This window comes from Olea europaea, unplaced genomic scaffold, assembly GCF_002742605.1.
Source record: "Olea europaea var. sylvestris unplaced genomic scaffold, O_europaea_v1 scaffold1063, whole genome shotgun sequence".
NCBI classification, from domain to species: Eukaryota; Viridiplantae; Streptophyta; class Magnoliopsida; order Lamiales; family Oleaceae; genus Olea; species Olea europaea.
The window spans coordinates 170794-242882 of record NW_019227980.1 but is presented as its reverse complement, the minus strand read 5'-3'; the positions used below and the strand labels follow the sequence as shown (position 1 = coordinate 242882).

At 34.8% G+C, this 72089-nt stretch overlaps 3 protein-coding genes across 9 annotated transcripts; all 3 read right to left on the bottom strand.

Annotated features, from left to right (window-relative positions):
• Positions 1–2356: 2356 nt before the first annotated feature.
• LOC111373040 lies at positions 2357–3986 on the bottom strand. Its single transcript, XM_022995499.1, has one exon. The coding sequence runs from the start codon at positions 3899–3901 to the stop codon at positions 2435–2437; it is 1467 nt and encodes a 488-aa protein (XP_022851267.1). The 5' UTR covers positions 3902–3986; the 3' UTR covers positions 2357–2434.
• A 36727-nt stretch (positions 3987–40713) lies between these two features.
• LOC111373037 (LRR receptor-like serine/threonine-protein kinase FEI 1) lies at positions 40714–57250 on the bottom strand. 3 transcript variants are annotated; one of them, XM_022995493.1, is made up of 14 exons: positions 54690–57249; positions 54180–54315; positions 53218–53327; positions 53070–53141; positions 52309–52380; positions 51063–51134; positions 50901–50972; positions 50110–50192; positions 45014–45175; positions 44568–44900; positions 42382–42627; positions 41775–41833; positions 41616–41690; positions 40720–41339 (listed from the first exon to the last, which is right to left on the bottom strand). In XM_022995493.1, the coding sequence occupies exons 3-14, from the start codon at positions 53295–53297 to the stop codon at positions 41121–41123; spliced, it is 1545 nt and encodes a 514-aa protein (XP_022851261.1). In that variant the 5' UTR covers positions 53298–53327; positions 54180–54315; positions 54690–57249; the 3' UTR covers positions 40720–41120. The 3 variants fall into 3 exon arrangements, with proteins under 3 accessions (XP_022851260.1, XP_022851261.1, XP_022851259.1); XM_022995491.1 differs by having other exon boundaries at positions 53218–53289; XM_022995492.1 differs by lacking the exon at positions 41616–41690 and having other exon boundaries at positions 40714–41339; positions 41700–41833; positions 53218–53289; positions 54690–57250.
• Positions 57251–57277: 27 nt separating this feature from the next.
• LOC111373038 (LRR receptor-like serine/threonine-protein kinase FEI 2) lies at positions 57278–69969 on the bottom strand. 5 transcript variants are annotated; one of them, XM_022995497.1, is made up of 6 exons: positions 69714–69939; positions 59661–59749; positions 59151–59286; positions 58189–58260; positions 58041–58112; positions 57278–57357 (listed from the first exon to the last, which is right to left on the bottom strand). In XM_022995497.1, the coding sequence occupies exons 2-6, from the start codon at positions 59740–59742 to the stop codon at positions 57282–57284; spliced, it is 438 nt and encodes a 145-aa protein (XP_022851265.1). In that variant the 5' UTR covers positions 59743–59749; positions 69714–69939; the 3' UTR covers positions 57278–57281. The 5 variants fall into 5 exon arrangements, with proteins under 5 accessions (XP_022851265.1, XP_022851262.1, XP_022851263.1 ...); XM_022995494.1 differs by having other exon boundaries at positions 59661–59868; positions 69714–69938; XM_022995495.1 differs by having other exon boundaries at positions 59661–59836; positions 69714–69938.
• Positions 69970–72089: the final 2120 nt, after the last annotated feature.

Sequence of the window (72089 nt, the reverse complement as noted above, 5' to 3'; positions counted from 1 at the left end):
AGGACTCCACTCTCATCAGGCCAAGTTCTTCTAAAGTCATTCTTTATTCCAAGGTCGTCAAGCTACTCTATGTCTCGTGTGCAATGAGAGGAGGATGGTATCGTCAATCAATTCCACAGTGTTGTTTGGATTTGGGCTAAAATGATAAACGAAATAAGGGTGCCACACGTGCGGATGCACGATTGATTCCTTTTGTGGTCATTGAATTAGATTTATAGAACAGATTTGGTATAGCTCATAAATCTCTTAAGGAAGCGAAGTGGGGAGAGATACTATTTCACCAATTGAATCACAGGTATTTAACATTTTTATACCTAACTACACCCAAAAGCAGATAAACAAACAAAGTCAAGCCAGAAATAAGGATGCGGAGCGGTATAGGGCCACTAAAGACATGGTGAAATGGAACATCAAGTTGATAAAGTTAGGACTAACAAACGGCGAACTGCTGATCATTTTAATAAATTTGGCGGACTAAGAAGGGATATCACTGACAAATTTAAGCTTATGTGGGAGAAATTATTGTAATTTCCGGTTCTTTAACGTGTAATATATCTTGTATCAATTTAAAAAAATTTTAAACTCAAACGTCTGAACACAAGAGTGTCAAATTGTGTATTTTTTTTTAATTTAATCATTAGATAAATAACTTTGTTTTGAAAGCTCTTTGTTCTTATAATACAATCAATGTTCTTATATTACAATTAATAAATGATTTTTTTTTTAAAAAAAAAAAAAGGAATATTTGGGCCTGACTTAAAAATAAAAACTTTAAAGCTTGCCAGCAAGAATGGAACAATCAAAACTCTTATTTAAGGCTAATCCATGTGTGTGATTTTAGCCTTTTAAGTTACAATCAATTATTATTATTTCCAAAGATGAATTATGGGCCCCAACAATTTTGAATTTGAGGTGGCTGCCTCTTGGGCTTGATATCTAAATTAATCTTCCTCGTATCTCATCGTTGAAATATTGAGAACTCAGACTTACTAAATGAGCTCTTGTTAGCAAATAAGATGAAACTAGCAACTTAAAAGTGCTATTAGTCTCTAATGAAAAGTATCTTTAGAGTATTTGGTAGTGGAGCCATTGCCACATTGTCCAATGCTAGACAATCTGTCATTGATTTTAGTGTCAAATAGATTAGTAAAATCCAATAAATTAATATTATGTAAGCTTAAAAATAAAAAATAAAAGGTGCAAAATATACTTATCATTAACCTAAATATCTATAACCATATTTTCTAAGAATTTCATTGTCTATTAATAAAGTGTCTCTTAATATTGTTTATACGTCAACAATGGAACTTATCACTAGTCTAGATGACAATGAAACCTCTGATTTATTGGACAATGAATCAAAAGACTGATGCCACCTTGATTGATGATGAACAGCATTATGTGCAACTATAAAACATCTTTTTAAGAGTTAGACATGAATCTAGTCAATTTTAGATTGGTAAAATGTCTTTTAAACAAATGGTTTGACCAAGCTTTAGCTTTGTAAAATTGGTGACCTAAGTTGTACCAAGTAGATCCTTCTTATAACCACCTATGATTTTGCTGTCGACTCATCTTGAAATAGACATGTAACTTTTTGCTTAGTGATTGTCACAGCATTCATTACCCAATCTTATGTGTTTAATATGTAACGAATGAGCATTTAATGCAAAGTCACATTAAAGTCTTTTTCGAATCATGAAAGTGTATTTCACAATATGTCCTAACTTAGGACCTATCATGTAGAGGTTTAACTTATTTTCCCTTGGACACCATTCTCCAAGCAAACAAACACTAGAAACCAAGTGGAACTAGGAATGACAAAAAAATTCGTTAAATTCGGTAGTCGCGAGATCACATCCCAAATGGGACAAAGATTGCCCACCTAATCAAGTAAACAGGATGACGATAATTGACTCCAAAGCTGATATGGGATGGGAATTAAAAATATGGTCTTCATCTCACTACCCACCTCATTAATAGTTAATTTCAAATTCAAATTTTTTATCAAACTAAAAGAAAATATTTATCATTATTTTTAGAAAGAACATGAGTTGTACAAATTGAAAAAATAAAATAAAAATGAAATGATAATATTCACTAATCAAAGATATAAAAATTAATAAAAGCAAAATAAAAAATAAATAAAAAATAATCGGGCAATAAATGGGGCAGAGGACTTGTCCTGCCCCGTCCCACTTCAACCAGATACGAGAGTGGGACAAGGTGACAAAAACACCCAAAGCAACGAGGGACAGAAATGGATGACCCTTCCCCATACACGTCCCGTTGTCATCCTCAAGTGGAACTTGTGTCACTTTGACTGCTCATTAATATATTAATGAACTGATTTAGGTATCTGAGTGCAGTTAGAGTCGTTCATTCCTTTCTCATAATTTTGACACGAAAGAAAAATCTGCTATCATAATTTCTCTCAAGGGTATGTACAAAATGTTGTGTTCTTAATACAAAAGAACAATCTTTCATAAGCCAATGCCATCTTCCTTGCGGTGAACATAGAAACTGCATACTCCCTGCAAGCTTTTCCTCTCTGTAGTAACCTCTTTGATCCTTCTGCCACAACCTTTTCCAATGCTTCCAACAACGATTCGACATTAGGCAAAAACATGAAACCAAATTCATTATTAACCAAAATAGTTCCTTTAATGCTAGGAAATCTTGATGCAATAACAGGTTTTCCACTCATCATGGCCTCCATTAGTGTAAGATCAAGCCCTTGTGGCCTAAGTGTTGGATTAACAAACACATCAATCGCGTTGTAGAAAGCGCGTAATTCAGATGAATTTATTGATCCCAAAACTATGACTTGTGGCCGTAAGTCTTTGTACCTCTGTAGCCATGGTCCTGAGCCAGCAACAATTAGGTAGATGTTAGGGTAGTTGTCCTTAAGTTTTGAAAAGGCCTCGTATAATAAGGGATGCCCTTTATCCTTCACCAGTCGTCCTGCTGCACCAAGGACTAAACTAGCATTTTGGGGGACGCCAATTTTGTATCTAAACTGATGGCCTAATCTTGAATCTTGCTGAAAATCTTCTTCGTTTACACCATTAGGGATTACATGTACTCGTCGAATGGGGATTTGGTACACATCTCGAAGCATTTCTCCGCAACTATTACTTATAGCTACATGGTGTGCATAATTTTTGAAAAAACGAATTTCGTTTAGTACTTTGGGGATCATGCCTTGTAAGCTTCTGTTGAAGGTAGGTGATATGGGCTCTTTTGGCGGGCGTACCAAATCTTGGTAGATACTTGACTGCACGCCTTCAAATGCTATCCCATGCCATGAAACTACGAGGTTAGGAATATGTCTAGCTAACCAATAAGGGATAGCCACACTTTCGGAATGAATTACATCGAATGGTTTGCGTTCATTTTCTTCTTGAAATTGTTCCCAAGCCATATTGTAACGCCATTTGTTCGGTTCCCCCTCATGCCAATGTATGATAGGCAACAAACTTGGACTTCCTTGTGAAGGAATTTGCTCTTGCATTGTGGTTGTGAGAGCATCATCGAGTGTAGGAGACGTAAAGATGTGTACGTGATGCCCACGAGCAGCAAGAGCTGTATGCAGTGTGTGCGCATGTCGTTCCATGCCACCGGGAGTATTAGTAGTAGGCCATTTCCTAGAGAAGACGGCAATTTTAAGAGTCATTGACGACGGTGGCTTGCCATCGACGAATTTTAGCTTGTTCCACGCAAATTCAGCATTGAAAAGGTCGCCCGACCATGGCTTGTTGGTGGAGGAAAAAGTTGCACAAATTGAAGCTGATGGACTGTGGAGAAGGAGAAGGGCTGGAATTGTGAAAACTACAATGAAGAATAGTGTTGTCGCTAGACTTGATTGAATTGGCTTCTTGGGTTGCTTGTTGATGGCCATTTCTTCTTGGATATGGTTTTGATTTTTGGGATAAACAATTGTGTGCAAGTCAGTTTGTATTTTTGGTTGTGTAATTTGATGAATATTTAATGAATTTCAAAGTTAAAAATTGAAGAAAAGTTGAAAGGTGCTTTGTGTGGGAAGTTGGGCAAGCACTTCAGCAAGTGTTTTTGGCACTATATAGTGCGTTTCTCACACCCCTTGGGTGAAAAATGCATTCTAGCTTTCACACCATTTGACACCCACCCAAACACAAGGAAAAACGAGAAAACACGTGTATGTACATATGTATAAGGGGTCAAGAAGGCTCGAGTTACAAATTGGGTCCCTCTACGCTCAAAATTTTGGCCAAGGAGGCATCTAAATACTCCAAAATGATCAACTCTCTCATTTTATGTCGATACTTCAAAATCAATTTAACTATTCTGATATTGAGAACTAGAGATGACGTAGCGAAAGTTTATACAAAAAATAATAGAATCCCGCGTTTAAAATTCAAAATTGCTAATTCGTTCGCGAATACCAAGAAGGAAAAAAAGAATAATATTGAAAAAATTCGCAAAACTCTTTATTATTATCAAATTCATATAATTGTCATAAAACTTACAATTCGTATTTAAAATAGTAGATAAAATCTGAATAACAACTAAACTTCTAGATAACAACTAATTCTAAAAAAAGTGAAAATTAAAGATAATGATAAAAATTGAAATCTGTTATAAAATAATGAGATAATTATTTATGATTATTTAGTATTATCATGATACATAGATAAGTCTTATCTAGTCTAGATATTCTATTTCATTCCAATTGTAACTCTTATTTTAGACCTTATAAATATAGGAATTTATTCTTATTAATACACACAAGTCTATTGATTTTTCTATATTTTTTTCTCTTTTCTCTTTTTTCATAACAAAATCCCAATATTCGAAATTGATAAAAATAAACTGAATTAACATTTAAATTCATTGAATAAAACAATTTTATCCATAAAATAGAAAAACAATCTTTTAACATCGATCCCACTTTTCATGAAATCTTCTTCTTTCTATATTACATCACGTGGACATGTCGATACTCATAGACTCATAGTGCTGGAGAAAATATAGTAAACCTCACCATCTAATCTTCACTACTAAACACGATGCAAATATAACTGAAATAAAAATCTAATTCAAAATTCTCACACATTCTCTACTAATAAGCGCCACTCTTCCATTGACTTGATAGCATTTGGGGCCTGTTTAAAAACACCATTTTCCACCCAACTTATGTTGCTTGATAACCAAAATTTTTCATGAAATTACTTTTCCTCCTTTTCCTCATGTGATGGCATTTTCCAGGTTTTGAAGGAATTCCAATTCTATTGGTTTTGGTAAGAATTGGATTTTCCAGTCTTTTATTTTTTTGACAATGAAAACAAATTATATTCACTATTGTAAAAAATTATCCATTTAATTGACAATTTTCATGAAAAATAAACCAAACGAGCACTAAAAGATCCAAAATTTCAACATTTTTCAAGTGAAAAATTATACCAACCAAACAAATTTAATTGACAATTCTCAATAAAAACATGTTCTAGGTAATTCAATTCCCTGAAATTCATTTTTTTTCACTCAAATTCTATTTTTGTAATCAAACGGACCCTTATCTCCTGTTTAGCCCCTATTAAAATTATAATTTAATTTGTTTCTTCTTCTTATCAACCACACATTTTACAATAAAATACTATTACACATAATCTCAAAATATTTTCTTCTTTTTTAACCACACAATTTTCAAAAAATTACTATTCAAAATACATTTTTTTCCCCAAATTCTCATTATAATGGGGGGAAAACAGTGGGCTTAGTACCTTTAGCCTCTTTACATCCACAGCCCATCTCTTTGAGGGGCCAAATAATTCATTGCGTATTTCTCAAGTTCGAACAAATGATAACTTTTTATTTTCGACCCTCGACAGTAAACTCGAAGTGAGGCTATACCTTCCTTCTAGAAAAGGAGACCCCTATGAAGGACCAGAATCCAACCTACATTTTGGATGTCTCTGCATTCCTACCTCCTTTATCACTAAACGATCATGTTTGGATAATTTTTTAAAGTATTTTATTTAACTTGAAGAGCTTTTAGATGAAATAGAGCATGGAAACATGATTTTAATTTGAATTTACATCTTCGATTTTTATAAATGAATATGGGCCTAGCTAAAAAGGCCAAACTAAAAATGGGCCACTTTTCACCTTTTTGGACTCGAGGCAAGAAATTGACTACTGAACTAAGAGCGAAAAACTAGTTACTTATTTCTAAAATATAAGGAGTTGTTTTCACTCTTTGACCATAAAAAGACTTGTTTATTCTCGAATTTATGCAATCTTGGAGTGAATGCGATCCGAGGATCGGTGGAGAAGTACGATTCAGTTTATGTTTTTATTTTGAGAACATGAGGAATCTCAAACTTAAAGAGTTTAGAGTTCAAGCAGGTAGGGTTGTTTTCGCTTTTGCCCATAAAAAGACTTGTTTATTCTCGAATTTCTGCAATCTTCGCTGATATAATCGCTTTCTTAGTTAAGTAATTTTGCAAAATCGCCAATCTTTACAAGTCAAACTAATGTATGACGAATTCTAGAAATTTTTGCATGTTGAGAATAAAAAACATGAGTTTAGAGCATTAAATATCTCATATTTCTAGCAATTTTTGCCTGACCTAGATAATTAAACAAATAGATACTCATGTCATTCCATTGCCATTAAAAATTAATTATTATTTTTATTAGTACTTTTTCTACTAGTAATTAGTCATACATTATACATATATTATTAATTCGACAAAAAAATAAAAATAAAAAAATCCTCATAAGTATTAATGCGAGAGAGCCCCTAGAAAATCTTCTGATGTATAGCTATTCCGTCCATTTTGTCAAGATAAACAAAGATATCATCTGTGATTTGTTCGCGATTAATCATAAAATGTCAACATTAACTTCAAACCTAAACATCTCTTTATCTTCTGTATTTATTTATCTATTTCTCCAAGTCCTATGTACGTCTTTTGTATTGGAAAAAAGTCACCAGTCAAAGTCCTTTATAGGTTGGGTGAGTGTTATGATGAAAGGATCTTTTCTATATACAATTTAGAATGTGTATTCTAGATATACTCATCAAGTGAAACTACCAACGTACATGGTCCGATCACCCAGATTAAAGTCGCTAAGATTTTTTTGGTTAAAATGGCTTACACTCTGTTGTGGAAGTTTGCTCCAAAAATCTTCAAATCGGTGTTTTCTGGACTCAGTCCAACGTATCTTTCTCTACCAACAACCAAACCAATCGGCTCCGATCCGCCACGAATATAATTCACCTCGATTGCTATTCAATCTTACCACAAAGGACAAGAAACGATAATGATTTGTAGCCACAAAGGCGAGAAAACACCACAAAGGTAAGCTATGAAGGAACCACAAATTACACAAAGTAATCTACCAATTTGGACACCAAAAAATCTTTTTGGCACTTCAAAGAGGGCAGCCAAGTTTCACCTTCTTTTCTCACAAAGTCACACAAATCATACTAGAAAGTAGCTAGGGTTATATTCTTATATATACTCTAGGGTTAGGCTTTTAATTGAACCAAAATGGAGGTAAAAGGACAAAGATTCAAACCATCCTAGAGGGAATACAATTGGACCGAGTGGAGCTCATGGATTGGTTGTACAATTGGACCGAGTGGAGCTCATGGATTGGTTGTACAATTGGACCGAGTGGAGCTCATGAATTGGTTGTTGGACTTATTTCATTCATCGGTCTAGGCCTCTAAAATATATTATCCACGTTAACATCATAACTCGGGATTTATTACACTCACCCACTTTCCTGACCTCTTTGAAATGTTTTCCCAATGTTAAAAGACAGGGGGGGGGGGAGTCTTCTTATTCCATCTGTTTTCGATTCTTCTTTAAACAAAGAAATGAAAGCTCAAACAAAATGTCAAAACTAAGTTAACTAGCTCATTCTCTTTGCAACGGGCTCTCCCTCTCCACTTTCTGATTGTAAGGACTCAAAGAATGGTCAATCTTCTCCGAAATGAAGAAAGTATAAATTCTATTTTTATGTTCTACTTCTACCAAATGGGAAAAGACTATTTCACTGATGACCTTCCATAGATTCACATCTATAAGCGGCAGCTAAAGTTGCCAAGTAATAAATTGAATACCACTTGTAAATCTCTAATTTGAGTAACGATTTTTTAATATACATTCTTAAAAATAATCATTTTTCAAATAATCGCTTTCACATGGCCACTAAATGAAAAAAATTGTAACTCGATTTTAAGGGTATTCTACAACAATCATTTTATATGTACATTATATTTGAAATCATTGTTTACATTGTGTGCCACATGACAACACACCATTCGTCGATTTTTAGAAGGGAAAACTTACAATAGTGGTCCCTAACCTTTTCAATTTTTGCAGATATCCTAACCTTCAATTTGTTCCAACGAATATCCTTAACCTTTCAAAAATATATTTTTGGTTTACAAACATATGGAAACGATCCCTTTGACTCTTAAATGTCCAAAAATCTTGATTTGACCAAATTTGATAAGGGTAAAACGGTAACTCCACAAATTTAACTAAAATAATTTTAAAAAAGAAACGTATCCACTTGCCCCACCCCCACTCTTACGAAAAACCCGGAAAGTTGTTGGATCCACCTTTCCTTTCTTTACCACTCATCCTCCCACCGGTGGTCAAAATCGCCACCAAAGGCCAACCACTTCACAATGTTGGCACCGTCGCTCAAAGGGTGGGGCCACCACCTAATCATATTTTTCTTTCATAAAACTGTAGAAGATTTGCAAAAGTATTAAATTTCATTCTTCAATTTTATGATATTTGATTGTGGAGTTATCATTTTATCAAATTTGGTCAAAAATCAAATTCTTTGGTCAACTAATGATCAAAGGGATGGTTTCCATCCGTTTGGACCCAGCTGCATATTTATGAAAAGTTAGGGATTTTCGTTGCAATAAATCAAAAGTTAGGGTAAGGTTTGCAAAAATTGAAAATGTTAGGGACCGTTGTTGCAATTTTCCCAAAAAATATTTACCGGCCTACAATTTTTTGAAAAATGTTAAAAAAAAAAAAAAAAAAAAAAAAAAAAAAAAAACGGTAAACCATTGAATATACACTTAGCATTATTCATTCTACAAACATTCTGAGTGCGCAACAGTAGAATTGCACCTAATCAAAGTGGGGCCCAAGTAGAGAAAATATGACATAACAAAGCAACAAATTCATGAATTAGTCATTTACACTCATTAGAAAACAAAATGGTTCAATCAGCTCTAAATCACACCACAAACACTTTTTCTCTACAATGGAGGATTTTCTGATGGATTGTTAGAATTTTTATGTGACCTGAATTCTTTATTGAAGATAATTGAGAGTTCTAATTAAAATACACATTAAGAGAAATTCTATGGAAAGCTTTTGGAATCCAATTCGATGTCTATTGGACAAATTCTAGTTGAAATTCTATATGGATGCCTATTGAGAGTTAGAATTTGTATTGGATTTCTACAAATTATTTTATTCTTATTTTCTTGTGATCTTTACTTCATATAATTGTCTTAATCTCTTATCTTTTCATAATAAATTGATATTAAAACTGTTCCGCTTTCAATAAAGTGATTTCAAACCTAGTCTGATTCATAATAAGTGGTCAGAGCTCAGGCTTAATTCTTGGGAAGATCGATATTTTTGTTCATGATGACAACTATGAAGATGATATTCCGATATTAAATCACAATATAAGATTTTCGTTATGGCAGATTAGGAGTCGAGCAGTGCTCACGAATATGTGATTGATTTTGTTGTGTTTTTTACCCGCTTCATATTTGTTATTTAAAGATACAATCTTATATAATCGTGATCTCATCATTGAAGAAGTCCATGATGCTCTATTTTCAAATGAGAGGATGAAGCACATTGTTGAGGTTCATAGAGTTGGCCTTGTTCTTAATGGTGGTTGTGCAAGGGACAAATAAAGGTCTAACTTCAAATTTTATTGTAAGAATTTGGGGCACTTAATTAAGGATTGCTATAAGTTGCGTAGCAGAGAAAATTTGGCTGCAACTTTTTAGAAGGAAAAGCAGTTATATATTTCAGGTGAAACCGTTGTTAAAACTTTTCGCAATGATGGATAGCTTTTACATCTAACTACAACTCCAAACCTGACGTGGCTTGAATTTTGGACACGGCTTACACTTTTTATATGTCGCCTAATCGGGAATTGTGTTCACCATATGAAGAAGTTACAAAAGGTGTTGTGACGATCGGTAATTATACACCTTATCGGATAGCCGGTATTGGTTGTGTCAGGATAAAGTGTTTGATGAGACAATTAGAATACTTGATGCAGTGAGATAGTTCCAGACCTAAAGAGAAATATTATCTCTTTAAGTACTCTTGATTCAAAAGCGTACAAGTACACTGTTGAAGGTGAAGGTTTTGTTATTTGTTTTACAGTGTTATACAGAATTTTCTAATAATCAGCATATTTTAAGAACTTGGGTGGATTTAGAATTGGCCTCTGTATTATTGAAGTCTAATTTCGAGTCTTCGTTTAAGAATACATCTCAGTTGAATTTTGAAGATATAGGTAAATCCATTTTGCCACCATTATCGACGGTGTCATCGTATTCATTTGCTAGAAATAGACCCTTTTTTTTGCCAAGAGATTCCATATAGGTACAATTCTACTGATTTTGTTGACGTTTTGAATTTGGTTAACGGTGTTGATTCTAGCCAAGATCCTTCTTTTGATGCATTCAGTTGTAATTATGTTACATGACTTGTGTCAGCCCTAGTGGTCATTAGATCACTTTTACCTTACTTTTGGGGCAGCAGACGTGGAGAATATTCCAGGTGGAATGGTTGATCGAGAAATTCATTTGTGTTTTTTATTGAAGAGTTCAAGTTTATTACTTGCTACCTACAGGTGGAGTTTTTTCTTTTTTTTTTCATTTTTTTTTTAAGTTTTGTTAATTGTAGTGAAATTCGTGTCAAAGTGAAGATTGTTAGAATTTGGGTGTAACCCGAATTCTTTGTTGAAAATAATTGAGAGTTCTAATAAAAGTGCATATTAAGAGGAATTCTATTTGGAATGTTTTTGAAATTTTATTCGAAGTCTATTAGACAAATTCTAGTTGAAATTCTATTTGGAAGCTTATTGGGAGTTAGAATTTGTATTGAACTTAAATAAATTAAGATAAGAAAATTTTTGAGCATTCTATTTCATCTATAACACTACTTCTAGGATTTGAATTGTTCCCTATATATTTGGCTCTTCTCTACAATTTAGTTAGGTAGTTTAACCTCATTACAAGTGTCGACATACAAAAAGTTCAGCCCAAGTCGAATAGCCCAAGGAATGAAGCTCAATTAGAAGATCCCCAAAATCAAATAGCCCAAAAAACGACACAATCAGGCAATGCAGGATAAAGGCCCAAATAGAGTAGCCCATGAACGCGGTAATACTATCACCCAAGGTTACAAGTCGCCCAAGATTTGAGCGAATGGATTGCCATGCAGTCGCCCAGAACTGAGCCCCTGTTCTCGCCCAAACCTTCGAATCGCTCAAGATCTTAGGAAATGTAAGATGTTATGGTTACCCAAAGGTGCGGTTAATGAAGCAATTATTGAGTAGGCCTATTACATTCCACGATTCAAGGAATTCAATTAAAGACGGTTGAACAACAAAAGTAATGGCAGCAGTTAGAGAAGGCAGTTCCATGACAAGTTGGCCACTACGAGGAAAGTGGGCAGTTATAGAGCGATCTAGCAATTTTTAAATGGTTGATCATGAAGAGATTATCCAGGGAGTATAAAAGGAAGAAAAGACATAGAGTAAAGGACCCCGAATCAAATACTCTCAAACAGAGAATATGTAACTTTAAATTTCTTAGTTTAGATTTAAACACTTCTTTTTACTAACTCATGTGCTTGCGCCCCTTGGAGGCATTCTGTTTATAATTTTCAATTGTAAAGTCATCGCCAATAAAAACACCTCTTTTTGGGACTTTGTCTCAAGAGGTTTGTCCCTTATACAATCGTCTGATCCCTTTTTAATTGTTAACGACTAACCCGCGCAAAACAATTTGGTACGCCCGATGGGACAGTGGTATTTGGTGTTGAAGATACAAAAGGTGAAAGAATATGCCTCAGAGATCCGATAAAGAAGCAGCAAGTCAGGGAGGAGTCCAGTCTGTGATCAAGCGATATGAGGAGTAGCATAGCTCTCCACGAACAGATGGACAGAATCAGAGCATTAACAGTCGTTACGAATCAATGGCAGAGTTGAGTCCTCGAACTATGCATGCACTGCTTGGAGAACTCACACAAGATGTCGTTGAACAGGTAAATCTTTGAAATATTCATAATATGGAAAGATTTACCTAGAATGGGAATGCACATTATGACAACATGGTCAAACAACTGAATACTTTGAATGAAATAATGAATAAGTTAGTAGGCCAAATTTGTCAACCAGTTACGCCTCTTGCAAACCACTTTCAAACTAGGACAATTGTGGAACATAATCCCCCAGTCCTGAATCCAAGTCAAGGGGTAGAACCACATTTCGGTCCCTCTACTTCAAACCAAGGAGATAGTGTAATGCCAAATTAGAATAATGGTAGTGGTACGCCTAACTTGGGGGGTAATCCAAATGTACGAGATAATGTCCTAAATAACGGGCAGAATACCCCACGTGTTAATGAGGGAATAAATGTTCGGGCTAATGGTAACAATGGCCCAAATCATAGTAACTTTATCCCTAATCAAGGACCAAATATCAGGTCTCAAGCAAATCAACCGGTCAACCAACCTATAGGGATTCCATATGACCCCAATGTCATGTTGAGGAATCAGATTATGGAAATCGTACAGGATCAGATGGCTTTTGGGGTACATCCTGTCATTAGGCCAACTTACACAAAGTCATATCCTGATTGGATAGACCAAGCATATCCATGGCCTAGAGGATATAAAGTGCTAGAATTCTCACTGTTTACCGATTTAGGGGAGGTGTCTACTCTAGAACACATAGGACGATTCACACTGCAAAGTGGTGACGTAACTGATTATCATAAAATGAGGCTTTTCCCTAGTTCATTAACAGGAGTAGCTTTCTCCATGTTCATCAATTTGCCAGCGAATTCTGTTCAAACATGGCAACAATTGGAACAATTATTCCACGCTCAGTTTTATAAGACTGAGTCTAACGTTACTTTGGCCGATTTGACGAACCTACGTCAAATGCCAAACGAATGGGCAGAAGATTTCCTCCAAAGGTTCAAGATAGCAAGAAGTAAATGTTTTGTACCTCTGCTCGAAAAAGAGTTTGTCAAAATCGCTCAAGGTTGTTTGAGCTTTGATTTGAAAAAGAAATTTCAAGACAAGGAATTTTAAAGGGAAGGAGCCAAAAAAGGATGAAGACGTCTTGTATGCAAAATGTAAAAGAGAAATGAGTGGGAATACGGAGAAACCAGGGATATGGCAACATCCCCATCGCCCCATCGCCCTACTTTCTTCCCAAACGCTCAGCCTGGTAGAGGGCGAGGTACATCGTTCTATAAGGGACCACCTTTTGAGAGGCAGTTCAGGCCAGTAAATAATGGGAGGACATTCAGGCTGCAACCGCGCCGATCAAATGTATGGCATTCGTTCCAGTATAATGCAGGAAAGGCAATACCCTTCAACGAGATGACTAGAACCCAACAAAGGCGTTTCCAACGAAATTATGGACGAATGATGAGGCAACAACAGGGAGTGTCACATCCTAAGGTGCCTAAACTACTCGAGGTAGCCAATCAAAATGTTCTCAAAGATAGTGAAGAGACTAGTACAGATGAATCAATGAAAGAGTTGCCAGATTTCTTCTGGGAGATCGAAGTTTGAGCGAGACAGAAGGGATGGAGAAGATCTAGATCAGCCCCTTACTATTCAGTTCGGTACGTTACCTCCTGTTGTGGCTAATAACTATTTACTAGCCAATGAGTTCAAGAATAAAGAAAAAGAAGAAGAAGAAAGAGAGGATAACGAAGGAGAAGCATACGTGCTAGAATATGAAGAAGGCCAGAATTTTAGAGAGGACTACAATGGTGAGGAAGATGATGGTATGACAGATATTGAAGAGGAAATCGACCTAGAAGCAGAAAGAAGAAGGAGAGGAGTATCGTACAATACTCTGTTGAAGTAACTACATCAAGAGGGGGTTCGTGAAGTAGATTTATTGGGAGAACCATCTAGGCATTCTTTCGATTTTTACGTGCTGTACAGGACGCCCAAAAAGAAGAAGAGAGTGCCCTGCTCTGAAAAGTATGGATCACCTCCAAGAATAATGCCTCCTCCCACAAGTTGGGTGACGGACGAAGAAGCATCAGAAAACAGTAAAAAGGAAATTCAGGAAACAGAGGCTCAATACGATATGCTACATGTTGACTTATCACAAAAGGATAACTCGACAGAGAACAAGCAGGAAGTAGAAATAGAGGCTGCCGAGAAGATTATTTTTAAACGGCCAGCCATGAAATTGACTAAACACTTGAGGTCGTTGTACGTTAAAGCCCTAGTTAACGGCATACATGTGGCAAAACTGCTTGTCGATAATGGAGCAGCTATAAACACCATTCCATCTAGGATGATGAGGAAATTTGTAAAGACAGAAGGGGATATGATTCCAACAGAAGTCATCCTTACAAGTTTTAATGGAGGAGCAACTGCAGTTAAGGGAGTTATGCCATTGAACATAACTATAGATACAACTACTAGGACCACAGTTTTCTTTGTAATAGATGGTCCTACTAGTTACAATGTGTTACTAGGAAGAGATTGGATACACGGAAGTCGTTGTATACCCTCATCACTCCATCAATGCCTGGTTTTTTGGAATAATAAGGGTGAAGCAGAGGTGGTGCAGGCCGATCATAGGCCTTTTGTCACAGAAGCAAACTCAATGGAAAGGTTCATATACGAAGGAAACTATGGACTTGTCAGGGTAGTCCAAGATGGGGAAGAAACTCAGATTATCGCGCAGAGTGAAGAGCCATTTTCAGTGGATGCACTCACTGAAATGTTCAGTCAGATGAGGCTAAATATAGTGGCCCTAGAAGAGCCAGTAATTGGCAAAAGAATTATCAAGGAGTCCTGAATGAGTTCGAAGCAACAAGAGCAAATGGTCGATATGCAGGCCTTCAAAGCCAAATTAATGGCTTTCAATAAAGAATGCAAGGACAAGACGAAAGAAGAGGTAGCCCTGAAAGCGTTGAAAGATAAATTAGCAGTATTCAAATTGGAACAAAGTATTGGCCGAGAAGTCAACAAGATGGATTGTTTAGAAGAAGAAGTGAATACAAGGGAGCTGGACGATGAAATAAAGCGGATCATCAAGCCTGAATACGTTCAAGCACAGGACCCTCTGATTAAAGTAAATATTGACAATGAAGGAGGAAATCGTCCAACATTCATCATCCAGATACTCGATCAGAAGGTTAGTGATAAATTAATCGCTTTTGTTAAAGGAGTATAAAGATTGTTTTGCTTGGGAATATGAACAAATGCCTAGTTTAGATAGAGACTTGGTGGAACATAGATTACCAACTAAGCCTAATTTTAAACCTCATAGGCAAACTCCTAGACGTTTTTCTCCTAATGTACTCCCTGAGATTAAGAAAGAGATAGAGCGATTATTAAAAGTAGGCTTTATTAGAACAGCCAGGTATGTCGAATGGTTGTCCAATATCATGCCAATACTAAAAAGAATGGTAAACTAAGGGTGTGCATAGACTTTAGGAATTTAAACATAGCCACACCCAAAGATGAGTATCCAATGCCCACGGTAGATTCTTTAGTAGACTCAACTGCCGGACATGTCATGTATTCTTTCATGGATGGATATTCAGGATACAATCAAATTTATATAGCTGAGGAAGACATACACAAAACTGCCTTTAGATGCCCTGGGTCTCTAGGATGTTTTGAATAGGTGGTCATGCCTTTCGGCCTAAAAAATGCAGGAGCAACTTATCAAAGGGCAATGAATTTAATTTTTCATGATATGATAGGCAAGTTTGTTGAAGTGTATGTAGATGATATAGTGGTCAAATCCATTAAAGAAGAGGACCATTTCAAACAGTTAAGATGTTCATTTGAGCGAATGAAGCAATATAAGCTAAAGTTGAACCCCTTGAAATGTGCATTTGGTGTTAATGCAAAGAACTTTCTTGGTTTCTTGGTACACAAAAGAGGGATTGAACTTGATAAAACTAAAGCGAAGGCCATTTTAGAGGCCAAACCACCTAGAAACAAAAAAGAATTGCAAAGATTTCTACGCCAAGTAAACTTTTTAAGACGCTTTATTTCTAACTGTGCAGGGCGAACTAAAATCTTTTCGCCGCTTTTAAAGCTAAAAAATCAGGACGAATTCGTCTGGAAAGAAAAACATCAAAAGGCTTTTGAAAGCCTGAAAACATATTTATCAAGTCCACCAGTGTTGGTGTCACTAATCCAAGGACGGCCAATAAAAGTGTATGTATCAGCTGAAAAAGAATCAATAGCTGGAATGGTCGCGCAAGAAGACCAATTTGGTGAAGAGAGAGCGATTTACTACTTGAGTAGACGGTTAACAAAATGTGAATGTAATTACTGTGCTATCGAAAAATTATGTCTTGTATTGTATTTCACATGTACAAAATTAAGGGCTATTTACGGCCTGTAACCGCTTATTTGATTTCTAGAGTAAATTTGATTAAGTATATGTTCTCTCGCCCTATTTTACACCAAAGGGTAGGCCTTTGCACATTAGCTTTATCAGAATTCGAAACACAATACATACCCCAAAAGGCAGTCAAAAATCAGGCTTTGGCTAACTTTCTAGCCGATCATCCATGCCTTGACATGCCTGAAGAAATTGAATTAGAAATCAATTCGTTCGAACTAAAACCTTGGGTGTTGTATTTCGATGAGTCAAAAACCTCTAAAGGTGCAAGAGTAGAAGTAGTATTCATAAATCCTTTAGGGATTTGTTACAACTTCGCATTCACTTTGGATAGGATGTGCACCAACAATTAGGCCAAATATGAAGCCTTAATCTTGGGCCTAGAACTAATGATAGATATGGGGGAAAATGTAAACATTAGAGGCGATTCTCAATTGGTAATTCACCAACTGATTGGTGATTTTAAATGTCAAAGTGATTTCATCATGAGTCAATATGAAATCGTCCAAGAGTTATTAGAAGAATTCGACCAAGTAGAACTTCAATGCGTTAATAGGATATACAATGACGTGACAAATGAGTTGGCCCAGATGGCCTTAGGATACTCAAAGGTTTTAAATTGAAAGTCTACTTATGAGTATGGAACAATATTGCCTGTGATCCAAAGAAGGGCGAGAAGGATTGAACTTCATTGCATACAAGATGGAGATGCAATGGATTGGAGGGTAGAGATTAAGGAGTTCTTTAAAGAACCTAATAAAAGAGATAGTAGAAAAATGAAGTTGCGTTTGCTAAACTATGCACTGATAGATGAAGAGTTGTTCAAGAAACGCTCTGATGGTATACTGCTAAAATATGTAAGTTTGCAAAAAGCCAGGACGATCATGACTGAAGTGCACGAAGAGATATGTGGAGCTCATCAAGCTGGCCAAAGGATGAGATGGTTAATTATTAGGAGTGGATATTTTTGGCTAAACATGGGAGAATTATGCGTTCAGTATGCAAAGAGTTGTTTAGCATGTCAAAAGCATGGTCCAATACAAAGGGCGCCAGCACGAGAGATGGCACCTATTATTAAACCTTGGCCGTTCAAGGATTGAGCGATAGACCTGATAGGGAAGATTTATCCCCCATCGTCCAAGCAACATACTTTTGTTATAGTTGCAACCGATTATTTCACTAAGTGGGTAGAGGCGGTACCTTTAAAAGAGATCACCCAGAAGAATGTCATAGAATTTATCTGTGATCATATCATTTATAGATTTGGAATTCCACAAACTTTGATGGTAAATCATGGGACATCTTTAAATGGGGATCAAGTGAATAAATTCTTGAGCGAGTTTGGAGTTAAATTAGTAAACTCCACACCATATTACGCTCAATCCAACGGGCAACAGAATCTTCTAATAAGATTCTAAAAAATATCATAAGGAAAATGATAGATGAAAATGCCAGAAATTGGCACGAATGTCTAAACAAAGCTTTATGGGCTTATAGGACGTCGCCTCGGTCAAGTACCAAAATTACTCCTTTCCAACTTACTTATGGACAGGAGGCCGTTTTGCCTATGAAAATCAACGTGCAATCGATCGGAGTGTGTTTGCAAAATAAATTAAGTGATGATGAATATACCGAATCACTAGTTCAAAACTTATTAGAGTTGGACGACTTGAAGTTAAACGTCCTAGATAGATTGCAAGTTCAAAAACGAAGAATGGCTAAATTTTATAATAAAAAAGTTATAGCCAAGTTGTTCAGCCTGGGCGAACTGGTTTGGAAAATAGTACTCCCTTCGGATAGCAAAGATCCAAAGTATGGTAAATGGTCTCCCAATTGGGAAGGACCATATAAAGTGTATAATGTATTGCCTAATGGAGCCTCTCATTTGGAAAATTTAGACGGCATCAAGCACATGAGGTTCATTAATGGCAAATATTTTGAAAAAGTATGTTCCTTCCTTATGGGAAAGTGAACAAATAAAAGCGTAACCAAATCGCATTGAACGATCGTAGAGTAAAAAGGGCCAGAGCGAAATACGTTCAAATAAATTCCTTTATTATCAAATGTTCATTACAAAGCTGCGAAATACAAGATGCTAAATACTCTATAAACTACGATTAAGAGCAAACTAATCTCCCGGTCGATCGCCGAGTAAGAGGGTGTACTGGCCTTGATCGCCATCCTGATCGCACTACTGCAAAGGCAAGCAGAGAGGTCGAGAAGCACTCTCAGCAAGTAGAAAGGAACATGAAGCGCCCTTACATCGCCTTCCTAAATGCATCGCTGCAACGATGGGCAAGGAGGCTGAGAAGTACTCTTAGCAAGCAAGGTGGCCTGCAAGCACCCCAAAAATTGTCTTCCATCATTGAACTCCTTGTAGGAACGGAGACGATAGGAAGAACTTTGCTGCTGGCCAAAGAATATTTCCTATATTTCCCATACCAAAGGTGACATCAAGAAAGATGGCAAAGTAGGTGGATCAGATGATCCATTTCCATGGAAAACGAAAGTTTTGGATTGATTGTCAAAAATGCCAAGCAATGGCAGCAAATTGGTTTTTTGAAGAAGAAAATGGAAATAAAGATAGAAAGTATGAAGTATACGTGCATTTATAGGGAGGTGAAGGTGAAAAGACAGAATATGATGTGCATTTATAGGGGAGTGAAGGTGAAAAGACAGAATATGAGCAGCCATATTCGTGTCTAGTAAAGGGGATTAAGTGGCCCAAAGTCGGGCAGAAATATCAAGAGAAAATGTGCAAAAATTTTAGCATAAAGCAATTAAATGCCTGAGCAATTGACGAATAAAAGACGAACGTCAATAAATACACAAGAGGCTAAAATAGTTATTCATTAACAATGATGGCTACTGTTATATCAGTACAAGGTTACAAAGGGAAGGTCAATACGAAATTACAAAAAGAAAAAGTTAAGGAATTATATGTCTTAATTACAATTCGCCCCATACCAAACGAATTCTTTCCCTAAGTCTCCCCCAGTCCTCGCTCTGCCGAGAAGAAGTGATTTTCAATTCAGCCACAACATCATCATCAACTTCCAACTTCTTGTACTGCTCGACAAAAGACTTAGTTCGCTCAATTCCTTGGAAGGCATTACACTTTTTAGCAGCCACTCTCGCCTTGCAGTCGTCCATCTTGGCTTGAAGCTCCTTCATCTGAGTAGCCAAATTAGTCATCAAAGAGTTTTCAATCATGACGTCGGAAGAGATTTCTTTCAACTCGTCCTCAGCTTTGTTGATCTCCAGAAGCAAAGACTCTTTTTCAGATAAGGCGTGAAGATATTGAGTACTTTTGGCCTTCAGTTTAACATTCTTGGCCAGCAAGGAGAGGACCTCGGAATGGACAACTTTCAACGTCGCTTTAAAATCAGCAGAAAGATAGAGCGACGGAAGTGTCAGTGCTTGCTCCAATTTCGTATTCAAATGCTCAAGCTTATCCTTATGCTTGGCAGCACTAGCCTTACCGATGTCCATATCCATGAAGGACACATACTCAAATATCGACTGCTTGAGAAACTTCATATCTTTCTCTGAAGAAGCAGAAGGACAACTGGCTGAAGCAGGGCGAGATGTCTTGACTTATCCCCAGGAAGTGAACAAGTCTTAAATGGAAAGCAAAATTTTATCAGCATCCTGTAAAGAAAATCGCCAATATTGAAGGTTTCCACTACACTAAACAAAGTGGAGGTAAAGGTGAAGCAAAGATTACCTCATCAGCAATCTTGGAAGGTGGCATATCCCCAGCCAAATCTGCCACCTGTGGCTCCATCATTCGTGAAGACTTCCCCTTGTCTAAGCGAGAAGACCTTTCCGCAACGAGCAGACTCATGGGAACATCTGTAGAACTCAAAAGGCAACAAATCAAAACCAATAGCACAAGCAAAGGTAAAGCATCAAAAAATGAATTACCTTCTACTTCGACGTTTGGGGGGTCAACGCCCTGGGAAGAAGGTGGCTCGTCCATTGGTTGTGATGAAGATTCTGTGACTGAAAAATTCTCTTTAAGCGTAGTCCCTTCATCAGCTGGTTTGGACGAAGCAGCTCCAGCAGAGGATGATGGAGCAGGAGCTGCTAACACAAAAGCCTTCGAGGGAGAGGTTGAACTTTTTTGAGAAGTCCAAATAAACTATCAGCACATAGAAAAGTTTCAAGTATTTAAAGGTATACTTATGAGTAAACCAATTTAATTACCTTCCTCCTGACGATGAGATGGGTATCATCATCATCATCAGCATCATCCTCCAAAATGGAAGACGCTGAGGCTGGCCGTTTGCGGCTTGGGGCACTTTTAATTGTAATGGGCTTGGCAGGAAGAGAAGTCGATGGACGGGCAGATTGTTTAGCACGAGAAAAGGAAGAGGGACTCCTAATGGACACAGGAGTGACCAAAACAGGAGAGGTGGAAGAAATGTTTGGCTGGTCCAGTGAATGAAAAGCACGATTAGCATCAGTCGCAAACAATCTGCACTTCACTGACGGCCAGAGTCGTTCAAAAAGGGGATGGATGACACGGCTAGGATTGAAGGGGGCTAATGAAAAGTTGCTCGTCAAAAAAATATTGCGAGCATTTATAGCCTTTGCCTCTGCCTTATTAATGGTGAGGAAGCGGTCTATCAAATTCCTTGAATAGCAAGGGGGAACGAGCCAAGTTTGGCCAAAACCAAGTTGGCGAGCAAAAAACTGGGGAGCATATATTTCTACCCCAGCTTTGGCATTGGTCCCAGTCAAAATATCATGGAACAACTCCCTCCCGATCAAAAACTGAATCCAAACGAACAAGGAAATGTTCGCACTATCCAGAGTGAATGGATGTTGCACATAATCTGGAGTCAAAAAGGGAGAAAAATGAAAGAAGGAAGGGATTGAATCCAAAGTATAAAAGAATGAAAAAATGTCCCTTCTGGACATATTTATAGGAGTCAGGGGATCAATGGCTAGCCCATAGCAGCTAGAAGAAGGACTAGAAAAAGATGGAGCACCAAGCGATGGAAAATAGGCTCTCAACCACATTTGAGTGAACCAAATAGACCCACTGCCAGTGGGAGATGCACCATTCTTCAATTGGGATTGAAGAAAAGCCATGCCTCTATAGAGGGCAGCTAAAAAGAAAGAACACAAATTCAGAGGCCTACCATGCGCCAATTTGTGCGCTATGGGTAAATAGCTCATGGAGGGCTTTATGCTTGGCACACACAAAATGTATTTACAAAGCCAAATCAGAAGAAAGGCCACTCGCTCAGTATGGGAAGGCTCAGCACTAGAGTGGTTATGAAGGATTTGCAGGCTTGAATCAGATTCGGTGAGGCCTCTATCAAATTTTGGGGCGACACCAAAAATCAAAATACTAGGAAAAATGGTATCGCCCAAAGGTGGCAGATTTACTAGGGCCCCAACATCCCTTAAGGTAATGGACATGGGACCAAGAGGAAAAATAAAAGTATTATACTCAGAAGACCAAAAACTTAAAGCGATTGGAAAAAGTGCTGGGTCAAAAATAGGGGGTTGAAGAGAAATTTCTAACAAATTAGAAATCCTAGTATTATCAAAAATTACCTTAGTAGGACCATGGTCTATAAGACGAGCATGCCATCTACGAAAAACGACATCAGATTTAGGCCAAGTGCGAATACCTCTTTCGCGAAGTGGCCCCAGTGGCAAAGAATTTAGAAACGGAGGGCCTTGAGTACAAGGGAATAGCTGACCGACCGTCGCTTGTTCGATGGCCTTGACATTGTTGAATAAAGGACCTAGATAGAACTCATTGAGTTCGACATTGGCTGGTACAAGGAAGTTCGGAGTTATATATGATCGAGTAAGGAGTTTCTGAAAGTCTTCGAAACTGAAGGAGTCACCAGACTGGGATTGTGAAGCAGCCATTAGGGACGAAATAGAGTTTTTCAGAGTTACGTAGCAGAGAAGCAAGGAGATGAACAGTAATATTGCGAGAGAGAAGCACGCAAAAATGAGGCGTGATTTAGCGGTGCAATGAAATGACGTATTTGGGGGTTATAAGGGTTTGCAAACGTCGCACCTTTTCAAGCTATGGAAAAAAACAATGATTGAAATTCTTGAAAATTTCGAATGTTGTTGGGAAACACAAAGTGAATATGGTAAAAATTAATAATTGGTATTAATTCTGCCATATTGGGGGGTAATTGTTGACACACAAAAAGTTCAGCCCAAGTGAAATAGTTCAAGGAATAAAGCCCAATTAGAAGATCCCCAAAATCAAATAGCCCAAAGAACGACACAATCAGGCAATGCAGGATAAATGCCCAAATAGGGAGGCCCATGAACGAGGTAATACCATCGCCCAAGGTTACAAGTCGCCCAAGATTTGAGCGAATGGATTGCCATGCAGTCACCCAGAACTGAGCCCCTGTTCTCGCCCAAACCTTCGAATCGCCCAGGATCTTAGCAAACGTAAGATGTTATGGTTATCCAAAGGTGCGGTTAATGAAGCAGTTATTGAGTAGCCCTATTACGTTCCACGATTCAAGGAATTCAATTGAAGATGGTTGAACGACAAAAGTAATGGCAGCAATTAGAGAAGGCAGTTCCATGACAAGTTGGCCACTACGAGGAAAGTGGGCAGTTATAGAGCGATCAAGTAGTTTTTAAGCGGTTGATCACGAATAGATCATCCAAAGAGTATAAAAGGAAGAAAAGACATAGAGCAAAGAACCCCGAATCAAACACTCTCAAACAGAGAATATGTAACTTTAAATTTCTTAGTTTAGATTTAAACACTTTTTTTCAGTAACTCGTGCGCTTGCGCCTCTTGGAGGCATTCTGTTTTTATTTTCCAATTGTAAAGTCATCGGCAATAAAAACACCCCTTTTTGAAACTTTGTTTCAAGAGGTTTGTCCCTTGCACAATCGTCTGATCTCTTTTTAATTGTTAGCGACTAACCCCCGCGAAACAACAAGTTTGATAAATCATAAATACAAAATCTTTGTATTCTTTTCCCATATTGTAATAAAATCTCCATTTTTTGCAATAATTGTCTTAATTTCTTATTTTTCATTATAAATTAATTCTGGAACTGTTTCACTTTCAATACATAAAGTAGTGAAAAATCGGATTCATAACATGGACAGTGACGACGAGAAGAAAGTCGAACAGCTTTTATCTCAGGCTATTGACCTTACTGTGCTTGAGCAAGTCGCCGTCATTAATTGCTCTGGTTTCAATGATTCTGATCTTCCTTCTCACCTTTAACCCATTTCCAAAAGCTTAAATCATTTCCAATACAGAAATCGAAATCCGAATATTTGCCATAGAAAAGCTTAAATTCTTCAAGCACCTTAGAATTCAAGAACAAGGATAAGTTACTTCGTCTTGCTCAATTCTATTCATTAGAATTTCGTGAACTTGATCTCTTAGCAGTTGATAATCAATTAGTAGTCTTACAAAGCAATTGGTTCAAATAAAAAAGGAATGCTGTATATTCGTTGGTGTATATGCTTGTGAAGGTAAGGTAGCATTGATTTTACCAATTGCGATTGCAACAGTTGATAGAGCATTTTCAGCAATGAACATTATTAAAATTCATTTGCACAATCTGATGGGTGATGAATGGATGAATGGTAGTTTGGTTACATAAATTGAAAGGATGCATTTGATACTATTGCTAATGAGAAAATCATCCAGCGTTTTCGGAACATGAAGACTTGGCAAGAGCAACTATGCAGACCTAAATGTAAGTGTAATAATTTTTGCTTTTTGGATATAGATGTGAAATTGATGTTGTCATTTAGTTGAAGCTATGCGACGTTGTCTGATGATATGTAATACCCCGATTTTTTTTTTTACTATTTTTCATATAAGACATAAACTTAATATTAGTCATTTATCAAATGAATGGCCCAGGTTTAGTCTTTGTCCTCACGTTAAGTTCAAACGTTAAAAAATAAGCTTAACTCACTTATTCGTATAAAAGATTTACCTTGCTTACGGTACTTGTAAAAAATTTATCAAAAGTTACTTTAAGTCGAATATTTAAATATTTTAAAAGTTGATAAAAATATGCCGATATTATACTCATTTTTGTAGCTCGTATTAAATAGCATATATTAGATTCAACAATAAATATTTTTGACTAATTATACCCGAGTTGTTTTGATAAGAATGAAGTATTCTAGATTTTATATTTTATTAATAAACAGAATGTAAATAATAATAAAATAATAAAACCAAAACTTTCATTTCCAATTCAATTCATGCTATTACTTGGGGAAATGAAACGAAAATGGAAATAATATAATTTAAAATTTATGAACTCATTAGTGATGTAGTAATTAACCCACATTAAACCTTATTAACATCAAATTATGTTTGAATCTCTATAGTTACATGTTCTGAGTGTAAAAGTGAATATGAGAGCACTGAAGTAACAAATTTTCCTTTACCCACACAGAAAATTAGTATTTCACATGTTTCTACACACTCATACTTTTGAGAAGGAATATCATTTTACTTCACAAGTCATTTTCAGAATTTCTTTAGTGTCAATTGAGGTAAGAATACATAGTATAAAGTGGTAAATTCTTATTTCTTGGTGTTCGTATAAATTTTGGCATGAAACACTTTAAGGCCTTCAGGTCATTTTTATGTTAAATCCTATGGGATAGACTGTTAAGTCGAATATGTTAAATTCTACGAGATGGACCATTTGGTCAAATATGTAAATCCTACGAGATATGGAAATTCTTATGAAATTCCTTGAGCTATTAGATGTCGCGATCAATTTGCTCTAAATCTAAGAAATATCGGTATGCTATGTCAGTTTAATATTTATATCATATTAATAAGAATGTGCACGTATTCTTACCAAGTATTTTTCAAAATACTCACATTTACAATAACTTTTCAGATGATAACGAGTCATGTGGATACTTGGAAGATTGACCGAATGATACTTATGGGGTCGCTTGACCTAAGTAAAGTTTCCAGAAAATATAATTGTCAACTTTTATTTGAATAATATCTTTATATTAATGCACGTTATTTAATATTTTTAGAGATCCAGCATTCGACATTTTATGTTAAATCTTAAATTAATAGTTTGGAATGAAGTATTTCAAGAATTTCATTTAATATGAAAATTTTACTTAAGTTATTATTTTGTCGTTATCGAATTATCACTCACACTTTCAAATTTCAACACTAAATAAAAAGTGATTTTCGCTTAAATTAGAAGAAATGATTTTGGTAACATTTCAAGCATATTTTTATAAAAGAATAAAATAATGAAGATGAAAAAGATTTCGGGGTGTTACACAATGGTATCAAAGCTCAGGTCTACCTTTCTGTAGACTGCTTCATTATGTGCAAATACCATTATGTGTGAATGCGATTTATGTGGATGAATAATATTTTACGTGGTATCAAATAAAATAAAAATAGCTCGGGTCTACCTTTCTGTAGATTGAGAAAAAATAAATGTTTTCTTCATTTGTGTGCAAACATCGTTTTGCCGGGGAAATATGATTTATGTGCAAGCGTATAAATGACTGGCCAACTCATATGCATGGTGTTAAAAGGTGATAATCCTCTCTGTGCCATGAAAAATGCTTTTCTTAATACAGTTTGTAAGTTTCTTACTATAAAGAATGTGTGAGGGAAATTGCTTCATACATTTATTCGGAGCTCATTTCTGTCTGATCATATGTTCCGTTCTTGATTTGTTATATATTTATGTACAGAAATTATTGTATAATATAGTTGTCTTTATTGTTTTTCTCGCTTAACACCTCATTTTGTTAGTTGAGCCAAAAAAAAAAAAAAAAAAAGGCGCTTTCAATTTAATAAACACATGGATGTTTGACTGGATTGAATTTTATGGAGGGCATAGATTGGGTTACCTATTGAAGTTGGCCGACAAGAGGATGGTACTTCATTAGTTTATAAAAAAGGCAACCTCTAATTCACATGAAGCTAAAACTGCTCAATGATATCTCTATACTCAGAGTCAATTGGATGAGTTTTATAACTTATTTATTTATTTTGCCCTCTAGCACCATGTATATGTGGCCTTTCACACGCACACACCAACCAAAAAGAAAAAAGAAAAAAAGGGTGTCTACATGTTTATTAATGGCTCTATACGTAATCATATTATTTTAAGCTTAACCAAATATTAAAATAAGATCTACGGCATTTAACGCTCGTCAATTTATTACCATCCGATGAACCCAAGGTATGGATGAAATATTACGTTTCATTTTAATTTCAAGCATAATTTATGTATTATTTAAGCTTGAATTCAAGAAATGCTTATGATGTTTAGAATGAAATACGTTATGCATGTTATTATTTTGTTAATATAGAATAAGATATGATGATCGGTCATTTTATTAAAAGTACAAGAGCATAATATATAAGTTGACTAATAAAGATAATGCACAATCAAATATTTATGTGACAGATGTGGCTAAAACTTATCAAACTACTAGAAAGAAGATGAAATAAAGGTCAAGTAAGGTAATTTCGAGGATGAAATTAATTTAAAGGGGAAGAGATGTAACACCCCGAATTTTTCTTACTATTTTTCATATGAGGCCTAAACTTAATATTAGTCATTTAGCAAATGAATGGTCCATTTCAAACCTTGTCATCCCACTAAGTTCAAACATTAAAAGATAAGCTTAACCCACTAATTTGAATAAAAGATTTACCTTGCTTATGAGTACTTTTAAAAAATTTATCGTAAGTTATTTTGGGTCAAATATTTAAGTATTTTAAAAGTTGATAAAAATATGCCGATATTATACTCATTTTGTAGCTCATCTTAAATAGCATATATTGGGTTCAACAATAAATATTTTTTGACTAGTTATACCCGAGTTGTTTTGATAATAAAAAAATGTATTCTAAGTTTTATATTTTATTAATAAACAAAATGTAAATAATAATGAAATAATAAATACAAAACTTTCATTTCCAATTCAATTCACACGGTTACCTGGGATAAACGAAAATTGAAATTTAATAATTTAAAATTTATTACGCTCATTGGTGATATAGTAATTAACCCACCTTAAACCTTATTAACATCAAATTACGTTTGAATCTCTATAATTACATGTTATGAGTGTAAAAGTGAAAGTGAGGGCATTGAAGTGACAAATTTTCATTTACCCACACAGAAAATTAGTATTTCACATGTCTACACACACTCACACTTTTGAGAAGGAATATCATTTTATTTCACAAATCATTTTCAGAATTTCTTTGATGTCAATTGAGGTAAGAATACATAGTGCAAAGTGGTAAATTCTTATTTGTTGATGTTTATATAAACTTTGGCATGAAATACTTTAAAGTCTTTGGATCGTTTTTACGTTAAATCATATGGGATGGACCATTAAGTCGAATATGTTAAATTCTACGGGATCGATCATTTGGTCAGATATGTAAATCCTACGCTATATGAGGATTCTTATGAAATTCCTTTAATTATTGGATATCACAACCAGTTTACTCTAAATCTAAGAAATATCGGTATGCTATGTCAGTTTTATATTTATATCATATTAATAAAATTGTGTACGTATTCTTACGGAGTATATTTCAAAGTACTCACGCTTACAATAATTTTTCAGATGATAACGGATCGTGTGGACGCAAGGAAGACTGACCAAGTGATGTTTATGGGGTCGCTCGACCTAAGTAAAGTTTCTAGAAAATATAATTGCCAACTTTTATTTGAATAATATCTTTATGTTAATGTACGTTATTTATATTTTTAGAGATCTAGCATTCGACATTTTATGTTAAATCTTAAAATTAATAATTTGGAATGAAGTATTTCAAGAATTTCATTTAATATGAAAATTTTACTTAAGTTTTTATTTTAGGGTTACCGAATTATCGATCACATTTTCAAATTTCAACACTTAATAAAAGTGATATTTTCGCTTAAATTAAATGATGAAGATTTTGGTAACATCTCAAGCCCATTTTTTTTAAAAGAATAAAATAATGAAGATGAAAAAGATTTTGAGACGTTACGTGATGAATATGATATATTAATGTCATCTTGAAGTACTTTTTGCATAGGATAATCTTCCATGTCATTTTTTATAATGTTGGAACGGTAATTTATATTATCATTTAATTTATCACCACAACTCTACAATTATAACTCCACCATTGCTTCCAAAAAGCACAAAGTAAGAAGTCCTCATTAAACAATGGTCAAGTACTGAATACATTCATAATTGAAAATATAATTTTTTTTTTATTAAACATAAAAATAAAGTAACATTATAAAATATATATCACTATTTTTAATTGCTAATAAATCGTTTGGGATCGGTAGAACCCATTTCGAATGTTGTCCATCGAACCATGGTCAAGTACACCGTACACGATCATGTTGTCATTGAAAGTAGACACCAATCTCTAGTATATGTGCTGTCATTCCTACAATACAAAACTATATAACAAAATGCATGAACATATGAAAGATTTTTTTATCATTTCTTTCATTATGATCATTTCATTCTCAAAATTCTCACTTCATAATATTTTTATTTGATCTCAGATTTACATGTTATTCTTCTTCTTCTTCTTCTTCTTTTCCCCTCTTTGGCTTTGAATCCCACTAAGGTGTACCGTATGAGATCAAATATTAATATGCCCAAAAATCAACACGTTATGGCTAGTGTATGTTGGTCCGTCCTAGTCGCTACAACAATTTAAGAAACTCTACCAACATATACAAGTCAAATAAACATGGCCTCTGTATATGATGCTCGTTTTCTCTTCCTTTATGAGTTGCGAAGGAATACTTCTTTATGCCATGCACATACACATGAATGCTACTTATATCTTGTGCATCGTGTTTGACTTACAATGACATATGACAGTGTTCCAATTAAAATCCTTTTACATTGATAACATTTATAATTGTATTTTGTACACTTATACTTGAGCCCTTAAGTTAGAGTATTTATTGGTTATTTTGATGAATTATGACTTAGTTCTATGTGTATTGCGTTTGTTAGGTACAAATCAACAAAATTGACGAAATTGGAGAAAATGGTAAGAAGGACTAAATTAAATCAAATCTAAAAGTTTAGGGACTAAAATGTAAATATTCAAAAGTTGGCTAGCAACGAAGAATGTAAACTCGAGAGTACTAGGACTCAATTAGAAAAGAAAATAAGTGAAGAAGCTGAAAAGAATTGAAAAATGACAAAAATCACCTTCGAGAAAATTCAGAAGCCAAGTTACAGCAAATGGTCCCCAATTTGAACCATGCGGTCACGAACCTTATGCCCTTGCAATCGTATGGTTTTTCGGTTGGAAAATATTTTCTTTCCTTTTTCCTATTTTGGAATAGTATGATGAAAAGCAATATTTTGCATCTTTAAAAGACCTAGATTTGTCCATGACACGTCCAACGATTATTCAATCTAGTTTTCATATAGAACATCAAGTAATTAGCGATTTTTACATTCAAGGAGGGAAGTTGTATCTTTTAGGGTCGAGTTTCAAGCGAGGAATTGACGTTTTTACGTTTTTATCAAGATTCTTAGTCTCGGGTAATTTCGTTTCTCTTTCTTTTATGTAATTTTCATATGGTAGTATTAGACTAAATACTTTATGTATTGAATGGATAAAGAAACCATCGATTTATAATTTTTAATTTAAGACTTATTATTTTTTAATTAATTTTTGTGTTCTTGACTAAATATGCATGAATCTTGTGTTGTTTAAATGTTTCACCATCATTTAAATAACTAGTTACTTATTTGTTGGAAGGCTTGCAATAAGTAGAGCGACACTGGTGATTAGTGATGGCAACGGGGTGGGGTGGGCCCCGCGGGCAGGGACGAAGCAACTTTTTTGCCCCGTTTAATTTTTTATTATTTTTTTTTTATTTTTTTAATATTTTCAAAGTTTCAAGTTATGTTATTATTAGAGAATAAAATACAAATTCAAAATAAATTTTTAGCGGGTGAATTGTCTAGAAATAAAATTATTTTTAGTCTTTTTTATTTTTTTTTCCTTCATGGGGTGGGGCGAGTTCCCGCAACTGGGCGCCCCGCCTTGTCCCGCCAACCCATTCGGGGCGGAGCGAGTTTTTTTGCCATCACTACTGGTGATGGATATTAGAAATAATGTTTATGGCATGTGCAATTGTGTGAGATCATCATGCGATTGAATGCGTGCTTTGCATATGAAGTTGGACTACGGATTAGATTGGGTTGTGTTAAGTATAGATATATTTGGTATTGATTAAAATTTTAATTTTAATTTAAGTCAAAGTTAACAATTAATTTTAACTACATGTCCCACAACTTTTAAACACGATTTCATCAACTTTTATCAAAATCTGATTTTAATCCCCGCCACATAGGAGCTTAATATATCTTGGAAAAGAATATTAGATATTAACGGATTGTTGATTGTCATGAACACATTAATCAAGCTAAACATAAGTAGAGAACTGGAACTAGACATCAATAGGTGGATTTTGAAACTCAATGCATTCATCTCATCTATGGCCACAAAAAAGGGGGAAAAAATATATTCTATCTTTTATGACTTTCATAGTTTAAATTAGAATAATAACAAAACCAAATTTCTTTTATGTTATATTAAATCGAATTTGATTATAACTGGTAAACTATAATTACAATTATTCTTAGTGGGATGATACTTTTAACTATCACTAAATTTATTACTTGTCAACGATTCCATACATTTACGGATTTTTTCCGAACAAGCATCATATTTCGAATGGTCCACTTATATACAGATATTTAGCATCAACATTATATCGTATGCACATAGCAACATAGATATCGTGTATTCCCATAGAAAAATATTATAATATAGGTGCTATAGTTTTGCATCATCCTTGGACTGTTACTTATCTCTATCATTTTCTATTCTAGCACTATTGCTTCGTTTCTCCACATTTTGTATCTAAATTAGCATCTATATAAATTAAGCTGTCATTGTTAATCATGACTATATTACATTATGGAAACAAATTAGATTTCAATAGGAGTGATCGTCGACACTAGGGAACCAACGAGCATAACACATGGAGAAACAATATATTGCCAAAATCTATAATTTATTAAATATCGCATCAAATGAGAATAATTTTTTAGACGATTCTAGTCCTATTACAATTCAGTTATTTCATTAGTACCTTACTTTTCATTTTTCAACAATGGTGGATCCAAGAAATTATTCGACATGAGCTGACACGCCAAAATTTAAAAAAAAAAATACATAATTTTTTTTAAATTTAAATCTTTCTTTTTAATTAGCATTTGGGCTAGACGGACGAGCTCTAGCACAGCAGGGCCCGTCCCTAGATCCGGTTCTATTTTTCAATATATATTTAATTTATTTAATCATTTAGTTACTCTTAATGTACATGTACATTGACAGATTCATTTCACATGTATACTTTCATTAATTTATGAATTTCCTATTATTTACTCTCAATTAATTGACATTCATATTCGTTTAATTAATATTCATCTTCATTTATGTATTTCAATGTTATTAATCAATTAGAATTTCAAACTCAAGAATCTATTTTATTATTTATGCTAATTAACATTCAATTTTTCTTAATTGGCATTAAATATCACATCAAGCGAGAGTAATTTTTTTACGATTTTAACCCTATTATAATTCAATTATTTCAATAATACTTTACTTTTCATTTTTTAATATGTATTTAATTTATTCAACAATTTAATTAGTTACCATCAATGTACATATATATTTGACAAATTCATTTCACTTATGTCTTTTCATTAATGTATGATTTTTATATTATTAATTCTCAATTAATTAACATTAATATTCATTTAATTGATATTCACATTCATTTATGTATTTTACTGTTATTAATTCTAATTACAAGTGAATTAGAATTTTACATTTAAGTATGCATTTTATTATCCACGTCCATGTCTGCTAATTAATATCCATTTTTACTTAATTGGAAATTAAATACATGATGTAACATTCATTGTCACGTACATATTCCCTTGTATTAATTTTAAATTAATTACCTTTTACGCATATTCAAATATTGCCTTTATATTACTTATAAAGCATTTTATCTTAACGTGCAACTCACGTTCAACGATGACTAGTCTGTTAAAATGTCTTCACAAGGTATATAATATCCCATTTAAAAAATTATTGAGTCAAGAGTCTAATGCAATTCATGGATCGTAATTCAAAATTTTCTACAAAATGTTATGCATGTTTTCATACAAAATGCAAAGTTGTATGCTTAGAGCAATACAGTTTATGTATTACACAGTCTACGTAGTATGCACTTGTAATCTACTGGCATACGTCTAATGAATGGACAATCAAACACAAACTTACTCTCCAATAAGTTATATCTACAACTCGATACATCTATCTGTGTCTTTTGTCAACATTAAATTGAGAATAAGTAAAATGAAGAGGAAGAGTGAAAATGAAAATATTATAAAAACAGGAACAGAACCCTTGATGCTATCCTATGGAAATTTCTCTTTTCTTTGATAGCTTGAATAAATAATAAATCAAACAGAGCCTCCTCATCTAGATAGAGCTCGAAAAAATACCTTTTTTTTCAATCATATCAGCTTGACATAATTTGCGTTAAATTGCATTGACGATGATTTTTTTATTTTTTTATTTTTTTTGAATTCTTTTTTATTTCTTTTAGCTTATGTGATAATGTTTTAATTAAAACAATCCACAATAACATTCAAGATGCTTTTAAATAATCAAATGTGTTCGAATTCTTGTATGTCAAAAATCCTAAATATTTTAAGCCTTTAAAAATTCCATTCATGCTACTATTTTTCGTAGTGTACAAAATATATTGAAGATCAATTACTTTTAAATCATATTTTCAATGAAAAAGTATCATTCTAATTTCAAATATACCGTTTAAAAAGCCCAAAACTTTGACAAATATACAACGAGATTATGGTAATTAATTACAAAAATGATCTTCATGTTTATTATACAAAATGAAATGAATGTAGCCAGTTGGCCAAATACATGTATATATATTATACACTTCTTATGAATTAACTTTCCAGAACATTGAACAAATATATGCAGTGTGAATCAATCAAATGAAGTAGTTGTCAAAATTCATCCCATTTAATCAAAACAAATATAATCAAATCCAAGACTTCATTGCTGAATTAATTACATGAATTTTCAACTGGAAAATCAAATAAATTGCTTTTCTTTTTTGTTTTTCTAAATATGGTAAAGATTTCATGCCCAAATCTTGAGGGCCTTTTCTTCTTCCTCACAGATTAATGAATCAAGAAAATATATTTCTGGATTTCATTTTTTCACACCTAATCTTAGCCTATAAATTCCAGCATTAAGCCGTTCAATATTTTCATAAAAAAATTCCCTAATTTTTTGTGAGTCTCAATTTTCCATCATGGTATTCTCCAATTTCCTTTTAACGTTGTTTTTTTCTTTTTCTGTGATTTCTCTTATTGATGCCAGCAGTAATGGCATCACAGTCGATCTCCTTCATCGTGATTCTCCTCTTTCGCCTTTCTACAACCCCAACAACACACTATTCGACCGTCTAAAAAATGCGTTCCATCGTTCTTATTCTCGTAAAGCGTCCCTCAATACAAACTCAGTTTCAACAAAAATAATCGAGGCCCCAATCCGGTCGAATGGTGGAGAATACCTTATGAAAATCTCCCTTGGAACACCATCTTTCGAAACCCTAGCCATTGCTGACACTGGCAGTGACCTACTCTGGACACAATGCGCACCCTGTACAGCCTGTTACAAACAAATTCCTCCACTTTTTTACCCCAAAAAGTCGACATCGTACAGGGATTTATCCTGTAAATCTCAGCTATGTGCTGCTACTGGAACACCAAGTTGTGACAGTAAAAATAACTGTCAATATTCAATTTCATATGGTGACAATTCTTACAGTTACGGAGATTTAGCAGCAGATACTCTTAGTCTTCATTCTAGTACTGGGGAATCAGTGTCTTTTCCTAAGACCGTGTTTGGCTGTGGCCATGAAAATGGTGGCACTTTCAATGAAACGGGCTCTGGAATTGTAGGGCTTGGAGGTGGAGCTCTTTCAATTGTTAATCAATTGAAAAAATCTATTGGTGGGAAATTCTCATACTGTTTGACTCAAATTGATAAGCCCAATGTTCAAAGCAAGATAAGTTTTGGCTCTGATGCAATTGTTTCAGGGCCAAATGTTGTGTCCACTCCCCTGACAATGCAACCTCCAGACCCTTTTTACTACCTAAATTTGGAGGGCGTTAGTGTTGGAACCACTAAAATTGTCTACAAAACCCTAAAAAGTTCCGATTTCACCTCTGACGTTAATGCCTCTTCCAATGATCAAGGTAACATCATTATTGATTCAGGGACGACATTGACTTTCCTTCCACGGAAAATTTACGATCAATTGGAATCGGCCCTCGTAAAAGCTATCAAAGGGACACGTGCGGACCCACAAGGTCCGTTTAACTTGTGCTATCGAGTTACCGGGGGAAATTTTGATGCACCAACAATTGTTGCTCATTTCACTGGTGCTGATGTAGAGTTACCACCAACAAGTACATTTCTTGAAGTTGAGGAAGGGACAGTTTGTTTAACATTGGTGCCTTCTGACGATTTGGCCATATATGGGAACTTAAGTCAAATGAATTATCTAGTAGGATATGACCTTGTGAATAACAAGGTTAGTTTCAAGCCAACTGATTGTTCTAAGGCCACTTGAACAATGTAGTTTCTAGTTTATTTTTATTTAATAGGATTGATCAGTACAATTGTTAATCTCATATTCGTGTTCAATTTCTTTAATTTTAACATAAATATGATTCCAGCATAAAATGCTTAGCATAAGAATATGTTAGTGTTACTATTCAATTTCAATACAAGCTATAGAAGTTTATTTGGCAACTTATAATCTAGGCACTAGAATCACGCACAAGTTGGTTCAATAGTTAGTGAAGATGAAGGAATCAATGGATTATCTGCAGCTATTTTTGATCTACGCTATAGAAATGTGATGGTTGTCGAGCACTTTTTAAACTATTCTTGTGAAAATGACGTGATGAAGAAATCTCATGCTAGTGAAGATATTATTCAAGGGGTACTGAATACACCTATCAATATTTATCATAATCCAGATGATAATTGTGTTTTACCAACTGTTTTTTTTTTTTTAAAAAAAGATGCATTTCAAGCAATCCTAACCTTAAATAATTAATTTGTAAAAAATGAAAAAAAAAATCATTATCTTATGCATTTAATGGAGTTATAATTGAGTATATTGATCCAAGTCGGGACCAAAGAAATTTATTATTTAAGTGAGATTATTAATTTATTGAGCATTCATTTATCAATGTTTTACTTTATAATAGTTTACTTAATCGTAACAGAAAAACACATTTTAAATTAAAACTTGCAAATTTCAAAATTATTTTCACTTTCTTTTTTATATTTTTCAATTCTCTTGTTAGTTTATTATTTTTCTTATTATTTCTTTCGCATTCTGTTTTTGTTAACTACTATTTCCAGTATATTTTAATGATTGAAACTATTACTTTAATACAGTTTATGAAATATTTTTAAACGACATTTCAACGTAGAAATTGTAGAATTAAAGAAAATCACTTAAAAGGAATGCTAAGAGTGTCGAGAGATGATGTCCAAAACATAAATAAATAAATAAAAATCTGGTCCCTTAAAAAAGGAGTGTGAGACGATGATGTTGAGTTTCGTGATGTACTTTATATCGTATCCACATTTCTTTACACTGCTTCGTACTCCAAATTGGCAGAAGATGCTCCCTCGAGAATGACTCCAGAGATATGGAAACATTTCTGAGACAAGTCCATCGCTATAGGGAAATGATGTTAAGGGAAAAATCAGTCAACAAAGGTGACATTGAATCGTTTGGCAGCACTTAAGTTGAAGTTGAATCAACTGGATTCTAAACGTACTGATCATCTGGCTGCCATTGAAGCCAAGCAACTACAAATAACTACTGTAAGAATTGATCTGATGTCAAATTTCAAGGTTGAGAAGGGTTTTCGAATGTATACAATGTGGTTTTCTTACATGTTATATCGAAATAGAGTTACATGTACATCCACTCAATTTACGGTGTCATAAGTTATGTTGTTTTATAGATGTTTTAACATAATTCGTTCAACCCAATAATTTGCAAGGTTGTTGACATTGTCGAGAGTGATTCCCCTACATAGACTGGGCTGCTGCTCGGCAGCAGGGCCAATAATACTTCCGAAACCCTTTTGGCTCCAAAGCGACGAAGTTAGCTTAGAGGTGATGTGTCATAGTTGCACGAACTCGGTTTGAATTGAAGTGGGTCCCCCATATTAGGTCTAACCATGCATACCACCAACATATGATTTAGAATTAAGTTACATGTATAGATTTTTTTGACAGAATTTTTATAGATTTACGCTTGTCAAGTTTTCATTTACAGTTGAAAAAAAAAAGTACAAAACACTGCCAATCAAGTATTGCCAATGCAACATCTATAAAAAAAATTCTGTAAACCAACTGTTTGTAAACTTTGTTTTATACTATGATTTAAGCCCCGATGTAATCATTAAATGAGTGAGACTTGGAAAAGTACTTCTTTTGACTAGTTGAGCAACCCTTGATTGCATTGGAAAGCAGGGCCGGCCCTGGCCCAAGACAAGCAAGGCCATTGCCTTGGGCCTTAGATTGTAAGGGGTCTCTAAAAAAGAAAGAAAGCCCAAAAAACCCCAATCCAAAACCCCTCAAATCCCTTAGAAAAAAAAAATTGAGTAATGAGAAACAAATCATCACCGTCTTTTTCTCCAAGACTCCAAACAGCAAGAATCTTCATTCTCCGCCAAAAAAAACTCTCTATTCCATTAAATTTTCAGTCTTCAAATCTGATTTTTGAAGTACACGTTGGCAGTTGTCTTCTCTTCATTACATTTTCATCAATTTCTTTTTGTGATTTGAATTCCCTTTGCAAAAACCTCACCTGAAATATAGCCATGGATATTCTCTTCTTCTATAAATCCAATACACAGACGGTGGACTTGGTCTCAAAGTTTGAGATAAACAACGGAATATGAGGAGAGAAAAGTTTTACTAGGTAAAGTCATTTATTGGTTAAACCCTCACTCTCAAATTATGAATTTCTTTGTTACTATTGGCATAAATTCATTTATATTTGTTCCAAAATTTGTGAGTTCATTGCATCAAGATTTTATAATTTGATATGCCATTAGCGATGGAGAGAAGCAATAATCATAATAGGGGCATTCCATTAATCTATTCGAACTACCGTAATCAACAAAATTCAATTAAAATCCAACCCACTAAGAAAGAGAATGAATTTATTAATATTATATTCATTGAACCCAATTCAACAAATAACTGTTGATTATTTTATTTATTAAAGAAATGAAGAAAGGAGTTTAACTCGTGTCTTGATTGTGTGTGAACTGTGATGGGACTCAAGATCAAGCGTTTAACTCAATAAGGATAACGGAGGGCATTTTGGATACTCCGTTGGACACCTCGGTGTACCACAAGCATTATTCATAAATTAATCCGCACCTGTGTTTTGTTCTCCTGTAATTTTACCTGATGGTTTTAATATTGGAGCTTCAAGAAAAGCCACTTGATGTGTTGTAATAGACTTTTTTTTATCCTTTTAGTTATTTGCTCAAGGTGGACTTTTGCTTATCCTCTATAACTACATATTTGTAGGTCATTTGTTATTGTCGAATCCTTTCTTTTTGGAGAAGTTTAGAAAAAGTTGATTTTAATAGTTTGATTATTAATTTTACATCTCAAAATGCGATAAAGTTAAATTTTATGCTAGCCTAATCTCTAGGGTTGTGAGTAAAGTTTTATTTTACTACTCTATCTTTTGAATTGTATAGTCTTCTTTTTAATATAAAAGTGTTAAATATTTAAATATTAAATGTTATTACACTTGTAAAATAAAATATTATGTTGAAAAGCCTCACATTAATTTGTTGCCTGAGACCTCTAAATTGTCATGGCCGACCCTGTTAGAAAGTGCCAAACCTGAAACTTGGAGGTGCAAATGCTGTGGCACGCTGTACAAACTATACTGTTCTAAGAATAGTACTTCAACTTTAGAGGGAAAAAAAATAGTAAATTGTGATTCATAAATTACCCGTTGCATCGGGGAAAAATTGCATTTGAATAGAAAGAAAAAGTTTTGCCCTAAAGAGTAATAATGGTTCTCTCGATCCCAACCTTTCTATTTTGTAGAAATTTCATTCCATTTAGGTAATTAGCAAAAAAGGTCCTTGTCTTTTAATATTATTGTGTAAAACGTCTGCACCTTTTATTTCTTGGCACTTTTACCTTTACCTTCACCTGTTATTGCAAAAACCATCCTTTTCATCAAATTTCTAATGTAAAATGACAAATATGCCCTCTATTTAAATGAAAAAATAAAAAAAAAATTAAAGAATAAATCGCAATCATTCTCTCAAACTTTTTTAAAAAATGCAAATGAGTCTAAACAAGTATTAAAAGGTTAATTAGCAAAAAACGTCCATACATTTCATTATTATTGTGCAAAACGTCCCTATATTTCATTTGTTGACATTTTTACCATTATTTCATATTTTATTGCGAAAATCGTTATTTTGATCCATTTTTTTAATTAAAAGCGATAAAATGACAAATATGAACTCCTCTTTAAACAGACAAATAAAAATGAACAAATTGTAACTATATTTTCAAAATTTAAAAAAAAAAAAAAAAAGCACAAACAAATTTCAAATAAATAATTAAAAAAAGTATTTATTTAGGAGTATAATTGTAATTTGTTCTTTATTTTCTTTTCTTCATTTTTGTTTATTTAATGAGATTGGTATATTTGTCATTTTATAGCTTTTAATTGAAAAAATAGATGAAAATAATAATTTTTGCAATGAAATATAAAAATAAGGGTAAAATAACAAAAAATGAAATGTAAGAATATTTTGCACAATAATAATGAAAGATATAAACGTTTTGTACTAATTACCCTTTTAATGATTTATTTTTAATCATTTGCACTTTTTAAAATTTTTCTTTTTTTTTAAATAAGAGGTATATTGTCATTTTACACGAGAAATTTGATGAAAATGATGATTTTCGAAATAAAAGGTGAAAGTAAGAGTAAAAGTGCCAAAAATGAAAGGTAAGAACGCTTTGCACAATAACATTAAAAGGTAAAGACGTTTGTGCTAATTACCCATAAAATTTTTATCATGCATATCATCCCAACCTTTCATTTATTGTAATCTGACCTCGAAACTGTAGAGATTTTTTAATTTGCCGATTCACATATAATGTCAAATTATTGACAGAAATATGAGTGTGTCTACAAATTCATAAACAATTTAAAAAATAATAAACAGTTGACTGCCAGTCTCATGTTTCAAACAAGGGTGAAGCCACTTACCAGAAAGATATTGATAGATGTCTTGACATAATAAATATTGGCAAGATATTATCGAATGGAAAATTTGATTTATTTTAAACAGTCCAATAATAAAATATTATATAGCATTATGTTAAGAATTATATTAACCTCTCTAACATTGTAGCATAATTTTTTAAAGAAATACAAGAAGCCTAGTAGCGGTTTTCAAGAAATTGCAAATCAATTAACTCTATATATTGACATAACAAAGACTCCTGTTTAAATAAAATAGGAAATAAAAATAAACAAAAACCATGAACTTCTTTGAGCCCCAGCTTATCATCCTTTAAAAGTTTAAATTGTTTGTTACAGTATCATTTTCCACCATACATTCATACAATAAAATATTTTACATATAAACCAATAAAGTTTCATTAGTTTTTAACCACATATTCTCCAAAAAATACTATTCAATAACTCATTATTCCTAAATAAATCCTATCAAACAGTTCCTAAATTCCAATTTAAAATTTTCAATTGCAAAAAGAAGGGGAAAAAATGGAAGTTTGCAATCACTTGTTGAATCAATTATGCAATACAAATATCATACAAAAAAATTGGAAAAATAACAAGGATCCTTTTGGTATAACCATTGCATATACAATTGGAGTAATTACAAGGAGGAAATATGAAGGCAAAGACAAGGGGGAAAGTGGTATTGTAGCTAGTATCGAAACCAAAAGCAAAATAATTTCATTTACTGGATAAAGAAAAACCTGAAGAATGGCTGGCGGCACCGTGGGTCGTATTTTGCAGAATGAACAAGTAAATAAAGTCGAGAATGAATTGATGCAGATTCCGAGCCCTTCTGTTCTTGTGTGGGTCCTGCATTTGCTGCATAAAGCAGTGGGTGATTATAGCAAAGATGTCGACTCTTTTCGTTCCACAACAAAGCCCTCAGTCTGAGTTTGAATCATAGAAGTCACTAGGGAATGTGGTCGTGATCTCAGATTCGAGTATTTGAACCACTCTGTGCATGGTGGGACGATCCTCAGGCCCTGAAGAAACACATCGGTTGGCAATTGAAAGCAAGGTATCGAGGCTTTCTGATTGTACCCCTTCACAGTGTGGATCAACTATTTCTCGTGTTCTACCCTCCGTTACTAAATAATTCAACTGCAAAAAGAATTAAAAAGAAATAAATCAGTTAACATACATATTGACATGAAGCATGATTGATACTATTAAGCCAATCATTACTGTTCCTTATGATTTTCGTAAGCAGGCTAATAAATTGAGATATGAAATCGTGCATTTATGCTCAGTCATTTCCAAGTTAATAGTAGGATAATTAAATTAGTTTTGACACGCGCATCTTGAGCAATTGGGTTAAAACTAGCATTAGCAAGAGTTAAAGATCTACAATAACAAAGAAAGTATTAAAAGACATACCCATCCAACAATGTTTAGACCCCTCTCGATGAAGGACGCATCAGTAGGCCGTTTTCCACTCACAATTTCAAGTACCAGNCATACCCATCCAACAATGTTTAGACCCCTCTCGATGAAGGACGCATCAGTAGGCCGTTTTCCACTCACAATTTCAAGTACCAGAACCCCAAAACTATAAACATCAGTCTTTTCTGTAGCTCTTCCACTCTGCATATACTCTGCAAATGTCGTGTGATTAGCATACCTTCTTGTCACAAAGCAGGACAGAAAATATCCAAATCAGTATTATGATTATGATAATTGGTGCTTTAAATTGCTTATAAGCTGGTCAAATATCATTTTTAATCACACATTTCTTAGGACTTACAACTTTTAGTTAATTTTTAACCACATATTCCTTGGACCCACAGCTTATGAACACAAAAGCTTAGCCAAGCAAGCACTTGATATTATTCCTTTATAAAGCTCACAAGCTTGACGTAGTATTTTGTCATGGTGTCAAGGCTATGGAATTTCAGTTCTTTAGAAATGGAATAACCAAGATAAATTGAAATGTGGTTTGTCTAATTATATTTTCACCAAGATTTCACATACACCATCATGCAACTACAATGAAAATGGATATAAAAAATACTGATATATGAAAAACGAGACATTTCACCAAAACCATCTTGTGGTGAATACTTTTAGCGGTATAATTGCCTTGTGTACTAAATCAAAAACACCCAAAAAAGGCAAAAAGGGAATTATAATATCCTGTACTTACCAGGGGCCAAATATCCAAAGGTGCCAGCAACAATTGTCGTGATATGGGATTCGTCATCCTTCAATAATTTAGCCAGTCCAAAATCAGACACTCGAGCATCAAAATTTTCGTCAAGCAAAATGTTGCTTGACTTGATATCACGATGGATAACCCGAGGGGAGCAATCATGATGCAGATAGGCGAGCCCTTTCGCAGCTCCAGTGATAATATTTAAACGAGCAGCCCAGTCTAGCTGCTCACCCCTCTCTGCACAGAAGATAGTGAATCACAAAGACATGAGACGATTATAATAGTCCAAATGAGCGAAAGATAAAATGTCTGTAACCAGATCATGTGGACAATACTTTGGTTACAACACAAAAGAGGAAACACACGTGATGATAAGAGTTCAATAGCAGCACATCACGTTCATGTGAAGGCTATTGAGTTCAATACTCGCTAAAACTAAAGGATGAAAATTTTGACAGTTTATATTTACAGATACATAGACAAAAATGAAAAGTTAAGCCCTTGTTTAAGCCACATTATTGGAATGAAAATTCATTTTTGAATAGTATATTGATGGGAAATGTGTGGTTAAAAAATAAAGAAATATTTTAAATTTGCGTGTAATATTATTTTATTAAAGAGTGTGTGGTTGAAATGATGTCAAATCATTGTTGAAGAATTTATTTTTTTCAAATAATGTGGCTCAAACAAGGCCTAAATTGCTGTTAGAAGATGTTTCCCATCTATTAGAAATAATTAAAAATAAACATTTAATTATAAAGACTAAGACATCCACATTAATGTGTATCACAAGGTCATGGAAATTGCATCTAGATTGATAAATTTCAGTTATACTGGACAAAAGAATATAAAATGACACAAACTTGAAGGTGCTAGCTTTTGATACTTAGTGTTGCTTTTAAACTTTCATATTAATATTAAAGAAATGATTAGTTAGATATACTCGACTTTGTCATTTAGCTTGATGCCCATCATCCTTACCAAAAGGCAAGCCTATGAATAGTGCAGTCTCCTGCAGGCTCAACAAACTACTTGTCTATTACAGCAACAAGAAAAGCCTTTACATACAGAACGAAAAGATATTATTTGTTGTTTAGAGACCGGTGGAGCAATGTGCTTTGCAACATTGTCAACTAATGATCCTGCAAGTGGGCTTTCCTCGAGAGTGGAAAAAGGTATTATATTAGTTTCATGAGGAATCAACCTGCAAGCTTTAACAAAATTAGGAACAATGACCAAAGATTATTGATTGCTACTTCTTAGAATGTCAATTTTGTTTGCTCTTTGCATCAGTAGTGACCACTAAAATTCTGATAGAATCTACATTAGTAGGATTCCCTAATTCCATTTTTCTGAAATCCTCAGGCCAAATTTTCCTTGGTGAAAGAACCAATAAAAATAATTGCACCTCAAACACTATTACAGAAACATTGCTTATATATAGTACTGGAACAAAGAATCTAAGCACTGGAACAAAGAATCTGATATTTCCACTTAAAGTGGATAATAAAGTAAAACAGCGTGGGTAAATTTTGTGAGCTAAAGAGAATTTTCCTCCTTATAGCTATGTAGTCACTTCAGCCATTCAAAGTAGGCATCAACATAATTTCATCGATGCCAAGGCTTTGTACTCAAATTTCAAAAGTAATAGTGTGAAGTGTGTAGAATACATATGATCCGCTTGTAGAACATAGACTAGACTCCCTTGCCACGTTATTTATGAATGATGACCTTATAGACCACCTAAAAACCAGTCATCTTATACTTAATGGTGTTTTCCTCCACAATTGGCCCAACAGAAACATCCACCATTGGACTCATGTAAGGCTGAAATTATGGGTCTAAGATGAATTTCAACTGTAGGCGTCTTTTCCTTCTATTCTCCTCTTAAAAAGGAATATAATGTAGCAGGACCTCCAAGTAAACCTACAATGAAGATATTTTGCAAGGTTGACCAAGTCTGCGTATGAAACTAAATATTCAAAGTTCAAACCGTATGACTGCAAAACCTCAAGAGTTGTGCCACAATACCTATGTAACATTATTCTTGCAACAGTCAATTCTGGAATAAACTGAACTGAGAGGTCTACAAACATGCATTTGTGCATTTGTTTCAAGCATTGGTAATATACATAAAACATAAAATAAAAGATACTATGCAAAAAAAGGTATCTCACCATGAAGAGCTTCATCTAGGCTGCCTCCCGATAAGAAATCATAAATCAACAATTTTGATGTTGGAGAATTGCAATATCCACGCAGGTTTACCAGGTATCTGTGTTTGATACTTCCAAGGATTTCAAGTTCCCTCTCAAAGAAACGATCAAATCCCTCATTTATCTTCACAATCCTTTTCAAGGCAAATACTTTACCATCATCCATTGCAAGTTTGTACACTGTTCCAAATCCCCCAGCACCAATTATGTGTTCCTCATTCAATGTCTCCAATTTTTTTATGATGTCCTTTGAAGAGTAAGGCAAGTCTCCATGGAACATCACTATTGATGCACCTGAAGAAATGAAAATTAAGAAAAAGTTCGATATCTTACAGAATTTAAAAAGGCACAATGATGTGACAGTTAAGAAATATTGCAAATTATGTGCATAGGTATTGGATAAGTACCTCCACAGACATCCATGGCAAGGCCTTTCCCATCATTTTTGCCAAGCCTCTTATACAGGAAACAGCCGCAGAAACAAACAAGCGCAACCAAAAGCAATGCAATCACAGTAGCAAGTGCACTTATGAGAAGGCCTGAATATCTCTTCTTGAACTGACTTTGGGCTAAAAACATCATGAAGACCAATATTAGATGCTACCACGAAAAGGATTAACTAGAAAAAATTAAAAATAGGGCAAACCAACAAGGAACAGAGGCACCTTCATTATTAATGGGCATTTTCACTCACGTTCTACACCTTGCTCTATATTAAAAAATTCCTTACATATGACCAACATGCTATCATCGTAGGCTTTTTTATCAATTCATTCTTCTGCAAGATAATAATATCATACTGAACTATCTAATGATTAAGTGAGAAATAAAGAGGAAAGATTTTGAAAATGGGATTAGGATCATATCCTTTGCATCCATGATTAGCATTCTATGTTAAAAAGGATCGATCGAGAAACAAGGCATTTTGCCTCTATGAGAGAAGGCGCAAGCATTGAAGCGTAAGCCTCAACACAAACCAATCAAATAACTTGAAACAACTAATAAAATACAAAATATGTTCATAACAAACCATAACCATCTTGAGTATTCATAATAATATAAAAAAATAAATCCCTCCAAACAAACATAAAATAGATCGATAAAGTTGTGAATAGTTATCAAATCAGTGATCACATAAAACTGATAATCCATTACTAGAAGTCTAGAACTACAAAAACCTAAAAGTCATTCATATCATCACTACTAATAAGATCTTCAAGAGAATCTATAGAAAACGTCCAAGTATAGAAACAATATTGGGGGTGGAAATTGTGATTTTGAATTTTAGGATAATTGGTTTATTATTTTCTTTCCTTATTAGGCAGATTATTTTTCCTTCTTTTCTTTCAATTGATGTACTATAAATTATTTGTATTGCTGCTGGAATAATCAATAAACACAAAAATTCCTTCCAACAATTGTCTTCATAGTATCAAAGCCTAGGTTTCTCTAACCTAACATCTCAATGGCGGAATTCCCCACCAACAGCAGGGAGTAGACGACCTCTGCAATGTCTAATTTCGAAGCAGAGACCGCCCCCTCAATTGGTAATGGGCTGGAGACTTCTTCCTTCCACTCATGGTAGAAAAATTGAATGGAAGGAATTATCGAGAATGGGCCCAACCTATTAAATTAGTAATTGACGGTAAAGGGAAACTGGGTTACTTTACCGGCAAGACCAAGAAATCAACCAAGAGTGTCATGCTACAGAAGTGGAAGTCGGAAAATTCCTTGGTAACCGCCTGGTTGGTGAATTCCATGAAACCGGCAATTGGAAAGACGTATCTATTTCTACCAACCGCAAAAGATGTCTGGGATGCAGTGAAAGATACCTACTCCGATTCGGAAGATTTTTCACATATTTTCGAGATTAAAACTCGATTGTGACAAACCCGGCAAGGCTCGAGAGATGTAATAGACTAATATATAAAATGGTTGCTCTTTGACAAGAATTAGACCTCAATGGAGAGGAGTGGAAGTGTGGAGATGATTGCACCTTGTACAAGAAGAAGCAGGAGAATGAAAGAGTGTATGAATTTCTTACAAGGCTAAATCGTGAGATAGATGATGTCAGAGGCCAAATATTGGGTCGGCGACCACTACCTCCCCACTCGCGAGGTGTTCTCCTGTAATTTGTTATCTGTTAGTCAGTTGACAAAAAATTCTAATTGCTCTACTAATTTCTTTCCATCTTACTGTATCTTTCAGGACCTTTCATCGAGGAAGACGATTGGCAGTGTAAGGAGTTTGAGGAACTATACTACTTTAAGGAAGTTGATATGAGTAGCCTAGGTCATATATTAGACTGTAATTATGCATCTACCTCTAGAGATAGTGAACTTTTGTTATGGCACAATAGATTGGGACACCCTAGCTTGAAATACTTGAAACATGTACTACCTTCCATTTTCAATAATAAAACTTACGTTGAAATTCAATATGAAAGTTGTCCTTTCCAGCTTCCATGTACAAACCATCTAAACCTTTTGCCATGATTCACAATGATTTATGGGGACCTTCCCGCTACCCTAATCGGACCCAAACGAAATGATTTGTAACATTTATAGACAACCACACTCGAGTATGCTAAGTTTACCTCCTAAAAGAAAAAATGGATGATCATTCCGTATTCATCAATTTTTACTCTATGATTCGAACCCAATTTCAAACGCCACTCCAAATTCTGCGCACTAACAATGGCACAGAATACTTTAATACTGCTTTACATGACTATCTAAAAAAACATGAGATAGTCCACCAAAGTTCATGCGTCAACTCTCCCCAACAGAATGAGGTTGCTGAGCTAAAAAATAGACATCTACTCGAAGTTGCCCGTGCCTTAATGTTCACTACAAACATGCCAAAGACATTTTGGGGGATGCCATTTTAACTTCTGCATACCTCATCAATCAAATGCCTAGCCCAACTATCTCATTCGACTCACCAATACATAGACTCCAAGAGCACTTCCCGACCTCCCACCTCAATTCCAACCTACCTCTCAAAGTATTTGGTAGCACTACATTTGTACATATCCACTCTCATCTCCGAATTGAACTTGAACCACATGCAATCAAATGTGTGTTTCTTGGATACTCGCCTACACAAAAAGGCTACAAGTGCTATGACCTGTCCAACAAAAAAATCTACGTCAGCCTCGATGTCACCTTCTTCGAGAACACCCCCTGCTACAAAAATCCTCATCTTCAAGGGGAGAATATGAGTGAAGATCAGTTATCAAATCTAGAATTCTTAGAAATTGATCTTTCACCATCTGAACTAACACATACAGAACCTATCAATCTACCTTCTAATGTACCATATACAGGAGGAAACTTGAATTCAGGTAGAGATGATGGAAAACATAATGACGAATTATTGGTTTACTCAAGAAAGCCAAAATCAAAGTACAAGGAAACTCTTACACCTGAGGCACCAAGAGAGTCAGAACCGATGATAGGACCTGATGAGAACCCGTCCAATAAATCTTCAGATCTAGATTTACCTATTGCTATCAAAAAACAAACTCGGTCATGTACTCTCCACCCTATTTCAAAATTCATTTCTTATAATGCTCTATCTGCAAAGTTTCGTACTTTCACAGCTAACCTTGACAAAACCAAAATCCTGCTGAATATTCAGGAGGCCTCGAGATCACCTAAATCGAGAGAAGCAGTAATGAAAGAAATGAATGCTTTGAAAAAAAAATGACTTGGGAAGTGGTAAAAGAGACCCGTAGGCTGCAAATGGGTAGTCAACGTAAAGTACAAAGCAGACGGGACAACAAAACGCTATAAAGCACGTTTGGTTGCCAAAGGATACACTCAAACATACGGCATCGACTACACTGAAAAAGTTACACCAATGGCAAAACTTAAAAGGCAGTAAATCTAGACTAGCCACTTCAACAACTAGATATTAAGAATGCTTTTCTTAATAGGGAATTAGAAGAAAAAGTTTACATGACAACAGCACCAGGCTTCAACAACAAATATGAGGAAAATCAAGTATGTAAATTGAAGAAATCTTTATATGGACTTAAGCAATCACCAAGATCGTGGTTCGATAGATTTGCAAAGGTACTAAAGAGACAAGGATATCAACAATGACAATTACATCACACAATGTTCCTCCAACATTTCAGAGATGGGACAAAAACTATCCTAATTGTGTACATAGATGATATAATCCTAACAGGGGTTAACAAAGCTAAAATGGAAAGACTAAAGAAATGTTTGACTGCTGAATTTGAGGTAAAAAAAACCTAGGACAAATGCGATATTTTTTAGGGATGGAGGTTGCAAGATCAAAAAAAGGTGTCAATGTTTTCCAAAGGAAATATATTCTCGATCTTTTGATCGAAACTGGTATGCTGAGATGCAAACCCAGCGACACACCTATTGAGGTAGGAAAATTGCCATAGGATACAGGGAACTCAATGGAAATAGACAAATATCAAAGACTAGTTGGGAAGTAAATCTATCTCTCACACACTAGACCTGACATAACCTTCGCAGTCAGCATGGTAAGCCCGCATATGCATTCTCCCAAACAATCTCACTTGGAAGCAGGATATAAAATCCTCAAATATTTAAAAAGCACCTCTGGGAAAGGATTGTTTTTCAAGAAAAATAAACACAAAAGAGTAGAAATATTCACCGACGCAGACTGGGCTAGATCAATAGAAGATAGAAGGTCCACTTTAGGGTATTAACCTTTGTATAGGGAAATTTGGTAACTTGGAGAAGCAAGAAACAGAATGTAGTGGCACGAAGCAACGCAGAAGCAGAATTTAGAGCTATTGTACAAGGAATATATGAAGAATTATGGATAAAGAAACTCTTGAAAGAACTGAAAGTTGGAATGGAATTGCCAATCAAATTCTATTGTGACAACAAAGCAACGATCAATATTTCCCTCAATTCAATGCAACATGATAGAACAAAACATGTAGAAGTAGACAAGCACTTTATCAAGGAAAATGTGGATGATAGAATTATTTGTATGACATGTTCCGACCAAAGAACAAACGGCAGATATCTTCACCAAGGGGTTATCCAGACAAGTATTTGATGACTTCAACCGCAAGTTAAACTTGGTCAACATATATAGTCCAACTTGAGGGGGAGTGTAGAAAACATCCAAGTATGGAAACAATATTGGGGATGGAAATTGTAATTTGTATTTTAGGATAACTGGTTTATTATTTTCTTTCCTTACTAGGAAGATTATTTTTCCTTCTTTTCTTTCAATTGATGTACTATAAATTATTTGTATTACTGCTGCAATAATCAGTATACACAAAAATTCCTTCCAACAATTGTCTTCATAATCATCAGAATGTTTTGATACTCATAACATCCTCATCACTATCAGGGCAACACACTAGAGATCTGAAGATTTGGCAGATATGAAAACATGGCATGAGCTTCGCTCCTGGGTATGTGAATTTTACTTCTGCAAACAACATTGAATGAACAATCTCCTACGCGATAAATTTTACCTAAATCAGTAGATGAAGCAGAACCACCATTGCTGCATATTTTTTGTGTCTGCTTGCCACATAATTCACGATTGCCAACAAAGCTGCCAAGAAAAGCATCAATCAGCAAATGTAAAAACCCAACCACACACCTTTACTACAGAGAATAGAATAACAGAAAACCATAACAGTGACTTCAAGAAAAACACAGGAGAAAGATTCTATTCTCTCATTTGGGTTATAATGAGAGGAAATGAAATTTAGGATCTAGGTGGAGGCTTTAAGAGAAAACCTATTTTCTTTCTCTTCGTTTTCTTCTATATTCTGAAACCATACAAGACAAGAAAGTTTACAATTTTCCCCTCTTTTCTCCTTTCACTCCCACACTAATTACATAGCAATAGATCAATTATTAGCTACAACAGAAATTAATGATTGGATAACAAATAGTACTGGCAATCAAAAACTACAAAGAAAATAAAATTAAGCCCACGTTTGATCCCCATCATTTAAAAACTTATTTTCAACCACACATTCTTTCAATAAAATCATTTTATACGTAAACCCAAAACTTTTCTCAACTTTTTAACTGCACATTCTCCAAAAATTCAGTATTACAAAATACACTATCCCAAAAAATGAGGCTCAAATAAACCCTAAAGAAAATCAGACAAGGAGTGTAGTAGACCAGAGAGCAAGACTAGACCAACAGGAAAATACAAAAATCACATTATCAGCTTCACAATGAAGGTCAAAAAGCATACTAACAATACGGACCACTCAATATAAGATTATAGATATTTTGTACTTACGAATCATTAAGAAAATTGGCAAGAATACCATCAGAGGGTATTGATCCCACCAGAAAGTTTGTTGAAACATTGCTGCAAACATTGTAAGAGAGCAACAAATAAGTACTACACCTGGAGAAACTGCCCAATGACTGATGTAACTTGGAAATTATAGGCACTCACAAAGTCGAGAGCTTGCTCAACTTCCCAATAGATGCAGGAATGTTGCCACTGAGAGAGTTGCTTGAGAGGTCTCTAAAAAGTCCAACAGAGAATTAAATCATTAACTTTGAGAGGACTCCTGTAAAACTAAAAATGAACTTCTATGTGGGATATCAAAATCCTCTTATACCGTTGAAGATAATTGCCAAGGTCACGGGCTGAATGGACAGATTTAAAACTATGGCTAGAGTAATTCCCAACAATTTCTTGTCAGAAGCACAACAACATATTGTCAAGAACCCTGGTTCTCAGATTATCAATAAACAGAAGCTTCTCGACTTTACCTAAAAGCAAAATTAGGAAAAGAAAAGGCACTCCGGGAGATAGTCTCGCTGAAAATACTTACTCTGCTTAGCTTGAACAAAACCCAAAAGTTTTGAGGAAGGGCTTACTTGCCAGAGTGAAATTTTTTGTCTTCAGTCTCTTCTTTCTGCTTAGACTGCTTCCAATTAATAACATATGTGATATTATATCTATGTGATACCACTTAGACCTATCTCACTAGTTATTACATGGTTCCTTTTTATCTGACTATCAAGACTTGCCCCCGTTTGGTCTTGGGGGCAATGAAATTTGTTTTCCTTCAATAGCAATATCGTGCTTAAGTGTTCACTCTAGATTCTCCAAGTCTGTCTACTTGCTGGAAGAACAAACGACTTTCTTTTTAAGGATAAAAGAAGCATTTATTGAATGCAAGCTGATAGCATAGACATTTACTGATTTAATGATTGGGCTTGAGACTGTATATTATGGATGACAAGATTTTGCAATCACCTTTTACGTTTGTTCAAAGACATTGGGAATTGTTGGAGAGTATAATCAATGTTGCAACATCTAATCCAACAGTAAGAAAGGTACAATAAATTATCTCATCCTCATGATTCAGCTTGACACAGATGAGGGCACTAGCTATCCTAAAATGACGTCAACTGATATTTTTCTTCATCAATAAAAGGGAAGGTTGTTAACAATTGTCAATTATGGAAGTACACATTAGTGTGTCTCGAGGCTAGTGGTCAAAACTTCAGCTTAGCATCCGATGGAATGAATAGATAGAAGGGGAAATCTTTTGATGGCTTTCATATTGAGCCTGTCTATCACATTAATAGAACCTGAAGTCTTGACCACATCTACATACTTCAAATCTCATTAAGGATGCCACGGAATCACAAGGAAGAGTCTTCATAGAGCAGGTAAAATTACTTACAGATTCTCAAGCTGAGAAAGGTTCCCCAGTTCACTCGGAATAAATCCACTCAAGTAGTTACCCTGCAAAAATCTGTATAAAGGAGAATCAAGAATTCCTCACATGACACAGAAAACTAAAAAGACAGAAAGAAAACAACAGTGATGAATTAGAAAAAGAAGCAACAATGTATCATCCTTTTTTCTCATACAGCTATCACTCAATAATTTGTATAAAACTCAGACTAATAATTATCTTGAGTCAAATCAAACAGACACGTCTCTGTTCATTGGGCAAAAAGACATTGGAAAAAATATTACAGTACAAGGCAGATGCGGAACCAGTGCAACCCCAAGACCATGACTAATAGAGCTTCTTTTTGAGAAATACATATAACTTTTTACTCTTTCCTCTATAAATGAACGAAACGCAGTCAATAGAGATACCAACTTTACCTTAGCATGAGGCATTATCTGTTTATGACAAAGTATTCAATGACTGCAAAGCAGCTATCATATTTTTTGAGATGTTAGCGTCGTCATAAATTGTAACCAATCCCTTTAGAAGTTTTATATTAACTGCAACCGTTCTTTGCAGGAAATTCCAGAGCAGATATTAATAAATGATTAAAAGAATTAAGATTTAGGCATCTCAAATACTTTGTGATGCATAAATACCATGTTTTAGATTATATCCTCGGGATCAAATTACTGAACACGAGCTTGTCAGCAATATTGACATTATGGTCAACTTCAAACAAATAGTTTCCCTATTATACTTACATTGACTGCAACCTTGTAAGATTTCCCAATTCTGGAGGGATTGACCCGTATAAATTGTTGTCATGAAGAGCTCTACAAACATATAATTATCACAGTATCAATAGAAGGTATAGCAATAGATGGGAAAGAACAAGAAAAAGAAACATACAGAAATTGCAGACTTTCTAGCTTCCCGATATCTGGTGATATAGGTCCACTAAACTTGTGGTTGGGGAGGCTCCTGGACATTTAGTGATACCAATTATTAGAAGTAAATTTCTGCATAAAAACTACTGTCCATCAAACCAGGTGCACATTCCTGATATCCAAAGCTTGAAATTTCAATAACTTTGGAAAAAATTCTAATTCAAAAAAGAGGCAAAATATTATCGCATTGTAAATTTTAAGGAAAGAAAAGAGGAAAAGAAAGAAACCATATGCCCCTGTTTAGTTTAGCTAAAAATCAAATTTTTGGTAAACTTTTATCAAAGTTGATGAAATGTATGATTAAGTTGTGGGTCCCGCGAAATGCATTAAAATTGATTATTGACTTTAACTTATATTTGTATCAATTTTCTTAGCTAAACCAAAATTGGATTTAAAAAATTGTTTCATAAATTGATTGTTGGATCAGCTCTCAAGTTAAAAGAGTACTTTCTTCATGTTAGCGTCCAGATGATAAATTTGATATTGAAATTGAATCTTAAATTTCAATACTCCATTTACTTAGAAGTGCTATAGAATGGATGTATATCTATGTTCTTGCAAAATGGTGTACTCTAGTCTATGTAAGTAATACTAACAATGTTATAGGAATATCATGTATGGAAGTAATTGTCTTTTATCAGATTTCTGAAGTTTTATAACAATAAATTTCATGTGTAGTTGTTTGAGAAATGGGATAATTATTCATTTAGCTAACATACCAGAAACTGCTTATTTCAGGCAAGTGACATTATTTGAGGACTTTACAAAAGAGAAATGAAGACAGAACAAAAAGAGAGAAGAAAAAAAAATATTACGTTTGTTAACGTAGTCATATAAGCATTAAAGCTTTGTACATTCCAAGCCCCTACATATATGTCACAAAAAAATTGTCTTTAAGAAATCTCGAAACATTGTGGAACTCACAAGGTTATAACTCTCTTCGAGTTGGGATCGCATTGTACCCCTTTCCACCCACATGGATCAGGATCCTCTGGTCTCCACTGCTGCAGGACTCCGTCTGAACTAATGATGGCTGTCCTAAAGCTGACCAGCACTTCTCCTGAAAATTGGAAGCATTTTTTCAAGTATAATAATTTTGCATTCCCATTTCCTTCAGTATTTTGCATGACTATGCAAATAATTGTACGACAATAATTTTGGCAGATGCTGTGATCCCAACATGTCTTATTGTTGAGTTGTATAAATGAAATTTCTGACAGGCAGTAGAAGCTCATTATACTTGAGGGAAGAGAAGGTAAACAATTAAATACATTCTAAGTTGCAGTAGACTTGTATGTCATGGTGTTTCTTATTATGTAGATGCTATATTTAGTTAGATTGAAAAGAGATGTCTCTTAACATCTTTAGACGGTCTATACATAAGTACCCGTGCAAAATGGAAGAAATTAGCAAACAAAAAATAAATCACCATACCATCAGGACTGAGAGCCTCAGTTTCTTTTGCCAAAGCGTGAAGCAATAGAGTACATAAAAGCAATGGTTGCTGGAAATTCATGCGGAAGCTGCCCATTGTAGCTCTAATCAGGCAAAACAAGGTCACTACATAGCATCTATGCACAAAGCTCCATAATATTCCTCTGATCATGCAGTTATCAAGTCAACAAAAGCCACATGGCAGCCACTTCAGATCCCCCGGGAAACAAAAGTAATATTTTTAAATATTTATAATTAAGGAATAGAAGAAAAAATCTTCACATTTATATTCTCTGGTTATATGCATCAAAGGAATTTTCAAGACGGCAGCAAGTGGATGCACATGAAAAAGAGACCTTTTTGTATTTATGATAAATGCATGGTGGGGTCATGATCGGTAGCAGTCAAGTTCTTGGGCTATGCAACCACAAGTTGTGCTCTACAGAGCATGAAATTTGTTTTAAATGTTCAATATGACAGATCAAATATCGATAGGGTCAATGAACTGTTCACCCTGGTTGGCAAAAGCAATCAATCACCGCATTATGCTCACAAATTGAACCCTCGCGTTTGTGTAGGAAACCAACTTTTCCTACTCATAATTCACAAAATTCAAAACAAATGCAACAGAACTTCATCTGCCATATTGATGTTTTTTCAGATAAAATATGCCATGAATGAACTTTAATAGTCAATTATTCATATAAGACTGCCCCGCCTGAGGACCCATGGAATGTAATTGATGTGATCTAACAAATAGTTTTCCTGACTGAACAAAACAATTATCATAATAATCAGAGCAACAGAAACACCATTGAATTTCAGGCATGGCCTTCTAACAGAAATGTAGCCTCGAGTAAAGTAATTTCCATTCAACGAGCCCACAGTCACATCTCTGTGGCTTCCATTCTTTCTTTTTAAATTCCTAATTATGAGATCTGAGGCTGTGCCATTCATAAAGCATTAAATCTTTTTACTTCATTTTCAAATTAAGCACCATCAACTGCAGAATTATGTTAACATTGATTGAAGAAAACTAAAGGAACGGAAATTTCCAATAAGGCAGAGTGTTTGTGTCAGACAATCCTTTCAGCATGTTCATATTTAAATTGAAAATTCAATGCATTTGCCTCACTGGATACTTCTCTAACACCCATCATACATTTATTGGTCACTCTAAAAGCATGTTCTCGAAAATTAAGATTCAAAATTGCACATATATTATAGAATGGTAGACTTTAAATCTACAACCTATTATTTTGAAACCTAAATATAATTTGTTGAATGGCTTATGAAACAGTGTAATTATGAGAGCGTGTGAAGGAAGAAAGAGAGAACTATTGTCAAGGTATTCAATTTATCCTTTTGACTCGATAATCCTCATTGTGAGGGTTCCTTTGTATATATACGAATAATAAGGCAAATTACATAGCTGAATGTTAGCTATCACTGTACATGAATGGAAACTGAGCAATTTTCTACCAATTACAACTATTATACAAAGCTATACAAAGCATCTCTAATTCTGGCGTTAATTACTCTTTCTATCTAATTGACATCCCCCCTCAAATTGATGCTGGGTGATCAAGAAGCATCAATTTGCCCACAAGAAAGAAATAACGTTGTCGTGTCATGGCTTTGGTGAATATGTCGGCAATCTGTAGATCAATAGAGATATACGGAAGAGAAATAATATTTGTGTCAAAAGCATCTCAAATTGAGTGACAATCTACTTCGATATGCTTTGTACGCTCATGATATATTGAATTTGCAGCAATCTGAGTAGCACTCGTGTTGTCCGCATGAAGGGGTGTAGGATCAGACTAAGGAAAGCCAAGTTCAGCTAGAAGCCCACGAAGCCACATAATCTCAGAACAGGCAGCGGACATGGCACGGTATTCGGATTCAGTTGAAGATTTAGACACACATGCCTGCTTTTTACTCTTTCAAGAGATCAAAGAATTACCAAGAAACATACACCAACCCATAATGGAACGACGAGTATCAGGGCAACCGGCCCAATCTGCATCACTAAATGCAACAAGACGAATAGGAGACCCAGAAGGGAAAAAAATCCACGATGAGGAGTACCTTGGAGATACCGAATGATGCGACGAACTGCCACAAGATGAAGATGTCGTGGAGTTTGCATAAACTGACTGACTTGCTGGACTGCGAATGATATATCAGGCCTAGTGATGGTCAAGTAGTTGAGGCTCCCAACTAATTGACGAAAGATAGTCGGATCAGGAAGGAGCTCACCCTCTTCACGACGATATTTAACATTGACTTCCAGAGGAGTATCGACGGATGAAGAATCTTGAAGACCAGCCAAAGTGATCAAGTCTTGAATATATTTGTGTTGGTTCAAAAATATACCTGTGGAATCAGTGTGTACTTCCAAGCCCAAAAAATATGTTAGAGGACCAAGATTCTTCATGTGAAAGGAAGCCTGTAGGTGCTGCTGGAGTTGAGTTATCAAACCAGAATCTGTGCCAGCGATAACAATATCATCCACATACCCAAGTAAAAGAACAATATCTGTAGATGTCTTACAAAGAAATAGGGAGGAGTCATACTAGGTAAAATTACTTACAGATTCTCAAGCTGAGAAAGGTTCCCCAGTTCACTCGGAATAAATCCACTCAAGTAGTTACCCTGCAAAAATCTGTATAAAGGAGAATCAAGAATTCCTCACATGACACAGAAAACTAAAAAGAGAAAACAACAGTGATGAATTAGAAAAAGAAGCAACAATGTATCATCCTTTTTTCTCATACAGCTATCACTCAATAATTTGTATAAAACTCAGACTAATAATTATCTTGAGTCAAATCAAACAGACACGTCTCTGTTCATTGGGCAAAAAGACATTGGAAAAAATATTACAGTACAAGGCAGATGCGGAACCAGTGCAACCCCAAGACCATGACTAATAGAGCTTCTTTTTGAGAAATACATATAACTTTTTACTCTTTCCTCTATAAATGAACGAAACGCAGTCAATAGAGATACCAACTTTACCTTAGCATGAGGCATTATCTGTTTATGACAAAGTATTCAATGACTGCAAAGCAGCTATCATATTTTTTGAGATGTTAGCGTCGTCATAAATTGTAACCAATCCCTTTAGAAGTTTTATATTAACTGCAACCGTTCTTTGCAGGAAATTCCAGAGCAGATATTAATAAATGATTAAAAGAATTAAGATTTAGGCATCTCAAATACTTTGTGATGCATAAATACCATGTTTTAGATTATATCCTCGGGATCAAATTACTGAACACGAGCTTGTCAGCAATATTGACATTATGGTCAACTTCAAACAAATAGTTTCCCTATTATACTTACATTGACTGCAACCTTGTAAGATTTCCCAATTCTGGAGGGATTGACCCGTATAAATTGTTGTCATGAAGAGCTCTACAAACATATAATTATCACAGTATCAATAGAAGGTATAGCAATAGATGGGAAAGAACAAGAAAAAGAAACATACAGAAATTGCAGACTTTCTAGCTTCCCGATATCTGGTGATATAGGTCCACTAAACTTGTGGTTGGGGAGGCTCCTGGACATTTAGTGATACCAATTATTAGAAGTAAATTTCTGCATAAAAACTACTGTCCATCAAACCAGGTGCACATTCCTGATATCCAAAGCTTGAAATTTCAATAACTTTGGAAAAAATTCTAATTCAAAAAAGAGGCAAAATATTATCGCATTGTAAATTTTAAGGAAAGAAAAGAGGAAAAGAAAGAAACCATATGCCCCTGTTTAGTTTAGCTAAAAATCAAATTTTTGGTAAACTTTTATCAAAGTTGATGAAATGTATGATTAAGTTGTGGGTCCCGCGAAATGCATTAAAATTGATTATTGACTTTAACTTATATTTGTATCAATTTTCTTAGCTAAACCAAAATTGGATTTAAAAAATTGTTTCATAAATTGATTGTTGGATCAGCTCTCAAGTTAAAAGAGTACTTTCTTCATGTTAGCGTCCAGATGATAAATTTGATATTGAAATTGAATCTTAAATTTCAATACTCCATTTACTTAGAAGTGCTATAGAATGGATGTATATCTATGTTCTTGCAAAATGGTGTACTCTAGTCTATGTAAGTAATACTAACAATGTTATAGGAATATCATGTATGGAAGTAATTGTCTTTTATCAGATTTCTGAAGTTTTATAACAATAAATTTCATGTGTAGTTGTTTGAGAAATGGGATAATTATTCATTTAGCTAACATACCAGAAACTGCTTATTTCAGGCAAGTGACATTATTTGAGGACTTTACAAAAGAGAAATGAAGACAGAACAAAAAGAGAGAAGAAAAAAAAATATTACGTTTGTTAACGTAGTCATATAAGCATTAAAGCTTTGTACATTCCAAGCCCCTACATATATGTCACAAAAAAATTGTCTTTAAGAAATCTCGAAACATTGTGGAACTCACAAGGTTATAACTCTCTTCGAGTTGGGATCGCATTGTACCCCTTTCCACCCACATGGATCAGGATCCTCTGGTCTCCACTGCTGCAGGACTCCGTCTGAACTAATGATGGCTGTCCTAAAGCTGACCAGCACTTCTCCTGAAAATTGGAAGCATTTTTTCAAGTATAATAATTTTGCATTCCCATTTCCTTCAGTATTTTGCATGACTATGCAAATAATTGTACGACAATAATTTTGGCAGATGCTGTGATCCCAACATGTCTTATTGTTGAGTTGTATAAATGAAATTTCTGACAGGCAGTAGAAGCTCATTATACTTGAGGGAAGAGAAGGTAAACAATTAAATACATTCTAAGTTGCAGTAGACTTGTATGTCATGGTGTTTCTTATTATGTAGATGCTATATTTAGTTAGATTGAAAAGAGATGTCTCTTAACATCTTTAGACGGTCTATACATAAGTACCCGTGCAAAATGGAAGAAATTAGCAAACAAAAAATAAATCACCATACCATCAGGACTGAGAGCCTCAGTTTCTTTTGCCAAAGCGTGAAGCAATAGAGTACATAAAAGCAATGGTTGCTGGAAATTCATGCGGAAGCTGCCCATTGTAGCTCTAATCAGGCAAAACAAGGTCACTACATAGCATCTATGCACAAAGCTCCATAATATTCCTCTGATCATGCAGTTATCAAGTCAACAAAAGCCACATGGCAGCCACTTCAGATCCCCCGGGAAACAAAAGTAATATTTTTAAATATTTATAATTAAGGAATAGAAGAAAAAATCTTCACATTTATATTCTCTGGTTATATGCATCAAAGGAATTTTCAAGACGGCAGCAAGTGGATGCACATGAAAAAGAGACCTTTTTGTATTTATGATAAATGCATGGTGGGGTCATGATCGGTAGCAGTCAAGTTCTTGGGCTATGCAACCACAAGTTGTGCTCTACAGAGCATGAAATTTGTTTTAAATGTTCAATATGACAGATCAAATATCGATAGGGTCAATGAACTGTTCACCCTGGTTGGCAAAAGCAATCAATCACCGCATTATGCTCACAAATTGAACCCTCGCGTTTGTGTAGGAAACCAACTTTTCCTACTCATAATTCACAAAATTCAAAACAAATGCAACAGAACTTCATCTGCCATATTGATGTTTTTTCAGATAAAATATGCCATGAATGAACTTTAATAGTCAATTATTCATATAAGACTGCCCCGCCTGAGGACCCATGGAATGTAATTGATGTGATCTAACAAATAGTTTTCCTGACTGAACAAAACAATTATCATAATAATCAGAGCAACAGAAACACCATTGAATTTCAGGCATGGCCTTCTAACAGAAATGTAGCCTCGAGTAAAGTAATTTCCATTCAACGAGCCCACAGTCACATCTCTGTGGCTTCCATTCTTTCTTTTTAAATTCCTAATTATGAGATCTGAGGCTGTGCCATTCATAAAGCATTAAATCTTTTTACTTCATTTTCAAATTAAGCACCATCAACTGCAGAATTATGTTAACATTGATTGAAGAAAACTAAAGGAACGGAAATTTCCAATAAGGCAGAGTGTTTGTGTCAGACAATCCTTTCAGCATGTTCATATTTAAATTGAAAATTCAATGCATTTGCCTCACTGGATACTTCTCTAACACCCATCATACATTTATTGGTCACTCTAAAAGCATGTTCTCGAAAATTAAGATTCAAAATTGCACATATATTATAGAATGGTAGACTTTAAATCTACAACCTATTATTTTGAAACCTAAATATAATTTGTTGAATGGCTTATGAAACAGTGTAATTATGAGAGCGTGTGAAGGAAGAAAGAGAGAACTATTGTCAAGGTATTCAATTTATCCTTTTGACTCGATAATCCTCATTGTGAGGGTTCCTTTGTATATATACGAATAATAAGGCAAATTACATAGCTGAATGTTAGCTATCACTGTACATGAATGGAAACTGAGCAATTTTCTACCAATTACAACTATTATACAAAGCCATACAAAGCATCTCTAATTCTGGCGTTAATTACTCTTTCTATCTAATTGACATCCCCCCTCAAATTGATGCTGGGTGATCAAGAAGCATCAATTTGCCCACAAGAAAGAAATAACGTTGTCGTGTCATGGCTTTGGTGAATATGTCGGCAATCTGTAGATCAATAGAGATATACGGAAGAGAAATAATATTTGTGTCAAAAGCATCTCAAATTGAGTGACAATCTACTTCGATATGCTTTGTACGCTCATGATATATTGAATTTGCAGCAATCTGAGTAGCACTCGTGTTGTCCGCATGAAGGGGTGTAGGATCAGACTAAGGAAAGCCAAGTTCAGCTAGAAGCCCACGAAGCCACATAATCTCAGAACAGGCAGCGGACATGGCACGGTATTCGGATTCAGTTGAAGATTTAGACACACATGCCTGCTTTTTACTCTTCCAAGAGATCAAAGAATTACCAAGAAACGTACACCAACCCATAATGGAACGACGAGTATCAGGGCAACCGGCCCAATCTGCATCACTAAATGCAACAAGACGAATAGGAGACCCAGAAGGGAAAAAAATCCACGATGAGGAGTACCTTGGAGATACCGAATGATGCTACGAACTGCCACAAGATGAAGATGTCGTGGAGTTTGCATAAACTGACTGACTTGCTGGACTGCGAATGATATATCAGGCCTAGTGATGGTCAAGTAGTTGAGGCTCCCAACTAATTGACGAAAGATAGTCGGATCAGGAAGGAGCTCACCCTCTTCACGACGATATTTAACATTGACTTCCAGAGGAGTATCGACGGATGAAGAATCTTGAAGACCAGCCAAAGTGATCAAGTCTTGAATATATTTGTGTTGGTTCAAAAATATACCTGTGGAATCAGTGTGTACTTCCAAGCCCAAAAAATATGTTAGAGGACCAAGATTCTTCATGTGAAAGGAAGCCTGTAGGTGCTGCTGGAGTTGAGTTATCAAACCAGAATCTGTGCCAGCGATAACAATATCATCCACATACCCAAGTAAAAGAACAATATCTGTAGATGTCTTACAAAGAAATAGGAAGGAGTCATACTGACTCTGGATAAAAGAAAGTTGTAACAAAGTAGATCGAAACTTCTCAAACCATGCTCGAGGAGCCTGTTTCAGCCTGTAAAGAGACTTCTTCAGCTTACATACTTGTGAAGAAGAGGAAAAAAGGTCCGGAGGAGATGTTATGTAAATATCTTCCTTGAGATCACCATGAAGAAAAGCATTTTCGACATCCATTTGGTGAATAGGCCACCCCTAAGAGGCTGCAATAGAAAGAACAGTGCGCACTGTAGTCATCTTTGCCACTGGAGCGAATGTCTCATCATAATCTACCCCATATTCCTATTTATTTTCGAGAGCAACTAGGCGAGCTTTATAACGATCCAGAGTTCCATCAGAAAGAAGCTTAATAGAATATACCCACTTACAACCAATAGCCTTGACATTGGGTGGATAAGGAACAACATCCCAAGTATGATTATCCTGAAGTGCTTAAAGTTCTACATCCATAGCCTTCCGCCAACATTCATGTTTAGCTGCTTCTGAATAACGAGGAGGTATAGATGTCAATGTAGTGGCAAATGAATGAAAAGAACCATATCTATCAGGCGGGCGAGAAATACGGGTAGATCGTCGAGGACCCGGATCAGGAGGTACATCAGTATCTGATGCCAACTCAGGCTCAGAAGAGAGGGGTTGGACAAGATCAGATGTGAGGTCAACTTCACGAAGAGGCACTCAAATAATTTCCTTCTATCCAGAGTAGAAAGGGATGTTACAAATTTTGAACTCAAATACTGTCTATTCATGGCCCATCAATGGACAGATCAGTAAGTGCGTGCTTCCTCAAGTGGATAACACCACGAGGGGTCTAACCAACACAAATGACTCAACTCCAATTACTAGCTTGAAAAACTTTGAAGCCTAAATAAATGGAGCAAAATGCCCAAGTTGCCAAACAATTGCCAGCTCAAGTAGGAGTGTACTACTCAAAGAATTATGGTTGTAGATGGGAGATGGAACGAGAGCAAACTTTAAAAAAATTTATTGAAAAGAAAAAGTTGCATGCTCGACTCCATTACACAAGTTGTGCGTATATAAAGGATATTTATCTCTACAGTATGATCTTGTCATGTTTCTCTTGATAAATATTGCATGCACTCATTTAGAAACGCATGAATTATTTCTCAATACATCCACGCAAATTCTATGTCATTATTATTTCAAATAGTTGACCTGTGAACCTAACAAAGTCATGCTGTGTGTGACTTAAATCACTGCCCTATCCATGCCATTATGCATGTGACTCAACTCAAGATCCACGTTAACGTATCAAATTACAGATACGATTCCCATAACTTCATCATTCATGCCTTTCTGGATTCTCGATATCATCTTCTTTTCTCTTTTGTAATCTTTCACACAATCATACGCATCAATCTCATCAATCCCAAATCAACAAAACCATTTTTTGAACTTTTATTTTATAATAAGGATTGTTATTTGATCCAGAAGTACTCAGCCATAACATTGAGCTAGCCACAATCTCATCAGTCCCAAATCAACAAAACCATTTTTTGAACTTTTTATTTTATAATAAAGATTGTTATTTGATCCAGAAGTACTCAGCCATAACATTGAGCTAGCCACAGCCTGATAAACTTCAACAACAAACAAGGAGCCTACAAATTGATTCCTCACTTTTAAATGAGAACCTTCCACCAGTTTACTTTCCACAGATAGGAACCCATACATTCAGTGTGGTCACTCAGCAGGTAAATCAGAAACTTCATAAGATGTGAAAACCAAAAGCCACAAGAAATGCACTTCTTTCTATATTTTCAGTAAACCACTAAATCAGCATTCTAATCCTAATATTGCCTATAAGAAACCCATGTTCAACAAGCATCTGTAGGAAACCATGTGAGTGTGGACTATCTTTGGAAAGGAGTTAAGTATGGGAATTAACAAATTATAATTGTTGGAATTGATTGTAGGTTTATTATTTCCTTAGTTAGCAATTTTTTCCTTTTATTAGCCATTTTATGTAACTATAAAGTAGTGGAACCATTGTTAGGCCCCGTTTGATTCCTATTTTTCTCAAAATGCATTTCTCTCTCTCTTCTTTTCAATCACACATTCTTCATTAAAATAATATTACACGTAAATAAAAAAAAATTCCTAATTTTTCATCCACACATTCTCCATCAATTTACTATTCTAAAATTCATTTTTCCATAAAAATTGGTGTCAAACACCCTCTTAATATCAATACGCAGAAATTTCGTTCCAATTTTGTCAATAATCTCATTCCAATGTTATCTACATGGTATCAAAGCGGAGATATCTCTAACCTAGTCAATCAATGGTGGACGTCCACGCTAATAGCAGAAACTCGATGACCTCCGAAACGTCCAATTTTAAAACCAAGTTCAGTTCATCAATTCGAACCCAAGAACTTGACAGCATGGCAAAGAGAGGCATAGGAGACCGAGGCGATTTCAGCCATGGATTCGGAGGTTGCGGCGGCCGTAGTAGGTGTCATGGCAGTCGCCAAAACGAAGCATGGGTCCCAGTAATGAAGCTTGAGCGCTTGGCGATTCATGAAGTACTTGGGGAAGTTCGACGGAAAGGAAGCGCTACAGTTAGTGCTAATGAAGGAGACAATCAAGACCTCCAGTGAAGTGTCGGTTCTAAAAGCGAAAAATAATGAGCCAAAGAATTTGTCAACCAATGCTAGGGTGAAGGATAGTGGGCCAGGAACGGGTAACTCAAAAATGAGCCTAACACTGGGCTCCCAAAAATGACGTAGAAAAGAGATAATAGACCTTCCTTTATAAGGGACTGCAAATGACCAAATAAATACCAACAATTGGAACAACTTTATCGAATGTTCTCTAGCTCTTAATCCTCTGGTTCGACTCCTCCCAAAGGTCCCACTAGTTCCTTTGCAAATAAAGGTACTTTTTTGAAAGCCTTAAATACCTCAAAATGCAAAACCCCTTTGTTGTGCATGTGGCTCATACACGGTACAAGGGTATTTCCTGTATGGGCATTAAAATCTTATATGGACCCGGGCTAGGATTAGTATAAATAATATTGTAACCCTATTTTTCACTACTGAATAAAGAAATTTCCGTTTCACTCTCGTGGACGTAGGCACACCACCGAACTACATAAATTCTTGTGTTGATTTTCTTTTTCATCTCTTTAATATTACGCATAAAATCCAACACCTTTGGATCATCAACTCTGGTGCATCCAATCACATGATGGATTCGTATCAACTATTTTGTACTTACTCAACATGTGCCGAGGATGTTAAGGTGAAAATTGCCGATAGATCTTCTGTTGCAGGAAAAGGGAGTATCCAAATCTCTGAATACATAATACTAGATTTTGTCCTCCATGTTCCTAATCTGTCATGCAACTTACTGTCTATTAGTCAATTAACAAAAACGTTCGATTGCTCTACTAATTTCTACACTTCCTATTGTACCTTTCAGGACCTTTCATTTAGGAAGACGATTGGCAGTGCTAAAGAGTGTGGGGGCTGTACTACTTCGAGGAAGCTGATGTAAGCAATCGAGGTCCACATACTAGCGGTAATTCTGCATTTGTCTCTAGGGATAGTGAACTTATGTTGTGGCACCATAAAATGGGTCATCCTAGTCTTCCATACTTAAAACATGTATTTCCATCTATTGTTATAAACAATTCTTCATTTGAACTTCAATGTGAAAGTTGCAAATTTGCTAAACATCAGCGTACATCCTTTCCATATTCCACATACAAACTATCTACACCATTTGCCATGTTTCACCGTGACTTATGAGGACCTTCTCACATCCCTAATCGTACCCAAACAAAATGGTTCATCACGTTTATCGACAACCACACTCGGGTTTGTTGGGTATACTTCTAAAAGAGAGCAGATGTTCACTCAGTGTTTGAAAATTTTCATTCTATGATCCAAACTCAATTCCAAACACAACTCCAAATCTTACGCACTGATAATGGATCCGAGAACTTCAATACCACTCTGCAAGACTACCTAACAAAACATAGAATTTGTTCATCAGAGTTCTTGTATCAATACTCCCCAACAAAACGTGATGGCTAAGCGAAAAAATAGACATATACTTTAAGTTGATCGTGCCATAATGTTTACTGCAAATATTCCAAAACATTTTGGTGGGATGCAATTTTAACATCTACATACCTCATCGAACGTATGCCTAGTCGTGTCCTCTCCTTCAAGTCACCTATACAAAAATTTCAAACGCACTTTCTAACGTCCCATCTAAAAATAGATTTAACCCTAAAAGTGTTTGGATGTACTGCCTTTGTACAGTCCACTCTAGCACCGAAACAAACTTGAACCACGAGCAATCAAGTGTGTGTTCATTGGATAGCTTATTATAGGATACAAAATTGGAAATAGGATGAAGAGTACATAACCGAGGTTGTTTCCTGAGGACAATGGGTAAATCATCATTATCTGTGAATATGATTTGGATGAAGACATTGCCCTTGTTTGAGCCCCATTTTAGGGGATAGAATGAGTTTTTGAATAGTGTATTGATGTGAAGTGTGTGGTTAAAAAATAAGGAAAAATTTTAGATTTGTGTGTAATATTATTTTATTGAAAAATATGTGGTTGAAATGGTGTCAAAACACTGTTGAAAAATGTATTTTTACCAAAGAATGGGGATCAAACAAGGGCATTCTCATCAGGTCCTTTCAATGTTTCTAACTCTCTTGGTGTCTCAAGTGTGAAAGTTTCCTAATACTTGGATTTAGTTGCCAAAGGGTATACACAAACCTATGGGATCAACTATGCTGAAGCATTTGCACTAGTAGCAAAACTAAATACAGTTTGAGTTCAGTTGTCTCTAGTAGTGAATCTGGACTAGCCCCTTCAACAACTAGACATTAAGAACGCATTTCAAAATGATGAAGTTGAAGAAGAGGTCTACATGACAATACCACGAAGCTTCAAAACAGGAAATGAAGAGAACCAAGTAGGTAAACTAAGGAAGTCTCTATATGGGCTCAAGTAATCATCGAGAGCATGATTCGATAGATTTACAAATGTATTGAAGAGGCAAGGATATCAGCAAGGGAAATTTGATCATACCATGTTTTTCCAACAATCTAGGGATGGTACAAAGACGATCCTAATTGTATATGTTAATGATGTAATTCTATCAAGAGACAACATAATGGAGATGGAAATACTAAAGAAGTGCTCAGCTACCGAATTTGAAGTAAAAGACTTAGGGCAAATGCGGTATTTCTTGGGAAAAGATTGCAAAACCAAAAAGAGCATTAGTATCTCTCAACGAAAATACATCCTTGATCTTTTAACTGAAACGGGCATGTTGGGATGCAAACCCAGTGATACACCTATTGAGGTAAGAAAAATAAAGGATACAAGGAACACTGTGGATATGAATAGATATCAATGATTAGTTGGTAAGCTAATCTATCTCTCACATTCTAGACCTGATATTGCTTTCACAGTCAACATGGTAAGTCAATATATGCATTCTCCTAAGGAGGCTCATCTGGAAACAACATACAAAATCCTTATATATCTAAAAGGCACGGCTGGGAAAGGACTATTATTTGAAAAAGGTAAAAAGAACGGAGTAGAGGTCTTTACCGATGCAAACTGGCTAGATCAATCGAAGATAGAAGATCCACCACCGGTTACTGTACATTTGTGTGAGGAAATTTGGTAACTTAGAGGAGCAAAAAGTAGAATGTAATAGCAAGTAGTGCAGAGGCAGAATCTAGAGATGTAGCACAAGGAATATGTGAAGGGTTGTAGATAAAAAATAAAATAAATAAATAAATAAAAAAAGCTCTTGGAGGAACTGAAAGTTGAATTGGAACTTCCCATTAAACTTTACTGTGATAACAAAACAGCCATCAACATTTCTCTCAATCTAGTATAACATGACAAAACTAAGCACGTAGAGGTAGACAGACACTTTATCAAAGAGAAAGTGGATAATGGAACTATTTGTATGACGTATGTTCCTACTAAAGAACAAACTGCAAATATCTTCACCAAATAATTATCCCAACCGATATTTAACGATCTTAACTGCAAGTTGAACATGATCAACATCTATAGTTCAACTTGAGGTGGAGTGTAGGAAACCGTGTGTGTGCGTGGACTATCTTTGGACAGGAGTTAAGTATGAGAATTAACAGATTGTAATTGTTAGGATTGATTTATTATTTCCTTAGTTAGCAATTTTTTCCTTTTATTAGCCATCTTATGTACTAAAAAGTAGTGGAAACATTGTTAATATCAGTAAACAGAAATTTCATTCCAATTTTGTCTATAATCTCATTCCAATTTCATCTACAGCATCTACGAAGTAATAGCAAGCCTAATGAATTTTATATACAAATCTTTCAGTCTTCAAAAAACTATCATTTCAATTAAAAGCTAAAAAAGAAGGGATAGAATAAAATGAATGAAAATAATAGGGATGATAATTACATCAGAAAAGAAATGAGACCGTGGGTTAGAAAATTATCCGACAGATTTAAAATGGTATGCAAATCCCAAATTGTCCCTTTTAAACATTTCCTTGCATTGAACAACCTCCTAGCAGAAGCAACAGGTTCAAATAATGTGACTGGCAAATTCTACGCGACACCAACAGTAGAGCAGGTGAATATTCAGTTAAAATCAATACAAATAATGTGCTCCAGCCCTTCAAATAGCCTTTTCTTCCACTTCCTTCCGTTTCTCTTCTCTTTAGATATCACAGAATACCATAGAGCTACAAACTAACAACACCACATTGCCAGTATAGTAGCCATTGTTGATCGTGCAAAATTTATACTCAAGAACATTAGCTCAGCAATTCTATATAAGCGTGAGATATTGATTAATCAAAGTATAAACAAAAAAGTCATTAGAAAGTTTGAGTGTTTATAGATAGAAATTTTGAAAGTTTGATTCTTTCGTCGCATTTCTAAGTTCCCAAAATATAAATTTTTTTGTAATACCCATCTCTCTTATCAATATTTCTGTCAGTGATACATAAGTTCAGTGTCTTATAACTGTTAACATGCTGTTAATTGCAATAGAATGCACCAAACTACACTATTCACGAACACATGCTCAGTATCAAATTATTTTCCTTCTCCAAACTTTCTCTGCCATATTGCCCATCAGTAACAATAAATTATTGATATGCCCAGAAAAAAATAGTAAATACTAATATAAAAGTTCCACACAATACATTAATAAAAAAAAACAACTTTATTTCATCAATTATTCATAAAAAAGCAGATCAAAATCAACATTTCAGACGGTCAGCAAGCGACACTCTTAGCATAATTCCACCACCCATTATCAACAAGAATTCGAAAGACCCAATTTTTTCACAATTTGGGCAATTTTTAAGTGAGCTTATCAATTTTATGCCGGATTAAAATCAGCAAAACTGAGGAATTTTTACCTAAAAACCCGTAAAACAACAAAATACCTGGTGGAGGCAGTGTCGATTGTAGATTTGATCTGTGATTATGAAGTCGAGCTGAAAGGAGAAATAGAGAGAGAGAAAGAGAGACAGGAAATTGAGAGTTGAGCTGTAAAGTTGTGTAGTGGCAACAAAAAATGAAAAGGGGCCTCACTTTCTCTCTCTAGAAATAAATGTATGTATATGTTTGGCCTGTAGTAGCAATGTGTTTGAGTGTGTGAGAGAGAAAGAGATGCTCGAATTAAAAGGGCATTTATCAGAGAGCCACTGGAAATGGAGAGAGCGGCACGTGTGGTAGTGACTTCACACACATGCGACCGACGCCTGCGCTGTCCGTAGAGGAGATTTTTGTTCTGATTATTGATAAGACCAGGGCCGAGATCAATTTGCCAAACAAATTAAAGAGGACCAAAGGCAAATTTACAGTTCTTAGTTCATTTATCTAAGTCTCTCTCTCTCTCTTTCTGATCTTATATTGACAAAAATAATTTATCTACTTATAAGCTTAATCATAAAACTCGAAACAAGTCATTGGTTCAATCGAAAACCTAGTCAATCATACCCTAATCCTATTCAATCAACATATTTGGCTTAGTGTACGTTTGGTACTATTTTTTACCACAAAAAATCAATTTTTTAATCGTTATTTTATTATTCCAATCATCATTTTTTACTTTTTCACAGATATAACCTACTTTTCTTTCTAATCATCAAAAATCAATTCTCAAAATCACTACCGAACAAAGCTTTAATAAACAAATGAACCGTTATTGATCCTTACTAGATTTTTGAACCAAGAGCCTCAAGCTTGCTTAGGTCATGGTTTTTCATTGGGCCACATTATAAACCCAAATAGAAAATCACATAAATCCTACATTATAAATATCAATTTCAAAAATTAAGTATTTCTCTTTTTCTTTCAAAATCAAATATAAATATTATTTAAAAATTTTATATATCATTTATTTCCTTACTCTTTTTCTCCATTATCATTTCTCTCTACAATAACAACTCTAGTGGGTCTTCTCCTTAACCGCCATATTATGTCGATCGCAATCTCTCTCTATTATCTCTCTCTACTACAATTAGCAACACTAATTGATAAATGTATTTTGTATACTTATTTAAGCCTTTAAATGGGAGTGTTTATTGGATTTTTTGATAAATTATGACTTAATTCCATATATTATGTTTGTTATGCAATAAGAATTGGGGAAAAATGATGAAGAGAAGACTCAACTACAAGAAATTCAAAGTTTGGATACTAAAGTGAAAATACTTCAAAGTTATATCAGATCTCACGACGAAGATTCGAGAGTGCGATGGTCAAGTGGACGAGAAAAGAAGCCAAATGGTGAAATAGAGTCAAAATATCGTCACGAATCAATTTTCAGCCAAACAAATTATGCTCCATATTTTTGAACATTAGATTGAAACCCATTTTTCGCATAATAAACGTTCAAATTGAAAAAATGTTATTTGCAAATGAATGATAGCCATTTAAATTATCTTTCAAACTCACTTTGAATCATCTGAATTGAACGTCTAGAAAGAAATATATGACCCAAAAAAATAAAAATAAAAATAAATTGATAACCTCTCAGAGTCATAACCATGTGCATGCATTGTACAAATTCCATGCATATGCATAGCCATTCAACAGGCCTAACTAAAGCAAAAATGTCTCTTCCATTCATGCAAATGTGCGAGCATGTTGTATTCTATCACTCCTCTTTGTTGTTTTTCTCTTTCGATCTTCATTTTAGGTGCAAGTTTGCTTTTACAACCTTGTCCGCATCACTCTTCTCCTCTTCTTCTACAGATTGATACGTGGTAACTTTCTTAAGCCTCTTTCTTCCAAGCGTCAAAGCAACCTCCGAGTTTGATTCATTTCATTGGCACTTGCTGATGAAACTAAATGCTACTCATCAAAAAATGGACACTACAGCATATGTTTCTTGTCCCTGTATAAATCAAAAGACATTAAAACTACATCCTAAAGTTGGAGAACTAGGAAACCAGAAAATGCAGGGAATTTAAAATTTCCATATTTTCTCCTAATAAGGTTCAACGATCTCCATTTGCACAAGCTCAAAAATTCTAACTTCAAAGGTAATACATTTTTTTGTTTTATCTTGGCATTTCTATTTGTCGTAAATATGATGTGACTACTTGATTTTTAAAACTTTTCCGTAAGTTTCTTATTTTTTAAAGTGTATTTAGAAACATTTGTAATTATCTTTTCTCCCTAATATAAATGTTATCCATATATATAAACCCATAGCTTCTTTATATATTATAATTTTTCAAAAACATTTTATTTATCCATTGTCAAAGAAAAATAACAAACACAATTTTAATGAAAATAGAAAAGAATTACCT

Excerpts from the sequence above, each read along its gene's own strand:
- LOC111373037 (XM_022995492.1), bottom strand. The coding sequence starts at position 54,861 with ATGATCAGAGGAATATTATGGAGCTTTGTGCATAGATGCTATGTAGTG. Across the intron at positions 45,176-50,109 it reads TGCTTCATCTACTGATTTAG|CCCAAAGTCAGTTCAAGAAG; the intron begins GTAAAATTTATC and ends TGATGTTTTTAG. Across the intron at positions 41,834-42,381 it reads CTTTGGATATTTGGCCCCTG|AGTATATGCAGAGTGGAAGA; the intron begins GTAAGTACAGGA and ends CGACATTTGCAG.
- LOC111373040 (XM_022995499.1), bottom strand. The coding sequence starts at position 3,901 with ATGGCCATCAACAAGCAACCCAAGAAGCCAATTCAATCAAGTCTAGCG.
- LOC111373038 (XM_022995494.1), bottom strand. The coding sequence starts at position 59,832 with ATGATCAGAGGAATATTATGGAGCTTTGTGCATAGATGCTATGTAGTG. Across the intron at positions 58,261-59,150 it reads TCGAAGAGAGTTATAACCTT|GAGCCTCCCCAACCACAAGT; the intron begins GTGAGTTCCACA and ends CTAAATGTCCAG. Across the intron at positions 58,113-58,188 it reads CTAGAAAGTCTGCAATTTCT|AGCTCTTCATGACAACAATT; the intron begins GTATGTTTCTTT and ends ATATGTTTGTAG.